Source organism: Filicampus tigris, chromosome 11 (assembly GCF_054856515.1).
Source record: "Filicampus tigris isolate MCC_2025a chromosome 11, RoL_Ftig_1.0, whole genome shotgun sequence".
Taxonomy (NCBI): domain Eukaryota; kingdom Metazoa; phylum Chordata; class Actinopteri; order Syngnathiformes; family Syngnathidae; genus Filicampus; species Filicampus tigris.
Window position 1 is genome coordinate 7,732,104 of NC_141227.1, and position 72,089 is coordinate 7,804,192.

The 72,089-nt window shown below is 39.1% G+C and overlaps 3 protein-coding genes across 6 annotated transcripts; 1 reads left to right on the top strand and 2 right to left on the bottom strand.

The window, feature by feature from the left end:
• Positions 1–6,458: 6,458 nt before the first annotated feature.
• Positions 6,459–34,359, bottom strand: ide (insulin-degrading enzyme). 2 transcript variants are annotated; one of them, XM_086045842.1, is made up of 25 exons: positions 34,192–34,359; positions 32,498–32,658; positions 31,969–32,176; positions 30,486–30,655; positions 28,073–28,195; positions 27,216–27,328; positions 26,958–27,120; positions 26,787–26,879; positions 26,594–26,685; positions 26,371–26,451; positions 26,109–26,212; positions 25,274–25,376; positions 25,039–25,161; positions 24,699–24,781; positions 23,987–24,131; positions 20,609–20,719; positions 20,387–20,507; positions 17,993–18,084; positions 16,028–16,139; positions 12,717–12,884; positions 11,695–11,967; positions 10,057–10,118; positions 9,382–9,454; positions 9,234–9,301; positions 6,459–7,331 (listed from the first exon to the last, which is right to left on the bottom strand). In XM_086045842.1, exons 1-25 carry the CDS (start codon positions 34,275–34,277, stop codon positions 7,236–7,238), a joined length of 3,024 nt encoding a protein of 1,007 aa, XP_085901968.1. In that variant the 5' UTR covers positions 34,278–34,359; the 3' UTR covers positions 6,459–7,235. The 2 variants fall into 2 exon arrangements, with proteins under 2 accessions (XP_085901968.1, XP_085901967.1); XM_086045841.1 differs by having other exon boundaries at positions 32,498–32,682; positions 34,192–34,353.
• Positions 34,360–36,081: 1,722 nt separating this feature from the next.
• kmo (kynurenine 3-monooxygenase) lies at positions 36,082–53,995 on the top strand. 2 transcript variants are annotated; one of them, XM_086045865.1, is made up of 15 exons: positions 36,082–36,246; positions 36,647–36,716; positions 36,812–36,909; positions 40,034–40,123; positions 40,773–40,821; positions 42,799–42,886; positions 45,942–46,107; positions 46,174–46,245; positions 50,905–51,026; positions 51,548–51,695; positions 51,774–51,831; positions 51,906–51,988; positions 53,002–53,103; positions 53,191–53,250; positions 53,717–53,995. In XM_086045865.1, the coding sequence occupies exons 1-15, from the start codon at positions 36,184–36,186 to the stop codon at positions 53,900–53,902; spliced, it is 1,455 nt and encodes a 484-aa protein (XP_085901991.1). In that variant the 5' UTR covers positions 36,082–36,183; the 3' UTR covers positions 53,903–53,995. The 2 variants fall into 2 exon arrangements, with proteins under 2 accessions (XP_085901991.1, XP_085901992.1); XM_086045866.1 differs by lacking the exons at positions 36,082–36,246; positions 36,647–36,716 and adding an exon at positions 38,428–38,502 and having other exon boundaries at positions 36,826–36,909.
• Positions 53,996–55,320: 1,325 nt separating this feature from the next.
• Positions 55,321–63,513, bottom strand: opn3 (opsin 3). 2 transcript variants are annotated; one of them, XM_086045868.1, is made up of 4 exons: positions 63,088–63,513; positions 60,352–60,545; positions 56,632–56,883; positions 55,321–56,201 (listed from the first exon to the last, which is right to left on the bottom strand). In XM_086045868.1, the coding sequence occupies exons 1-4, from the start codon at positions 63,404–63,406 to the stop codon at positions 55,935–55,937; spliced, it is 1,032 nt and encodes a 343-aa protein (XP_085901994.1). In that variant the 5' UTR covers positions 63,407–63,513; the 3' UTR covers positions 55,321–55,934. The 2 variants fall into 2 exon arrangements, with proteins under 2 accessions (XP_085901994.1, XP_085901993.1); XM_086045867.1 differs by having other exon boundaries at positions 60,352–60,671.
• Positions 63,514–72,089: the final 8,576 nt, after the last annotated feature.

A 72,089-nucleotide genomic window follows, 5' to 3' on the forward strand; every position in this document is an offset into this window, starting at 1 on the left:
TCATATCAGGATACAGAATCCGCTTATCTTATTGGTCAAGGTAATGTCGCTTGCCAAAGTAGATAGCGGAAGTCAACAAAGCAGCATTACAAATTTGTTGTCCATCAGGCAACGGCAGAAATAGATACGGTATGTAAAGATTTATTTGTTTTTGAACCCTCCGATCAAGGTTAATATGGGAATGTGCAATGAATGTCAGAATTGTATGGACAAACAACATGTAATAATTTTGGGGTGGATTAAACAAGTGGTGCCCAATACGTCTGTTTGTTTTACTAATTTTCTAGCCATATTAGCAATATTAGCAAGCTGCGACGGAGATGCTAGCTTGTGCGTGTCTTGTTTTATCTTAATAGTCAGCCTATCTAGCACACGACATGCTGCCACCTGTACTGCTTTATTAAACTTCTCTATATCAACTATTGCATCTCACATAGAACAACAGAACATCACTCACCTGTAATACGAGCCAATCATATTTGTGTGCACTTCAGTGACCACTAGGAAAACATGAACTCAAAGAATATTACACTACAAAGCAATATGCGGTCTTGGTTAGCTTCCATTCCGAACTGTCTAGTTCCAGTTTCTTCACTCAGTTTACCCACTTTCTCTGACGTTCAGGGTCCACACAGTAATATGGAATGATAATGTAGTTTTCATCATGTTATGGTTGGACTATCCAACCACACAACATCTAGGCATAATTTACTGCGAGTTTTATATGCTAGTCACAAGCAAAAGCAATTCAACACTGTACTGTGGATTGTTTTCGTTCATTAAGGCGCGTTGCATCGTGAAATAACCCAGATCTTCAGAATTGTCAATAAGGTATTCCATATGCGCAAAAGCGCCCTTTTTTTCCCCTCGTAACACTTGCCCCCAAAATGTTTGCACGCCAGTGTGTGTGGGCAGAGCCGACGTCACTTGAGTTATGAGCCCATGAACTGTTATGTGAGTGGACTGTAGCCAATCAAAGAAGCACCCTGACTGATGAACAAGGAAGCTGCGCTAAAATATACAAAATATATCTGTCTTGGAGGTCTAGTTTAGAGATCAGTGGTGGAAGAGGATCTTAATATTTATGGTTCTGTGTTTGGATTATCTGTGTTTACCACGCACAGTAGAAGCACAACTGTTAAATGTCAGATTTTTTTTTTTAATCTTCATATATGAGGTCTGTAACAGATAAACAATCTTTTAAGATTTCAAAAATCCTATGTATGTGCCAGGCCTTAGACTTTCAGTGGGTTACTTGCAAGAAGCAAACTTATAGTTTGGATTTCAAATATATCTTTTGTGACATCAGTCCTGGAACCTTTATGACCCACCTTGTACACCATGCACCATAAGTTACATTGTAAGTAAGAAAAATGTGTCCCTTCAGACATTCTAGTCACCTTCGACATGGACCGCTGCAGCATGGAGAGCATCCCGAGCAACTGTATCACAGTTGGCTTCGGGATTGTAAAGTGTCAGGGTGGGGTGGTGCTGCAGGAGCCACCCGTCTTGGGGACAGGATAGACCAGCAGTATGAACATAGACCAAGTAACTTGCTTGAAAGTTGCATGTGTGACTTCATCCCATCTCTGCTAATTTGTCAACATTAGGGCCGTAGAGCTTTAAAAAGAGTCATCTTGTTTTGGTTCTGAATGTGGAGATCTGCTCAGTGAAGCCTGTGAGATGCAGGGCCAACATCACCCCAACATGCATAAGTGTTTGTGGTCGCGTTTTGTTTTGCTTTGCTTTACCCAACTGCATGGACAGCTCTGTGAGTTTTGGAGTACGCCATCTGTTTGAGAGTCTGTATAAATTAAACACAATGACACAGGAATGGGGCCACAAAGCTGACTCACTGCAATTGAGCCCTTTGTGTGCGCGCGTGCACGCGTGTAAGGGCGTGTATGCGTGTGTGTGCATGTGGGTGTAGTTGCTGTTCAACTGCATTCTATAGATTCAAATTCCATTCTAGTCTTTTCATGTGATGGGCCCCAGGTACACACCCATGAGAGCCATTAAAAAGGGGACCTCAATGGTAAAGATTTCAAAATGAAGAAATGCTTTTGTCAAGCCGCAGAATGTACTGTATGAAACATGGAGGATTGTGACTTCATTCTCAAGGGCTAAAAAAAAAAATGACCTAAAACAATAATACAATCATAAATTGAATCTTCAGTCATACATAGTTTATTCTTAGTTTCAAGCGGTTAGAGATCAAAGGGGTGAGTTTTTAAGTCTATGAAATTGAAGTGTCAACGATCAACAAACTCCTCGACTGAAGTTTTATTGAAGGCTGTCGCCATTCCTAGTGATGTTTCCTCTGAAGTTCGCACAGCAAGATGATACCGTGCTACACTGAAGAAAATGATGGTTGAATTTACTTAATTATATTTCGTCAGGTGGTTGCCCAAAATAAAACCATCTGGAGCCAGATATATTTTTTAAGTAGATGTATAGTTTACTGTACAAAAAATATCCGGATTTTGATGATCATATTTCATGCAACCACTTGAAAAATTAAAATTGAGTAAATGATGCACAGCATTTTTTTTCAGTGTAGGAAACTGTGAATGGTGAACCCAAACCTAACCCAATTATTGTCAGACACATACTGTAAAACCTGATGAGGTAATTTCACTTAAATGGTTTCAGGAAACCCGATTGGAAAGATTGAAGTTTAATAACTCTAACAAAGTAAGAAGAAAGAACCAATTGGTATGCTGACAATTAACTCATTCACGTTGTTTAAATAACTCAAGTCAATTAAGTTAAATGAACTTAAACATAAAAATAAATTGCAGCAATTCAAAATGATCTGAAATGAGAAGACCTAACTTGTCAGTATAAAGTACTTGTCTCTTTCACTCAACAATGTTACCACACATATAACATTTGCTCAGTTGTATTTCATCCATCCATCCATTATCTGTACCGCTTATCCTCACAAGGGTCGCGGGGAGTGCTGGAGCCTATCCCAGCTGTCTTCGGGCAGTAGGCGGGGGACACCCTGAGCTGGTTGCCAGCCAATTGCAGGCCACACAGAGACAAACAAACATCCGCCCTCACAATCACACCTAGGGGCAATTTAGAGTGTCCAATTAACCTACCAAGCATGTTTTTGGAATGTGGGAGGAAACCGGAGCACCCGGAGAAAACCCACGCAGGCACGGGGAGAACATGCAAACTCCACACAGGGAGGCCGGGGCCGGGATCGAACCCACGACCTCTGAACTGTGAGACGGACGTGCTAACCAGTCGACCACCCAGTTGTATTTCATTAAATCAAATTAATTATTACATTTAACCCAAAAAAGACTAGTAATTTAATGTCTTTTTCTGTGATTTTGCCCTTTTGTAGCTCGGCTTGTTATTTTTTCGGTCTCAGCGGTCTACGTCACAGGAGGGAGGCAAGCGTGGTAATATTGCTCGCTTTGTCAGTTCTGTTATCTAAAACGGCGACCTATCGCCACCAAAATGCAAATAAGCATTACTACTCTTGTCCACTTCAATCTGTGAAAGTATAAAAGTGTTCTGCACAATAGTTTGGATTTATTGACATAAAACGTGAGCTCATCAAGATCACGTCCACAAAATCAAAAATACCGTGGCGATCGCTTCTCCCCTTGCACAGGCTGAAGCAGACAAGAGCATGAATACGCACATGAACCCCGACTGGTTATATTTCGAACATTTAGCTGCGCTAAACTTGTGTCAACTCTCAGGAGGCAGATGGCGACTGGCAGCGGGCAAGCAATCAGGCAAGCATGGATCTTTATTCCCGCCCCTTTCTGTCCCTGGCTAACAGTAGGATAAAGGCACGGCTAATAGCAAAAGCTAGCTTCAGGCCATTAAAAAAAGACGTTAGACATTAGCTCCTTACTGTCTGCCCAGTCTGAGTCTTTATGTCGCGGGGTTACCTCCCAAGCAGTCACGTGCTTTGTCCGACACCGCTTGCAGCCGCCAGCTTCGACGTGACAGTGAAGCGGCGTGAGAATGAGCTAAGGCCTCAACGAACAAGCGTCAATGTTCAGCGAACAAAAAGTTCCAGTGAGGAGGCTGACTGACTCCACAGCCGAGTGTGGCCGCATTGGAACGCACCATTTCGGCTGTTATTGTTATGGTCTGTGTTTGGAGTTTTGTCTTTGAGGTTAGTTTCATGCTTTTCCTTGTGTTCCTTTGTCTCTTGTTAAATTATTGAGTCCACCTGTCCTTGTCATCTCGATCCCTTGTGTTATCCTCCTACCCTGTGTCTTGTCCAGGTGTTCGTCGTTGTATCGTTAACTTGTTTGTCTTTAGTTGCCAGCTTTTTTCAGCCCTTGTTGGTTCGTCTGTTCTGTCTTGTCTAAGCCCTCTCATCACTGTTCAAAGTCAAGGTCAGTCTAGTCCTAGTGTTTGTTTAGTTCCTTGTTTATTTGGGTCTTCAACATTTGTTAGTTTAGTATTATCCCAGCACCGTGTGTGCCTTTTGTTTTAGATTAAATACTTTATGTTGCACAAGATTTTTGCCTCCTGCATTTGGGTCCTCCTCTACGCAAACCTTAACAGTTACGTTCCAAATTGGACGGCGTATTGTAGGTTGAAAAACTGGGGCCATTCCTCATCCAAAAAAGCTGTGCTGACTTTCACATTTCCTCATTCTCATATAAATCAGCCTCAGAGAGGTTAATCCTTTTGATATGTTGAATTGGACATTAGGGATGTCCACATAAATGTTGGTGCCAATTGATCACAGTTTTTGGACGTTATAAGCAACGACAGTACAATGATTTCCAATGGAGAGTTTGTAATCGGTCCCTCCAGTTACTCCGACCAAACATGGAGAGAGCGGTAGGGGGCGCGGCCATTTTCCTCATTAAAAGTAGGCGGTTTTAAAGTTGTCACTTGTTTCCTAATTTCTCCAAAATGAATGGATGAAATAGAAAATGACCATTAGATTTTATTTTCCTGATCAAAAAAATATATAAAATGAACTTGTTAGTGAAAACATGGCCATCCTGACCCAAGCATCCCTTTAATCTTGAACGGATGAAGATAAGTGATTGGGAATTGAATGGATGGATGAACACGTATGAGAACAACATCAATAGTGATTCCACCTGTTTTACGGGTTCAAGTTATGTTAACTAACTTCTTTCATTAAGATGTGCTATTTACTCAGAGAATCATGTGATCTCATGGACATCATACCTGTACTTTGTTTTTCTGTTCAATTAGCAGGGGTGGGGATTGTAAATATTTAGCTGACAGCACTTAAGTGGAGGAAAGCCACAGAACTGGTTGGCCATTTCTTTCATGTGTTGACAAGTTCCTCCCCAACTCAGCTGTAAATATCTACTCAGCCACTGTGCCCCAGGCTACTGATTTGACTTCCTTTTTTAAATCCAGGAGGTGTGATTTGTCCGTCTGTCTGTCTCTCCTTTAAGCTGCTCTGAAGGAAATCTTTCCCTCCTTGACCACAAGGGGTGTTTGGCCTCACATTGTCTTTCTGGTGGACGTCCTTGCCTTCATGAAGAGGGAAACTCATTTGTACGCAGAGAAGTTTGCCATAATTCATATCGTATATAATTGATAGTCTATATTCATTCACTTTAGCACAATTCAAACTTAGTACCTCTTCTTTTTCAGCATTTTAGCATGATTTATGCCAAGACCGATATTAAAAAAAAGTCTTTTTTGACCTCGCACCTGATCTTTTTGTGTGTGTGTGCATGTTAGTACGGTGAAGTAAAACATTGACCCTACGACCCTGGGATCTTCAATGGGAATGTGACTGCAACATTGAGGCGGATGGTGTTTCTTCAAACTATTATTTGAAGCTAAAATCAGGGGAGCCCACACATTTCCAGCATCCGAGCTTATAAAATGACGAAGTCTAAATCATATCGTACCTACTTTAATTAAAAATACTTAGAATTCTTTATAGGTACAATACACTGTATATTGGTGTACCTTGCATAACTGCATGAGCCCATATTGCACAATAAAGTGCAACAAGTATACATTTTCTGTCCTTACTTTACTCTTGATGACTTGCACTGAATGGAATCAGCCAGGGATGGAGTCCGGACAGGAGCTGCTGAGAACTCCTGCAAGCACACTTTTCAATGAACGTCAGTCGTACTTGGACTTATTCCAGTTTTTATCAGATCTGGTCATTTTGCTACAAATTGAGCATCCATCATTCGACAGCAGCGTGGGTACCCTTCCATCATCTATCTTACTTTTCGCAGGGTGGGGGCTTTGGGGGCCTCCTGGCTTTGTTCCTTTCTTACCTTGATGTCAGTGACGTTGTTATCATGGTACTGCTGCAGCTGTTTTCCACAGCTTAGAGAACAGGTCACACCTGTGCCATGCTGACAAGTATCAACAGTTCAAACCACTTGTCACTCATGTGGACCATTTGTGAAGTGAACCGTCACTACAGATTTTTTTTACTCAAAAAACCCATATGATGACAATTAGGATTTGATCACATTTATTTAAATGAACAAAATATTAATGCAGATGACAGACCAATAAAACTTGAGTCTAAAACTGAAGGTTTAAAAAAAAAAAAAAATCCGCATGTGAGTACCCCTGAGATGTCTTAACTCATTCAATCCCAAAGACATATACCGGTATATGTCTTTTCACAGTCCAGCCATTCAATCCCAGGAATCTATTTCTATTTTTTCAATTTTTTTTCCAAATGTTAGGGTAAAAGAGGATCTGAAAATGTCTGGTACTGAATGAGTTAAAAAGTATTTTAAGTTGAAATAAAAAAATAAAAATAAAATAAATAACTTGTTCTATGGGTGATGTTTTTCATTGTAAATTGATTAAAAATAGCTCAAAAGGGTCCCAAAATTTTAAATGGTTAAAAAGAAAGCCGTGCGAGGACTAAAACCATCGCACCGAGGCAGATGACAATGAGTAAAAAGTTCTTTGTCGGGTGATGCCTAGCTCCTCTAAAAAAAAAGCGTATACAGGTCTGTGACATCATTATTGAAGTGTTGCATCTCCTGTTCAACTTGAACATGAGGCTCTACCATTAATCACAGCTATGGTGACCTGTGTATCTCTATTACACGCATGTTTCCAAGCATCTCCTTCCAGTGGATCCAGCCTGCTTGCTCACACATTCATATGTACTCCACTAAACAACACACACACACACATGCAGGTTCAGTCAGATCCGAGTCTTCCCGACATTACGTGGCGGCATGGGCCCAGCGTGTGGATGCGGCCAGGCTCGCTCACAGTTTGGCTGCCATTAAGTTGATGTGAGGCCTGACTAGAGGGAAGAGAGGCAGGCTCCTCTTGAACTCTGTCATGTCCCGGACCAACGACGGCTGCAGAAACACATCAACACATCAACAAATGACGGCTACATAAACACATCAACTTCAACAAAAGATCCTTTTTTTAGCTTACAAGTGAAATACTGTTATCACTCTCAATCAAGTTGAACATCCAAGCAAAAACTCCCCTTACCGGCTCAAGTGACATTGTGAATGTGGTAATTTATCTGATCAATTTAGACAGCAGTCAACTTGATTCAATGGAATGCAAGAAGTACTGAAACACTGAGCAGTTGGACGTGTATTCAACAGATTGGGGAAGGGATAGTGCATTTTAGATTAATCCTAATAGTTTATTTGATAGCCCAATATCCATTTCCACAGTGGCCCCTAACCTAAAATTACAGGGTCGCAAGTAGATATTAAATAAATTAAATATTCATCCCAGTCATTTTCACTATATTACTGATAAATGGGCTGAAGTATGGAGCAGACGTTTGTCAGTAACATAAAATATTCAAGAATAGTATTTAAAGTGGAAGTCAACACCCAAATTTTCTTTGCAGTAACATGTTCTATGCGGCTACACGAGTCCAAATACGGCATTCTGGCATATGTTGTATTTGTGGAATGAGTTACGCAGCAAACTCCACCAGTTTTAATCCATCTCAGGGGGCGGCCATTTTGCCACTTTCTGTCTACTGAAAATGACATCATAGTTGCTCAGGGGGCAGGTAGGTAACGACCAATCAAGGCTCACCTGCTTTCTGAAGCTGAGTCATGCTTGGTCATTACCTGAGGCCTGAACAAATGTGATGTCATTTTCAGTCGACAGACAGCAAGTGGCAAAATGGCCATCCCCTAATGGACACAAACAGGTGGATTTTACCGCTTAAATCATATAAAACAAATGCAATATTAATCAGAACGATGTGTTTAGACTAGTGGGGTTGCATAGAATACATTCTTGTCAAGAAAAAAACTGGGTTGACTTCCTCTTATAGGGGAAAAAAAAAAATACTAACCAAGTATTTATATAGCGCATCTCATACACAAGGTAAACTCGATGTGCTTCACATACTTAAAGTACAACATTTAAAAGCAGCGCCAAGCAAAAAAGTTAAAGATATTTGAAAGTAGGGCTGGACCGATAATTCGATATTGATAAGTATCGCGATTGACACGTAATCGATACCAAAAGAAAATGCCTTTGATAAAACCTTTGATAGAAAAAAAAAAAGGAAAAACAAACCCGATCGCAACCTGGTGCATGATGTAGGCTGCGCGCTTCCGCCTCCAAAGATGAAGAAGCGTTCAAACCAAAGAAGAAGCAGCTTTTAAGTTTCTCAGTCCTTCTAAGCACATTATCTTTCAAATGGTGTTGATTTAATCTTTATATCGACCAGTTTATTTCACTCTCATAGTTACATTGACCTCTGATTAAAGATTAATTATGTTAAAATAAAAAGAACCTAAATGTATTTTTCTTCGGGTCATTATTTTCAATAGTTTAAAAAAAGAAAAAAAAAAATCAATATATTGATATCGACCAATATGAAACACTTATATCGTGATATACTTTTCAGTCATATCGCCCAGCCCTGTTTGAAAGCAAAGTAAAGAAAGAAAAGGTAGCTTACTAAGAGAGCGTACAGTGCAAGACCAAGATTTTAACGACCTTCACCATAGCTATGGGAAAACAGCGTCGTTTTAAAAATGGATTTAAAAGCATTTACACTTTACTGGTATATTTTGAATCTTTATTCATTGTCATTTTTCACTGTGATAATAAAGGATATGAGGAAATAGACAAGTACAGAGAAAGAACTGAAGACGTGAGTGGACCTCATTAGATTGTGTTCTTTATGTTGGGGGTGGTGGCAGCATATAACCATAATACTATGAAGAAGCTTTGCATGCATTCATTCACGTGCTGGTATAAATAGTGTTCACCTGGGGCAGAGAAGGTGCAGGGGCCAAGTTGACATCATTCTGAGCAGGAAATTCTCCGACGAGGGGACCTAAGAGACACACGGTGAGGTGATCCCAGACAATGCTGTGTTGTATCCTTCCAAATGGTCACAAGACTGCAGTTACTTACAGGTGTCCATCTCTCTGGACAGTACATGAACTGACATCTTGTGTCTTTTGGGAGCGTCCAGGGTCAGACGATCCTGTGGGGGTGGGGTGGGACACACAAAAGGGTCCAAATAAAAATAACCTGCCCGGTGTGTTCCTTGGTCTTCATGATGTTGTTTTCTCCCCAATAATCTTTTTCAAATCATCTCTAACAGACCTCTGAGACCATCACAGAGCAGGTGCATTTATTCTGAGACTAGATTAGACACAGGTGGACTATTTATCACCATTAGTCATTTAAGTCAACATTGAATAAATCGGAAATCATCAGCGAATTTCTGGAGTGAGTTGGCTGCACTGACAGTAACTGAAGGGTCGAAAACTTTTGCAAGCCACGGTAGATAAAATCCTCCTGTGTAATGTTAGTTGTCATACAGTATCTTATGTTATGCAAATATGTTATGCTATTGGATTTGTTGTTCTTGCTGCCGAGTACTCTTTTGTCTCTGGGTCATTTCAAACTGTGTTCTGCCCAAAGTGCATTTGCAATAAATATTCATCTCAACACAAATGACAACAGAGGGAGTATATCAAACTATCAGGTTGTACAACAAAACAGTTTCAGTATGAACAAGCATATAGCTCCACCATATTGCAGCAGCTGCAGGACAGGATAGATAAAAGTAGATCTACTTACACGGTAGAATTGCGTAATGTCTTCTTTAGATAATGTCTTCAGGTGGGCCACCTCAATATTATCTGCGACACAAAACAAATATGAGATTATTCATTCAAGACCAAAATAAATCATTTTGACATTTGTTCTACCATTAATTTGACCTACAGTATAACATGTACAACTCAACTGAAAAACAAGAAAATATTTTAATGGTGAAAAAAAAGTGAAATAACTTGCGTGCAAAAATATGCACACTCTTAAACTAACACTGTACTCTATTTGGCACATCTGGGTTCTATTACGGCACTCAGTCTTAGGGGTAGGATTCTTGTGGCACATCTTGATGTGGCAATTATTTGAACAATCTTCTTTGCACTCCAAATCTGTCAGATTGTGAGGGTGTCTTGTTCAAAGCCCTCTTTAGATCACACCACAGATATTCGACTGAATCTGTCTGGACCAAGTATGCACCACTCCAAAACTTCAATCGTCTTCTGGTGAGGCTCTTTTGTTGACTTGATGTGTGTTTTGGGTCATCATCAAAGATGAGGTTCTCTCCACTTCAACTTTAAAGCAGACTGGTACTGAACTGACTTGTATTTGGAACTGTTCATAATTTTCTCTCTCTTTACTAAGACCCAGTTCTAGCTGAAAAAGAAAAAACAGCCTGACGGCAATATGCTGCTATTACCATACTTCACCGTAGGTACGGTGTTCTTTTGGTGATGTGTTTATGACAAACATACCTTTTCTACGGTTTCAAGTGCGGTTTTACAAACGGTAGACATGCTTTAGTGTTTTTTTTTTTTTTTGCACAATAAAACTTCCATCTTGCCAACCATCTTGCCCAGACATATGAAGTAGGCAAAGAGTTGTCACATGTATTTAAACAGCTAGTCCTCGCCAGATACTCCCAAGGCACTTTCAATGTTGCTGTCGGGGTCCAAGCAAACACCCTGTCTGTTGTGTTTGTGATGTTCTTGTCTTTTCATCAACTTTGGAGGGACGTCCAGTTGTTCGTAATGTCACTGTTGTGCTATATATTTTCTCCTCTTGACGATGACTGTCTTCACTTTCTTCCATGGTAAGATAGCCTTGGAAAATTATGTTGTGCCCTTCTCCCGGCTGATACCCCTGAACATAGATCCCTCTAATGCTGTGGAAGCTCTCTGCGGACCATGGCTGCGCCTTCGATATTCAGATCTTGTCTTTAGCCATGGGCTAAATGACAGATTCCGACGGTATGATAACCGTGAGCAAACATATCACAGTTATGTGAGTCGGTTAAGGACTTATGGGTTAGAGTTCTGCCAGAGCGTCTACCCTGCACCGGAGGCTTCGGTGCCTGCCAACATCGAACAAGGAAGTGCTGCGTGCACTGTAGTCCAGAAGTCATCTCACAACAGAAGAGGCTGACTTTTTCATACTTCTGCACAGGGAGGTGAGATCTGTGGAGATTGTTTTTATTTTAACCGAACCCCCAAAATTATGGAAATCGTTGCAGATACCGACCCCGGCCGATCGATCGGTGTGCCCCAAACTCTAATACGTAACGCGAGCAACCATATAAGAGATCAAAAGGGATTTAAAATCTATTTGTCTCAAATAGGATTCAGATGTACCAGTAGGGTGAGGAGTTCCTTTGCAGCAGCTCACCTCGATCAAAATTATACTGTTGGGAGATGATCTCTCCCCAGTATTTGGCGCACTCAGCAGACAGCTTTTTCGGCTTATCCAGGCGGCGGATGGCCAAGGCCTGGATGTGCTTCTGGAAGGCTTCCTCGCTCATCTCCTCCACTGATCTCTCCATGGTGCAAAGGAACGCTTCGATGCGGCTCTCCAGGTAGTGTGGCGCCTTTTCTGACTGGATGATGAAGCGAAGGCCTTGGACCCCGTTGGCCCGCCTTGGCCCACTGAACACAATGTAGCCTTTAGGGTGCAAAGGAGAGATTGGGTAAGGGCGCACAGTGTAAAGCGGGGTTATCATATATATATATACACATATATACACACACCCCCACACACATACATACACATATATATATATATATATATACATACACATATATATATATATATATATATATACATACACATATATATATATATATACATACACATATATATATATATATACATATACATACACATATATATATATATATACATACACATATATATATATATATACATACACATATATATATATATATATATATATATACATACACATATATATATATATATATATATATATACATACACATATATATATATATATATATATACATACACATATATATATATATATATATATATACATACACATATATATATATATATATATATATACATACACATATATATATATATATATACATACACATATATATATATATATATATATACATACACATATATATATATATATATATATATATACATACACATATATATATATATATATATATATATATATACATACACATATATATATATATATATATATATACATACACATATATATATATATATATATATATACATACACATATATATATATATATATATATATATACACACACACAAAACATAATATACATATTAAATTAAACATAATATACACACAAACACACACAAATTCGTAGAGGCCATTCAATCAACTGATGGCTTCTCACCCAGTTGCTCTTTAGTTCTCAGCGTGTTGAAGCACGGCTCAGAGATGATCTGACAGAAAAGCTCCAGTAGCATGTTCTCATGGGTGGTCTGCATGTCAGTTTGGTAGTAGATCTCGATGCCACAGTTGTTATGAACCTCATTCCTCTGCTGATAAACATACCAGCCACCTGCCAGGAACATGAAAATGTTCACGTTTTTGCAGCAGTGTGACTGATAAAAAAAGAAGCAATGTGCTCTTCAACTTCATTGCATTAGCGTTGGATACCAGTGTATCCGGAAAGCATATACAGTGTTTCACATTTTGTTACAACCTCATCCCAAAATTAAATATATGCAGTTTTCCTTATCCTTAAAGTGGAAGTCAACCTAACCATATTTTATTTTCAAGAATATGTTCTATGCAGGCCCGCTGAAAAACATCCACACAGCATGATGCTGCATCACGCTCCCATGTAGGTATGGTATTAGTTAGGTGATGAGCAGCTTGTGGTTAACGTGATGCCTGGAATTTACGCCAGTGACTTCAATCTTTGTCCCATCAGACCAGAGAATTTTCTTTTTCATGACCTGAAAGTCCTTCAGGAGGATTGTGCCTTGAGACAATTCTGTCTCAGAGGTCTACAAACAATTCCATTGACTTCATGCTTGTTTTTTTGTGACATTCACTGGTGTGCAGAGATGCCGGTAATGCATTATAATGTATAGTATCAGTATAGTATATTCTAATGTTTACAGGCAGAATTATGTTGTGGTGAATGCTTACCAAACTGCATCCACATCAAAATGTTAAGTTTATACCTCTAATTGTAGTATATAAAGTATACAAGTATATATAGTATATAAAATATGTCGTCTTTCATAATAATTAATGCTTCATTTGCCTTCACATCAGTATTATATAATGCATACCATATCAGATATGGTATGTTGTGATTAATTTTTGAAAAATAAATTAGAAAGGGCCTTTAAAAATAAAAATCGTAACTCATATTGTAATTGCAATTTTTAGGGGAAAAAAACCCCAAAACAATTAGATTATTTTCCATAATCTTTCAACCGTACGCATGTCCCTGCAGCACAAACTTTCCATGCTGCCTCTTTTCTCTCTTTTGTTTTTTGTTCCACCTCACCGACGACCGTATGAGCATGTGTCACATGCGCTCCCATCTCCGCACTCAGTATTCACTTGACAACACAGAAAAGTAGCTATGGCGGCTACTTTCAGGGGTTTAGGAAGCTCGCCTGACTGAAGTGAGCAGTTGATTATTTGCTGTAACTCAGTTTGAACAGGTGTCACTGTAGTTTTGAAAAAGTTGGATGGTATTTAGTCAAGACAGCTAGTTGATGGTGTTGATCCACTGTATCAAATTATATCATGGTAAACAAATTATTCTTGGGTCATTTTAACTGCTGCATCATTTTGTAAAGATGAAGCTGTGAATACTTTCTGGATGCACTGTATAAGACAATATTCAGGATTAAGTATTATAAATACAGACTTAAAAACTATATTTTTCTGAGTTCTCTAATTAAAGCTCAACAGCTACAATTCATGTGTACACTGACTGATTGGCTGTTTTATTTGAAATCACTTGTGTTGTATTAAGACTAAATATAAAGTGTCAGTGTCCAAATACTTCTGGACCAAGCTGTATGGTTAAAAGTTTAATATTTATCATATTATGGAGCCATTCTAAATACTTGATGTTGTTCTGTTCATGTTTGCATGAAGAATTCCTCTATAAGACGCTTCAATGCCAGGGTTCACATATTCCTTGCTAGGTGCTATTGATGTCAACAGTACTTTTGCAAAGCTTTTTATTACAAAGCAACGAGAGCCTGTTTCGGGTTCTCATACACAGCTGGTTCAGATGGGGGACAGTTGTAATAAAGTACGCTTACTTCAAAAAATTGGCTTTTTTTCTGATGGTTCCATAGTGGACTCTAAAAGCTTTACATCTGACAAAATTTTCTTTAGAGTGAAGCAAGGCGACATGCTGGGTAACCTGGCTCCTTTTGAGCTCAAGTTCAGTTTGTGAGGGGAACTGTGATCAAACCCGCTGCCATGGAATAGAGTTTCGCTCATGCACTTAAGAGGCATCGCACTCCATAACATCTCACGGTACTTCAGTCCAAAATCTACGGAAGTGAAAGCAAAGTTTTACAGATGTTTTGAGGAATCCAAATAGTTAAATACCCTTTTGCAATTGGATTTTTGTCAGAATTTTAATATGTATCTGGACTGAGATAAAGGAACCCCTACCATGAGGTCAATAAACTAATCTGGCTTCAGACCCCATCAAATCACAAACAACCTCCTCATTGCTCCTTCTTCATGTCAATCAGTATCCTCATTCTCCTTGACACTCTCTGCAGTAAGTGCCAAACCAATGATACGTTGTTTGCTATACTTAGTGTATGTATTTAGAAAAAGAGATGATGTATCAATGAGTCAAAAACATAATAAAACTGCTACTAGAAAAGCAGTAATGGGCTAATGGGCAATTTTGCAGGTTGCGAAGGGGCAACATAACATGCCAGCATCTGCATCATCCGGGGCATTTTATTTCCACTAGGCAGTTTTACGAATGTTAAAAACATTCCTAACAATCATGTACATTTTGGTATTTTTTATTTTTCATATTTTGGGAAATCTTCATATATGTGCAAAGTTTTAGTTTTGTACTACAGAAAAAAAAAATCACAAGCAGGTGAGTACGCATTTGGTGCTTTGTGAAGTCGGCGAGGGAAGACTATGTTGTTTTTGATGCATTGTTTGTTTTGGATCTCAAAGTGTGCAGGTTTACAAAAACTTGAGGCCAGTGAGGGTATATCAACTTGTACTTTGGGTTTTTTACATTGCCAGGCAATGAGTTTGCAAAGCATCGTTGTGTTTACATCCTGTACTCCTGCCACCTGGAATAAAGCCTGGAAACCTTTTTCCATCCCTCTGTGGGATACAGGATGTCTCCTCGTTGCGCCACACAATCCTGGTTTTCCTCTACAAACCATTTTGATGTGCTTAGTATACAGCACAAGTGACTTGATTACTGTGTGCATGGATCTGCCAAGGGGGTTGTGTGTACTTGTTTTGGCTCAGTGACGTCAATTCGCACTTGGTGATCAGGAGTCTCCTCAGGTGGAATTTAGAAATGTTCAATTTAATCGAAGTCTTTTCCAGTGTAAGGCTGCGTCACCAATGACGAGAGCATGCGAGAAGGGTGAGGGCCCTTCTGTGTGGTTGCGGTGGAGACTGGCTGGGTGTTGATTATGAATAATTCACTGGAGTGTAAAGGAGCACATGACATACCGTCTGGAACCTGGACCTCTCTGTAGCGGATCAGTTGGCTCGGTAGAAGAGGCTTTGAGCGTGCATGCTCAATGAGAGTGTCCTCCACCATTTGTATCATGCCAAGGGCAGACTAATAACATGACAGATAGAGAGGAAAAGAAGAAATATACGTATAAACACCTAATGGGAAAGTTTTACATCTATAAAAACATCAAGCAACAAACACTGTGCCCTCATTTAATGCTGTTCCTTAACTGGGCACCAGTTCTTATGTTTTGTTTTTTAAATTAAACCCTTAACTCATTCACTGCCAGATATTTTCAGACATTCTTTTACACTAATGTTTGAAAAAAAAATGTGAAAAAAATAAATAAATAAATACGTGGGATTGAATGGCTGGACTGTGAAAAGACAAATTTGTCAATCGCAGTGAATGAGTTAAAAAAAAAAAAAAAGATCTTCAGAATAAGGAAGGTTGTTGCCTCCCACAATGTATGTATGTGTACTTACACCATTTGCAAAGACTAGATGTGTGGGGTATGATTTAAACGCTAAATATGAAGGGGGAAGACAATGGCTCATAATTCACAGCGTCTCAAATGGTTTCGGTGCAGAATCTGTCCAAGTTTTAATTTGGTTTAAATAATAGATGAATGCATCTACATTCATATTCAGGGTACCTAAGGCTGTTTGATCCTCCCATGTGCTATTCTACCTTTACATTACACTCCCTGGCCTTTACAATTCTCCCATTAGGATTATAAGCCACTATTTTTTTTCTCCAAGGTTTTGAAGCATGAGGCTTCGTACAGGTGCGGCTATCTGTGGATTTCTCTTCCACTTCTAGAGGCAGTCTAATAGGAATTACAATACAATACACTCTAAATTGGCCCTAGGTGTGATTGTGATTGCGGATGTTTGTCTCTGTGTGCCCTGCGATTGGCTGGCAACCAATTCGGGTTGTCCCCCGCCTACTGCCCGAAGACAGCTGGGACAGGCTCCAGCACGCTCCGCGTCCCTCGTGAGGATAAGCAGTTTGGATAATGGATGGATGGACAATACAATTGCCATTAACAGGATATGACTGCAGGTGGTGGGGTTCAACAGGCGAAGGTGCTATGCACTAGGTTATGAATTAGGTGGTACGCAGAAGTACAGCAATAAAATGTGGACATTAACTGGAGTGGCAGCGGGCAGTGAAATGAATATAAGTACTTTATTTTCTTTTGGTTCTGTTCCGTTTTAAATCAGCAAAGTTACTGCCATGTTAAAAGGCACTGTTAGGAAAGAATCTGTTCAGGTACACACATGACGTACATTTACAGTTAAATATTGTTCGGTAAATGAAGTAAATATCTAATCTTCCAACATTGATAGGTGCGGCTTATGTTTTTCTTCATTATTCTTTTTTTTTTTTTTTTTAAATAGAGTGGATGCGGCTTATATAAAGGTGCTGCTCATAATCCAGAAAATACGGTATACGGGCAGCCATGGCGCAGAGGTAGCGCGGCTAGCTTACCGCCACCAGAGTATGAATGTACGAGTGAATGAATAATGTATCCATTGTGGGCGCTTTAAGTGTGTTACAGAAAATCACCGTTTAAATCTGACGAAACATCATCATCATTATTATTATTATATCATTATTATTATTATTATCAAGTATGGTGTTGAATTGTATGAAAGCTGAATACTAACAACCAAACTGAGAAAGACAATCGGCAGTCAGTTTTGATGCAGTAATGCAGATGATATTGCACCATAATTCTGTTCATTTGACCGTTTCTACTTTTGATGAGTTTTATAGGAATAGCACCAGTTTGCCTTTTAAGACTGTCAAACAAGTGAATTTATTTGATTATTACCCATAAATAAAATTCCAGGACTTTCTTCAACAAAATATTATTTTCCACAACATTGCTACTTGAACGTAAACACCAGAAAGTGAATACAATTTTTGTCAGGAGTAAAACACAAACAAACCTCCTTGGTGATGTTGCCATGGAGAAGGGCTTCAATATGTAACCGTGACAACAGCTGAGGTATGAAAGCCTTGAGGCGCAGGAGGGTTACATCTGGAATACAGATCAGAGCTGTCATTCGAAGAACAACATCACCATGATATGACCCAATTGCTGCCAATGAACAATCAGGACAAGAAAAAATTAGCTCAACTAATGCATTTGTTAAATGAGCCTCTATACCAGGGGTCTCAAACTTAGGTGGGGGCACTGGAGATATATTAAGGTTATGTCTGGGCCACATCCAAGTATTCAACAAAAAGAGGTTCGTGTATTAAAAAAAAAAAAAAAAAAAAGTATATTAGTAAGCGTATAAGTTTAAGCCACATTTACAGCTGAGAACGCCATTTGGCCAGAGAAGTAAAAGGGCAGCTACTGTATTATCCCATTCCAGAAAACTGCAAACATCGCTCCAAGTTGATTGATAAAGATGATTCTGATTTCATACTTATAGCCTGACTTCACTAAGATGCTGTCTAAATCTAACCTTAAACAAAAACAAAGCATATCACAGCTGACAAACGTGTTGTTTGTTTGCTTATGTACAACAGTAACACTTTCAAGTCAGACCTCCCATACCGTCAGGTACAAAAATATTTGGACAGTGACAATTTCAGCATTCAAGCTCTGTACAACACCAAAATGGATTTTAAATGGAACTATCAAGACCAAAATGGATTTTAAATGGAACTATCAAGATGTGCATGAAGTGCAAAGTCAGAGCTTCAATTTGACGGTATTTACATCCAAATCAAGTGAACAGAGTAGGAATTACAACACATTTTTAAGAGACCAAAAGTATTTGAACAAGTTAACAATCACAGATCAAATTGTCATGTCATGTCATCTTCCAAACCGCTTATCCTATATAGGGTCGCGGGGAGTTGCTGGAGTCTATCCCAACCGTCAATGGGCGAAGGCAGACCACACCCGGAACTGGTCGCCAACCAGCCGCAGGGCACACATAGACACTGTCACTGAGCGGGAATCGATCCCACGCTGCCCGCACACAACTCAGGCGTGTGTACCACTACACTATCAGGGACCATATCAAATTGTTACTTTTCAAAACTTTGTTGCAAATCCTTTGTAATGGAGGACAGTCTGAAATCTCAAACCCATGTACATGACCAGATGATGGGTTTCGTCTCCGGCGATGCTCTGCCAGGCCACTCCTGCTATCTCTTTGGACATTTTACTTTCAGTTTTGTCTACAGCAAGTTAAACGCATGTTCAATCAATTCAGGTCAGGTGATTGACTTGGCCAGAATATTCCATTTCTTTGACTTTAAAAACTATATGGTTGCTTTCACAGTATGCTTCGCATCATTTTCCATCTCCATTGTGAAGCGCCGTCCAATTATTTTTGAGAGATTTGGCTGAATGTGAGCGCATGTTATTGTCCGAAACACTTGTCAGCAGTCACATCATCAATAAATACAAGAGATCAGGCTCCGCTGGCAGCCATACATGCCCACGCCACGACATCACCACCACCACCATGTTTCACTGATGAGGTGGTATGGTTGGCTCATGAGAAGTTCAGGTCCCTTCTCCATTCTTTTCTCTTTCCATCATTCTGGTACAAGTTGATCTTTGTCTCATCTGTCCATAAGGTGTTGCTCCAAAACTGTACAGGCTGTTTTAGGTGTTTCTTGGTAAACTCTAATCTCGCCTTCCTGTTTTTGAGGTTTATCAATTGTTTACCCCTTGTAGTGAAACCTCTATTTCCTCTGATGACGTTGTCGCTTAATTGTTAACTTATAGACACAGATACACCCACCTCCTGGAGATATTTCTTGGCCAACTGTTGTGAAGGGTTTTTTCTTGATGAAGTTAATGTTCTTGTAGGTCTTTAGGTGTAGCTGACTTCATCAGTGCCTTCTCTCTTTTTAAGAATGTACCAGTTGATTTGGCCACACCTAATGTTTTTGCTATCTTCTGATGGTTTTGTTTTGATTTTCAAGCCTGATTATGGTTTGCTTCAGTGATAGTGACAGCTCTTTAGACTTCATATTGAAAGATGACCTCACCAGATTCCAGACAAATAAACCACACTTGAAATGAACTCTAGGCCTTTTATCTGCTCTGTGTAACTGAAATAATGAGGCAATGACACACACTTGTCCAAGGAACAGCTGAGCAGGCAATTGTCCAAATACCTTTGGTCCCTTAAAAAGTGGAAGGCACATATAAAATGTGTGATAATCCCTACACCGTTCACCTAATTTGGATATACAATAAATACCCTCAAATTAAAGCTCATTGTTTTGAGGATTTTAATATTTTACTCATGTATGTATGTATGTATAATTTCATTGGTCAATAAAAATACATTGAAAAAGTATCATCTCACCCTCTAGAGCATCTCTGAGTTCATCTTTGGTCCAAGCCACCTCAGTCATGAGTAGACGAAGGTAGTACATGGCGTGCTGGTGTGGTTGTTCTGCTCTGAAGTTATTCAAAGACCTCATGTACTGCAGAAAGAAAATGTGTGCACAGCAAATACTGTGGTGTTAAATCTCCTCTAGCAGGCTGGCTAGAACACGACAATGGTGATCATGACAATAGTGATTACCGCTTCCTTGATGATGTCAAAACGCTTCTCATCGATCTCAAATGTGGCCATCTTCTCAATGATCTTCTTCAAAAGGATGTCCTGCTTGTCATTGTAACCTTTAACAGAGAGCTGGCACAGTGACAGAGAGTAGAAGGTTTAACATGATCAATAGAGGTGCCAAATGCTAGCTTTATTCATTCATGAATTTGATGGTCATCTCTTGACCTATGTGGGACTATTGGGTCTGGAGACTAGACAGCCAGAGCTGATACAGCCAGCCAGGAGATGAACAAAATGGTCTCTCAACGGCTGATGTAGACAATGTGTTGCTAAAAACACTAAGACTCTATAATTATTTATCAGATTGTTTTGGATAGCTATTCATACGTCATCTTGTGTTTTTGTATGCAAATACATAATTCAAAGATGGAAAAACCAAGGAGAGAAAAAAGGGAGAATGATACAAGTCATCTAGGACCCCTTCATGATTCAGCAATCACACAAATTCCTACCCACATCAAAAAGACCCTGGGTAAAACCTGTAAAAAGTAATTTCTCCTAACATCATTAACCATAACAAATGGCCAGCTAGCCACACTGATAGTGCTGACTACAACCAATTAGTGACAGCTCGCAGATGCACCAAAGTGATGTGCCCAAGGAGAGACCACCATCATTTTCAATGAGAGGTTGTTAATGATCAATACCAACAGAGATTAGCGGGTTACTCCAAACAATGCAGAATGTTAGTGATCGAGTGGAGAAGGTTGTCATACTAAGGTAAATACACTTTATTCACATTTGTTAAAAGCACACCCTCAAAATTCACATTTTGAGGAGCCGTGTTGTTCGGTGTGAGAATGTGCCTAAACAAGAGAAATTACAGTAACTTGCAATCAAAGTGAAGTAAGCAGATTTGGATTCAAAAAAGGAGAAAACTCTAAACTATTTCAATGGTATGCCAGCCAGAGATGATGTGATGATGCAAGGGGAGTTGACCGTCACGCGGATGACAAAGTGAAGACATTGTTGCTGAAGAAACGTGAATCTAGACAGTGCAGTGGACTGCTAGCAATTTGTGTTGAGACAAGCATTTTGTTGTTAAATGTTTTATGGTACGTTAGTGGTTAACTTTTTACAGTTGTGTGACAGTTGATGTTGAAAAACTGAGACAGGCTATGGAAGCATTTGTGACTGCAAATGTTATAACTATCGTGTTTAAAACCTATCAAAATATTAAACTTCCTTTATTGCAATTAACGTTACACTGGTTGACTCACTTTGACACTAGTATGATAGTAAAGAATGTTAATATGCAATGTCAAACATTGACCTGTACAGTTAAAGGTTTTATGACAGTGACTGTGAACACATTATTTCTATTTACTAGGGATGTAAGGGTCCAAATGCCATGATACGAAACCACGATATGAATCTCATGCTAAGAAAATTATCATGATATTGTTGACGATATAAACAAGCTCACGATACTATATAAAAACTCAAGATATTGTTAAAAAAAAAACTCATGACATTGGAAAAAGCACAATATTGTGTTTTTGGAAATAATAGCAGTGACAAAGAAATCGGCTTGGCCAGTCATGTCATTGTCATGCATTTCTAATGGCTCAGAGATGCAATATATCATGGCCTATGAAGCTTTTAATATCGTAACGTAATGATGACGATATCATGCCAATTTTAATATCACAACATAGCCGTTAAGAGGTAGTTACCTACTATTTACACTATAATGGAATATCCCACGAAGGGTTGCATTCGACCACAGAGGTTGCACTGTAATACAAACCTCGGAAAGACAAAATAGACAGGTGGGAAAGTTTCCTGCCTTAAGTGCAGAGCACTTAAAATGACACGATGACTTTAAATGTTGGTACTTATGTCTGAAACCCTGAGTCTGAATGTCCGGCTGGATTTTAGCTTGACTCTAATTCCTAGAACCTGCAATTGATTACAGTGTAAGTTCAAAAGCGTTTTCATTTATTTGAATATATTTATTAAGGCCTTTCAATGTATCAACTCTTAGAATCAAATAAATAAAGTTTGCTTATATTGTGAGTAGGGATGTCACAATAACCAAATATCAGGATACAATAATATCACGATATGATAATCAGCACGATATTGTGGAGAGGTTTGCGATACATAAAAAGCTCACGATACTGTATAAAAGCTCACGATATTGTAAAAAAATAAAAGAGCTCATATTAAAATAATATTAACACATCACAATATTCTGTTTTTGTACATAGCAGCATTCTCAAAGAAATAGGCTTGGCCAGTCATGGGCTCTTGGTGGCGATTAGCGCGGGTCCTAAACATAGGTGGCCTCAAATTAAACTGCACTAATAAACTAACCACCAGAGGGTGCTGGAACTGCACAAATGGAAAACAACTTGGGCTTTTAAACAAATTTGCTTCTATTAATATCGCGATGTCACAATATTGCCGATATTGTGACACCCCTAATAGTGAGGGACTGAAATCTGTTAGACCCATCTTAAAAAGATATGCTTTAATGCAACGGCAAGCAAAAACTGCTTACCAAACCCTCCGGCTTGGAAAAAACAACAGCAAAGCAATGTACGCAGGAAAAAGCAAGCAATTTTACTTCCACACTTGAAATGCGACACTTGCTCCACTTCCCTGCAGGACTCAAACGGCTTACTTACTAGGATGGCATTCATCCCTGAGGCTATGCCATACACCAGCCCTGCCAGGCGGGCTGCATATGTGTACTCTCTTAAATCATCCTTCAGTAACCTGAGCAACAGGTAGGTCATATTGCAGTGCAGTGGCCCTGCATATAAGTAGCGACTACAGAAGGGGGGTGGGGGGTGGTCACAAACAACAAAAGACAGTTGATGGGAATGAGACATTACAAGTCTGTGAAGAATTGACAGGAAAAGTATGTATATGCAGCCTCATGACTGGCTTTGTGACCCGCATAAACATCTGGACAAGCCTCACACTTTGGTAAGTTTCACAGCAACGGTACAACAACAACAACAAAAAAATGCTCTTCCTGACTGTGTGAGGCACAGAGAAAAAGATTCATAGGAATGTGTGTTTTGGGGGAGGTGAATGATTGAAGAGGTGGGGAAAAAGACTGATAAAGGATGAAAAGATGTGCATACAACGAAAGCTATACTGACATTAGCCAAGTTTAGTTTATGCAGATCAATTGTGTACGTTGATCATCATATGCCTTTTTTTTTTTTTTTTTTAGTTGAATAAAGTTTGTTATTTTTCACAATTAATGCCATTGAGGCCTGGCAGAGCCACTATAGCCCAGTTGAGGGAAGTTCTTTGGAGGGGGTTCTTTAGATTTGGGATGCAACATGAATCTTACACCAAGGGAATCAGAATACTTACATACATCCCATAGACGGTATTTTGGAGGTCATAGTTCAAACCAGCTAGCTCAGCTGCATATGCATACTCGTTGAGGGAGTCCTTTAGGAGCTCCAGGTATAAATAAGCCATGTTACAATGCAATGGGTCCACATATGCAAACGGGCTGTGGGGAAATAGCAGGAGTCAAAGAAAGAAAGTGCAATGAGTACAAATTGTAATTATTTGTTTCTTTGGCCTAAGAAACAAAATCCAGCAAAAAAAAAATAAAATAAAAAAAGATTATGCACACAATGCATACTTATTTTACTTCAGCACAGAGAATTTGGTTCCCATGCCATGAACCATCCAAGAATAAAGTAATAAAATAAAAATAAAAAAATCGATACATGATTTGAAACTCATCAGCTGTTAAATCTAGAAAGAATAGGCCTGCTCGTCCATATAACTGCACAGAAAATAAAAATTAAAAAAATGTGCTGCAAAATGAAAGCTTGTATATTCTTCTGACCTTCCCATGATGCAACATTCTAGGGGTATTTGCCATTGGTAAGGTTCTCTCTCTATCATGTCATATCAAACAGAAAAAAGGAATGAAAGCAGATTTCCTGATGGTGTTATGACCAACAAATCTGCAATTAAAATATTTCATGTTCTTAGTAACGGTGCCGGCAATTTTACTGTGTAGTTTGCTATTCGCAACAGTTCCATCAGCAACTAAATAATTGCATACCTGAAGAACTCAAAGTTCAGACATGCTTTGGGCAGAAAGAATTTGTCATCCTGCTTGAACCACACCTTGCTCATTGCTGTGTCCTAAAAGAAGATCACACATAAGCTCGTCTCATTTTGGTACACTGTGATCACAAATGCAAAAACACAGATAATGTAGTTTCAGTCGAAAAAAAAATGGTGAAAAATTACTTTGGTGAGTAATAAAACATGCCTTCATTTAGAAAACAGCAGATTTTTTTTTCTTTTAAATGCAATCTGCAGTTAAAATCAGGATGCTCAAGTATGTAATGGAAAGTGGCACTACTTTGATGTCAAAACGCAGCGGCAAACACACTTGCCTTGATTAAAGCAGGGACAGCTGGGGAGTCTTTCTCAAGAGGGTAAATTTCAAAGTTGGTCGGGATGAACTCATTTTTCATTGGTAACTTGAACTTGCCATTAAGGTTCGCACCGGCCCATTTCTGAAACAAATTCCTGACTTAACCTGATGCCGTTCAACAAAAGCACTTCTCTCATGAAGAATTCGACTGCCAGCACAGTGATTTGATCGGCAATGTATTTGCAGTCATTCACCTTGATGGTTTCTTCAGAGACAGCCTCCTGTGTGTACTGCGTACCATACCATTCTTCTGACTTGTCTGTTTGACCGTCAAATGACTTTGACACCAAAACAACCCTGAAGGAAAGGATACTTTCATAACTGATATGCAACATGACATGCACACATATAGCACTAAGATAGCAGGCCATTTTGACAGTAAACTTCAGCTGGAAGAGGCATTAAACACGCTTGACACTTCTTTTTTGCTTTTGTTCAATATTTTCCAAAATGCTGCTTATTGTGAAGTGAGTTGAATTGAGTACACTGCCAGCATACAGCGCAAAGACACATCAACATTTGTTGCTTTGTAGGTGCTCATACATGTACTGGTACAAAGATTTTTAATTCTATTCTCCTTATATGTGTGTCTTTTTGTTTGCCATAACTGGAAATGTCGAATTTCAGTTCCACTAAGCTTTTAATGAAAACACAAGATACAGTAAAAGTTACAATTGTATTGCCGTCCAAGAATTTTCTGCATTATTTGCACAATGGTTGATGTATCATAGTTACCGCACTACTGGTCACTTTATATTGCTTGATGACTGCATCCTTTGCAGAGCAGTCATTGTTCAGTAACACCAACTAATGGTATTTTTACATTGCTAAACAACTAGGGATTAGAACGCCATGAGATTTCTCGTCCCTGCACAGCACGAGATCTATTTTCTTTTGACGGTGATTTGGAGTCCGGGTGAATATAGCAGATGTCCTAAAAGGAGCTGTCACTGAATGGGAACTTCTGAGGCCAAATCACGGAGTCGCTGTTGTGACTTTTGACACTTTTGTAAATATTCTTGCACTAACCTGACATATTCTGGTCTCAGTTTATCCAGCACCATCTCAATCAAGTCTGGCCTAAAGTCTTCTAAAAGGTACTCTGCTGCTAGAACCTCTTCAAGTGGGTAATACTGAAAAACAAAATATTAAAAAAAACACACACACACTTGTGTCACAGAGCCTCTAAGTTAGGAGCAACATCAGGGGGCCTGGTGACAATTAGGACATGAGCCACAAGCTGTATTATTACTCGGTGAAATCAATTTTTGCATGTGGAGAGGACACCTACATGTAGTAAACCAGACACTTTGGAGGTATAGCCACGGGGTCGCTCCTTGTCTTTAAACCGGAAGGCTACTTTGTTCAAATCCTACAGAGAAAGACAGAATTGGAGTCACATTGTTAGCTCAGATTTACAGTGTCGGTGACATTAAAAAAAAACAACATAAAATTACAATGTTTTTTCCACAAAAATACATTCATAAAATAATGTGTGTAAATACTGTAGTTACCTTGCACTCCTGAAACACCCACTCCTGAGGTCCCTCTGTGCGTAATTTCTGGATATACTGGAACATGTGAAAGATAATGTCCTCCACGTGCACTGTTGGTGACATCCACATGAAGAGGTTATTTACAATTCGGATTCTTCCACAAACACCAGACTGGAAAACATTCCATGAGTAAATATCAAGCACTACTTACAAAGGCCTTCTTCTGTCAAGTCTACATTAATGATGAAGAACATGAATCCTCTAGCTCCTTCTTTTTGACCTCCAACAAGTGTATTCACCCATCCTTAAAAGAATGGCAATTTCACTACTTATGCATCACTTTTGATGGAAAATTTTGAACGCTCACCTCAATGTGTCCTACCTTTACTTTTTAGTTCAGATAACAAACTTCCAGGTCCTTCATGACCTATCAGATGTCCCAGATAATGGCCTGGGTTTGACTTATAGTATTTCTGCAGGTCTGGGATGGGGAACGTCACATACAAATTCCGAATGTCTTTTATGGGCACCACTTTGTAGAATTGCTGGCACAACAAACAGGAAAATAAATATATATTTTGAACGGTATCTGAATAATTAATAAATAAATGAATAGCAAGGACAAAGAACAGATGCTCACTTTTAGATACTCATCTTGAAAGGGGTGATCAGGAAATTCCGGGATTGGCACATTCTTGTTCTCAACTTCTGCAAATAACTTGACGACCATAGAGGTCAGCTCATCTAGGGATTCTGTGGATAATTCATGGTTTAAACACTTTAGGTATGAGTAACCAAAGTTTGTTTAAATGGAAAGAAAAAACACACAAAAATGTTTGACTACATTATTTCCTTACACATATCCTCACTTAACAGCAGCGACTGATGAACTGTTTTGATTACAAGTCCATTTTCTTTCAATACATCATCATAAAATTAAAATATTTAACTTATAGATCAAGCCTTGATTTTAGGATGTCCAGAGGTTTGCATTAATTACATCAACAGGCTATTTGAGGTGAAGTTATTTTGATACTGAAGACAGACATGCCTTGCATATAAACACTGACCCTACTATTTACAGTCCAAGGGTCTTCAATCCTGCTCCTCGGGGGCCACTGTCCTGACTGTTTTCCATTTCCATTTGAATCAGGTGTGTTGCAGCAGGGAGCATTAGAAAACAGGCAGAGCAGCGGCCCTCCGAGGAACAGGATTGAAGACCCCTGCTATACACTGTATATTAGTGTATCACTCCTTTTTAATTCACTTAATAAGTTTAAACATTCAATGCATACTCACTATCCTATGTAAATACTTTCACATTTTAGGAATTGAAAATCAATAAAGATACTGTGGGAAGCGAAAGAATGCAGGTCAATTAATAGCTCATTTGCATAAACAACAAATTGTTGTAAGGCCAGTTGCTGTTTAACATAAATAGTGTGCTGTAAATCACAAAACACATCTGTCTCAAAGTAATCCTCTGTGTTGCCTTACCTCTTCCTAAAACACAGAGGCCCATTAGATTTGAGGAGTAGAATGTAGAGTGAAACTCAAGGAGCTCCTGTCGGACATCGATACCGTCATTAGATGGTCTCGTCTCAAGGGTCAGCTTGTTACCTAGAACAGAGGAGTACATCTTATTTGTTTCTTGAACATGCTGATATATTTGTAAACGATAGGGATGGGACGAGACGAGATGTCTCACGAGATTGAGTCCGCGAGAACGAGACGAGATGAGATTTTTGCTGTATTTCGAATATAAAAAAATACCTAATGTAATTTTTTCAGTTTTCAAAATGTTTTTTATCAAACAGACTGCGGGAAAATTAATCATCTAGCTCTAAAGTGCAAATGCAAACAGGAGTCACTTTCGTTACATGCTCTCAAATATTGCTGCAATAACAGCTAAAGCTGAGATCTTTCCTCTTACCGAATACTTTGACAATATCCAACTGTGCTCGTGGGGCAGTAACTCAATTGTATAGTGTTTTATGGTAATTTATTGGCTTTATTTATTTATATTTTTATTTATATTTTATATATTTGTTAACATATTTGTTGATATATTTATTCATAGATGTATCACTGCCTCTTATTGTTTATTTTTTAATTTATTGTATTGTTTTTAAAGTGCTTTGTTACAGCTCTAGTTGTTATGAAATACGTTATATAAATAAAATTGTATTGTATTGTAGAGTTCAACTTGTTTCTCGGTCGATCTTCAACAAGAGGAATGTCACTGCGTCTGTGTCAAGATTTCTGCAACTCGTCGTAGTTCTGGGCTCCTCAGAGCTGCAGATACGGCACCCCGCTGCTCTAGATCGCGAGCCATCATGTCCAAAGAGTTGTTCTAGCGCGTGATTACGTCCATAATTAGTTTGTGCGCGGGCAGCTCGAGCTGTCTTTATTTAAACGTCAAAAGTGCTGCTGCTGGTGACATCGATGAAAAAAAGAAACTATACGCTTGACACAAACAAACGCGGCCAACTTTGGACCAGCTGCACCAGCTGTACGATAAGCACTTAATGTGTGGCTCAAAGCCAGCCTCGCGTATCACCACATCCATGTTGCGAGTGTTGTCAGTCACAACAGCGACTCCGTGATTTGGCCTCGGAAGTTCCCATTCGGTGACAGCTCCTTTTAGGACATCTGCTAGATTCACCTGGACTCCAAAACACCGTCAAAAGAAAATAGATCTCGTGCTGTGCAGGGACGAGAAATCTCGTGGCGTTCTAATCCTGCGAGATCTCGTAGCACGAGAGCTCGTCCCATCCCTAGTAAACGAGCATAAATGCTATCTAATGTCCTTACATGTCACATGAGCAATGTCCAATTTGTAAACACATTTTAAGATCTTAAGCTTGTTAAACATCTTCCACAAAGCTTTTTTTGCCACACCTAAAAACTATGGATCTGATCTTCATAATCAAATTGTAAATATAAAAATGGCTTAAGAAATTATAATACCCAGTGCATATGGTGCAAATCTTTGCTGTAGAATATAAGACAAGGACCAAACCCATCTACAATACAAAAGCGGGTGTTAACTTTCTTCGCTGTAGTCTTTATGTACCGTACAACTTAATGGACTCTCTTAGGATACAAGACTGTCATCAGGCATTCATTTACAAATGTAACGGTCATTTATTATTCAAACATTCCTCTAGACAAACATTTTCCACCTTTAAAATACAGTTGTCAGGTGCAGCAAACACTGTTCTATAATACAACCGGCTATGTCACTGTATAGCTGGTGATTGTTTACCTACCATGATTTTAATTACATTATAATATGATTAACAAAAATACACTGCCTATTAAAATTTTAATATTTCATTAAAATTCATATATATTTGCACATTTTACATGTGCCCTTTTAGCGCCATTACAAAAGGGAAATGAATCTCAGGTACACATTATACACTGTAGGCTAAAGAGGTTTTACATCATGTGAGCATTTCTGTTTTCATCATGAAGGATCACCGACAACCACAATGTAATCCACCAGATATTTTCTCTAACATCAACAGTACAATTTAAGTTCACTAGCCCTACCTGGTGGGCAAGAGATTAAGTAAACTTTTTTTTTTAAAAATCCACCTTTTAACAAAAATGTAACTAAAGAATTAAATGGTTCTGCTCACAAAAAAATTTAACCCTCAACTGTAAAAGCAATGTATGGTAGTGAGATACCTAAAAATTACTTCTTGACTAGTGATGCCTCTGTAAAACATGATAAATCTTTGTGCTTCTTAAAATCTTTATTGATGTTCACGCGCTTCCCTTGCCACTTTGCAAGTGGTGTTTTTATTAGAACTAGCTGCACTAGGCAAAGTGCTTTCAAGCAACAATAGAGTACCGTACTATGTGCCTTTGTGTGAAGTGAAGTCTAATCAAGAAGGGCTACCTGTTCCAAATTTACTGAAGGGGTGATTTGGGTTGCCTGTGGCCTTCTCTAGTTGAAAGAGCCTCCAAGCATCATTCATCAGGTTTTTGTCATGCTCAGAGTCCACAGCGTTCACCTCGCGGTCCTTACAGCTCTCGTCAAACAGCGGGCACAAGAAGAACTGGGCAAACCTAAAGATGACATGACAATTGATATGATCACTATACAGAAGACACTTGATGACAATAATGCTAAGTTGGGAATGCCATTTAAACCACTGAAGTGAAGGATTTTCCAACAGAAGCCAAACGCTTCTTTTTGTTAAAAGAGGGTTATAGTGGAACTCAGTTTACAGATACAAAGTGGCAAAAAGAATTAAAGTGGAAGTCCACACAAACATTTTATTTTTCAAGAGTATGTTCTATGCAAGCCCACTAATTGAAACAGGGCATTCTGATAAATATTGCGTCTGTGGAACAAGTGCTAATCCACTCGTTTTTAGCTATCTCTGGGGGCGGCCATTTTGTCTTCTGTTGACTGAAAATGATATCACAACTGCTCACAACGACCAATCACGGCTTAGATTCAGAAAACAAGTCAACAAGAGCATTTTGCTGCTTAACTTATAATTCCACAAACCCAAAATTCAGCAGAAGGCCGTGATTCAACTAGTGGGCCTGCTGGGAACATATCCTTTAAAAAATATATATTTGGCTTGACTTCCGCTTTAAGGAAACAATTGGCAAAGATTGTTTAAGAGTCACTTAACTTGATACATATCAATATGTGGTAGTACATAATTAATATTTCATTATCAACTGTAGCCAACACTATTGTATTCATGAGACCAGATGGGCCACACATTATACCAGCAGTTGACAACAATTAGCCTATTCCACAAACAGGTGCCAGCGAGAATACCCCTCATTTATAAAGATGGTAATCCCATATCCCTCAATTAACAGAGTGCCTTTTCCAAACCACCACAGCTGACATGTGAGTAGAGCCCCCAGCAAAGCAGAGAACATCAGCTTCACTCGAAGCCTAAAATGGTTGGTGTCTAGTGCAGGGCGTGTGTGGGTGGGGGGTAGCAGGGGGAAGCTCCATCTGTGGTTAGAAAAGTGTGACTCTTAAAAAAGATGGCCTGCCATTTTGGATTCAAAGTGTCAAGACAAACAACAACTGAATTAGGACGGGACATCTTTGCACTTCGTTCGAGTATTTTTCAAAATACTGCATTGAGCTTGCATGTGATCAATGTTCATATGAATTATGCTACCAAAGCAAACAGTATTAAAAACGATACTATGACAAACATGAACTAAATACAACAATATGACAAATAATGGCGCACCATATTTGTTTTTCTTTGTTAGTTATTTGGCTATTTCCTGGTTCATGGAGGATGACAGACAAAAGTTACAAGTGACTTCTGCAAAAGTCTCTTTATGGAGACTAAATTGTTTTTGAAAGATTAAATGATATCAAATAAATAGTCCATTACCTATCCAGAGCTCCTTGTAAGTGCTCATGAGACACGTCAAAGTAATAGTTTGTGTGCTCTCCACTGGTGAAGGCATTGGAGCTGCCAGCATGCTCACTCAAGAACTGGCTGTACTCATTCTCCTTTGGGTACTTCTTCGTCCCCAGGAAGAGCATGTGTTCACAAAAGTGCGCCAGGCCTGAGATATTCGCCGGGTCAGATAACGAACCTGAAATTTGAAGGTAGAATGATCACCTAGACACAGTTAAACAAGCCATGCATACATTTTCAATTTTAATATACTGAACATGGATTTTAGTCGTTTTTGTAACCACTTAAGATCCACACAAGTAATATGCTACACCACAGCACACTGTAATGCAAATACACTTTTTGTGCCTAAGCTTTTTCCATTCAAAAACATTCTAATAATAGACGTATGCATATCTACAAATACTGGATAAAAAGATTGATGCCTTAAGAGACTTTATTAGTAAATAAGCAATAAAACTGGTGGTTACTCTGCGTAGCAATAATTTTCTTTTCTCACCGATGTGGACATCCAAAGCAGCGGAGGATTTGTCTGTCGTTGGGTCACTGATGAGCATGGCCCTCAATCCGTTGTTAAACTCCAGGCCTCTGTAAACTCGCTTGTCCTCAGGAGAGCGAATTATGTCTGTGACCACACTCTTCAGAGCTGGGTCAACCATTCTGAGTGGAGAAGATGACACCAGCCTATAATACAGACAACGAAATCTACAGAATGAGAACATATATTCATACATATGCAAACCCCAATTCCAATTAAGTTGGGATGTTGTGCAAAATGTTAAAATAAGAAAATAAGAACAACGATTTGCAAATCCTTTTCAACCTATATTCAGCTGAATGCAAGACAAAGACACCATATTTAATGTTTAAACTGAAGAACTTTGCTTTTTTTGTTGCAAATATTCACCCATCTATGGTTCGAATTACAATCAAAAGACTCAGAGAACCTGGAGAAATCACTGCGGCGAGGCTGAAATGGACTGAGGGAAAGTGGAAAAGTGCTGTGGTCTGACGAGTCCATATTTCGAATTATATATAAATTATATATACAGGTGTTGGAGCAACATATGCTGCCATCGAAGCAACGTGTTTTTCAGGAATGTCCCTGGTAATTTCAGTAAGACAATGCCAAGTCACATACTGCATGTTAAAACAATGTAGCTTCGTAGGAAAAATTTGAGTACTATACTGGCCTGGCAGCAGTCCAGACCTGTTTGCCATTGAGCATGTCTGGTAAATTATGACACGCAAAAATTGAATATCACTTACGGTATGGTAAAGTTATTTGTGTTTATTTTGCACCATTGGTGCTTGAGTTTAATTTTGCGCCGAGAGCCGCTCAATAAATGTTTTGTTTTTTATGGTTATAAACAAATCTATTTCTTTGCTTAGGGACTATACGACCCATTCGCAAATACATACTGCCATTATAATTTTTATACTTAAATTTACTGTGAAATAAATGTTAGGCCATATCGCCCAGCCTTAAATCCAAACCTACAACCCAAAAATTACCAACCTGGCCAGGTAAGAAATTTCCTGAGGTCAGAGTTTCTAAAGCCAGGGGTGGACCAACATTAGGTTAGGGTGGCCACTTCCTCATTAACGTAATTTGCAGGCGGGGAAAACTTTAAAGTTTTGCGCCATTGACATTTCATATTACAAGGAATATATAATTTGTTGAACTGAACCGTGACGAAAACATCTTGGCAAATACTCACTGGTCAAACTCAGAAGACTAAACACCAGCCAAGTTAGCAAGTATATTGACACTACAACAGCATCCGTCTGCAATGAAAGCTTATATGTAATAATTAAAGCACTTCGCAGGACAGACAACTATACTGTATCCACGGATGTGGGGAACCACCCGCTGTAGAGTGTCCTGACTCATCAACAATGACTATTGGGCCATCAAGCGTGAAACAAACTAGACTAAATGGCAGTCCAACTGTATTATACAGTTCGGTGCTAACTATATAAAACGCAATGATAGTCTTTACGCCCAACTCCATATTAGGCAGACAATTGAAGAAGCAACACAGCAGTGGTTAAGCTACAAAGCTGAGGTCAACCACCCGGCTTAACGGCCCCGGCCGGTGCCTTAGTTCAGTAGCTAGGACAAGCTAGCTTGACTTAATGCGATAACACTTTTACTGCTTCTAACTGCATAAGTCGCCAGTCAACACTTACGTAATTCCTTTGTTAAGATAGGGGCCGTTTCCAGCTGCTTGGAAATATCTCGTGCACTGCGCCGTTCGGTTGATGCACTTAAACATACTTCGCAGCAGTGGACAACAAACCTTGCTTTTCACACCGCCATCTTAATTCAGACAAAACCAATCGAGCTCAGATGTCAAGGAAAATTTGTGAAACGTATTAAATCGCCCAACGTTAACTTTTGTAAAAAAAAAAAAAAAAAAAAAAACAGGTATAACTTTGAAGGTCATTCAAAATTGCTCCTAACATGTGCAAAATAATACACAAATAAAATGTTTCTACTTATATCGATTACAAGGCCTGTACATCGATTGTAATGGACATGTCTGTTTTCAAAGCTTTGTCTTGTCCTGCGCGTTCAGCTGCCAGCAGACACATGTCACGTACTTCTTGAATATACAACGCGGTCTTTTAACATAACGTCGTCATGAATTCGTAATATGTTGCGACACGGACCGAATAAAAATGGTCTTAGATTAAATAGGCAGAGTTGACAACAGTTGCGTCCAATTTAAATTACAAGTTTTGTTTCTTTGATCTTTTACATTGTGCTTGCAACAAGAGGTCTGCAAAATTACCGAATCCTACTACAAACCTTTCCAATCTCCCCAAACTACAGTGAAAAAAAGAGTAATAAAAGAAACACTCCATAACTTTCTACATCTAAAATATACGGTACACAACTGGTTCTTTATTCATAATGATCCTGTTACAGTCAGATATGGTGTTTAATTCCCCTTCACGGAAACAAGAATATTAATACAGTGTATAATCATTACAATAAGATAAAAGTAGGTTACACGCTTATTTCAAGCTCTCTAAAATGGGTTAGAGTTATCTTTAATTGATGTCAACACACGCGACCATCTGACGTCAACACTTTTAACCACTAGATGGAGATAATTGTTAACTATCACAAAACCAAGGTCATTATTTTTTCCCGAATCAAACTGTACAAAGTTAAATATCTAGAGAGAAGTCTTATGATAGTTAAACGGGTACAGTACACGTGTGGTCCTGCATTTTTAAACCCGCAAACAACACCTGTGTTTTTGGCTTCATATGAAATAAGCACAGTCACACTGAACCCCAAAATACCAATTAGGTTAAAGTACAAAGAGCAAGCCAATGTAGGGCAAACCAAGTTAACATGTGTGTTTACTTTGAAAAGACTAACATTAATGTCATTTACTTTGCTCCTCCTCTTTTAAAAAAATACCTTGTGCTCAGCTCTGTCAGGACAGTCAGTGGATGAGCACTACTGTATAAATATTTCCAATCTACCCAAACCACAGTGAAAAAAAGAGTAATAAAAGAAACACTCCATAATTTTCTACATCTAAAATATACAGTACACAACTGGTTCTTTATTCATAATGAGCTTGTAACAGTTAGGTATGATGTTTAATTCCCCTTCACGGAAGCAATAATATTAATACAGTGTATAATCATCACAATAAAGTAAAAATAGGTTACACGCTTATTTGAAGCTCCCTAAATGGGTTAGAGTTAGCTTTAATTGATGTCAACACACGCGACCATCTGACGTCAACACTAGATGGAGACAATTGTTAACTATCACAAAACCAAGGTCATTATTTTTTCCTGAATCAAACTGTACAAAGTTAAATATCTAGAGAGAAATCTTATGATAATTAAACGGGTACAGTACACGTTTAGTCCTGCATTATTAAACCCGCAAACAACACCTGTGTTTTTGGCTTCATATCAAATAAGCACAGTCACACTGAACCCCAAAATACCAATTAGGTTAAAGTACAAAGGGCAAGCCAATGTAGGGCAAACCAAGTTAACTTGTGTGTTTACTTTGAAAAGACTAACATTAATGCCATTTACTTTGCTCCTCCTCTTTTAAAAAATTACCTTGTGCTCAGCTCTGTCACTCTGAACAGGACAGCCAGTGGATGAACCCTCCTGACTGAGTGAGAGACCACCTGAACAGGAATGGAGAAATCAAGTGACACGCCGAAGAAGAAAAAAGTGGTGGCAGTGGTGGGAGGTGGACTGGTAAGACAAAGTCAAAGTATTTACCCGTTGTTTTTCTTGAGCTTCATACTGACTTTACCAGAGCAACATTTGAAAGTCACACAATGCTTATTCAACCCTCTTGATACATTGTGGATCAAATTCACCTACTTCCAAGTAAAAGTAGTAGCAGCTTAATACGTGTAATTAACATATGCAATGACATTTTTTCACCTTATATGTTTGCAATGAAATGAAAGAAATTAAACGGTGCCTAGTTAAATTGACCCAGGCGCATTAATGCTGTTCCTGACAAATGTAACCTGAGAGCCCTAATAAGAATGTAAGAGTTATATAAATGTATAAAAGCCAATAACTCGTGTCCATTTCATTTTATTTTTGCCACTCTGCCAGTGATGACAACACCCATCTTTTGTTTTAGGTTGGTGCACTGAATGCCTGCTTCTTTGCCAAAAGAGGTTTTGATGTACATGTGTTTGAAACTAGGGATGGTATGATAATTGAATCTCCCTTGACACATAGATCAAGACTTCATCTGATAAAATAACAAACTGGTGTTAAAGTCATTCTCTGACCTTTTGACCAGATATCCGGCAAGCGAAAATCGTGAAGGGGAGAAGTATCAACCTGGCTTTATCTCAGAGAGGCCGTCAGTCACTCAAGCATGTCGGAATGGAGGAGAAGGTTTGTTGACACAACTGACAGACATATAGCAGGGACATTAGCATGGCAGCTATACCTTACTGGAATTAGATTACAATTTGTAAAAGTAATTAAATGTTACTCTATATAGACAAACAACTAATCAAACTCATATTCACACATATGGACAGTTTATTAACCGAAGAAGCATGTTTCCCAAATGTGGGACAACCAGCCCATGGAAGTATGATAGAACTTGCAAACTCCACATAAGAGGGCTCAAGATGAGATTTGATCACCTCTTGCTTGTGAGAAAGAGCGTAACTAAAAATGTTTCAGTGGGGTGGCCATGGTGATACAACACCTCAGTAAGGGCTGGCTGTGTGCATGCATCCACCATTCTTTATCATACCATCCGCAGTCAGGGTTTCGTGAAATAAAATTCACACATATCCAGAACAATGCCCATCACACAAGTATAATAAAGCAGTAACAAATGTAAGTAAAAAGCAACATTTTGCTGATCTTAAATTTACTACATAAGTCATTTTTCTTTGTAATGCGCAAGATTGGTTTATGTGTTATAAATAAAATTGTATTTTATTTTATTGTATTTCATTTCATGAAACCATGACTGTGGATGCTATGATAAACAATGACTTCTCTGCCATATTGTTTGCTTGCTATGGTAATGAAAGAAATGATTTTGATTGAAATTGATTGTTAGAATTGAATGCTCTGAACTTAAAACTGATTATTTTAGATTTTGAGTTCAGGTCAATTGTTCATTTATTCTCCAAATAGGCAGTTAACAAAAAAAAGAAAGAAATTTATGATGGAGTATCAAGGGGTCTAGGAATGTTGTATCTAATGTGAAAATGAAACAAAAATAAGATATGTCAAAATTTTCCCCTAGGTATGAGGGTGGCCAGGGGTGTGGCCTTGGCCACTCTGTTGTTGTACCCCTAATTGTGAGGTACAGTACTGTAAATATGATGACCAATTTTCCACTGTGCTGCTTAGCTTATGCAATTTAAATAACTTAGACTATGCATGTTTTCATCTGCTTTTTCACACACACTCCCATATCTGTTGGTCATTGGAATTGGAATTGATTACTCGATTAATGGACTCGATGCTACATCACCTTTGTGTTCGGTGTAAAGTGACATGTCTACTTCTGATTGGCATGGAAACACATAGGGCTCTATTTTTGTAGACAGCGCATCTGGCGCAAATGTAGCGGATCCTGATTTTCATACGAGTGTACGGCGCACTCCTCATTTTGCCAATTTGATACACAGGTCTCCGCCAAGCTGAGCATTCTTGCGCAGCAAGGTCGTGCCCTTAGAGATGCACCCACCCCAGTGACAATTTGGTGGTAGAAAGTCGGTCTAAATTTACGTGTGGTCAGAATCAAACCATGTATAAATCCTGGCGCAGTTGGTTGTTTAGGGCATAGGAAGACAGATGTGCTCCACGGACATATTTAAGTTGACAATAGTTTCACCAGCTCATTCTGTATACCCATTATTAACATTGTCTGTTGCTATACCATAGCTTCAACAGTGACAATACTCCGCTCATGTCATGGATCGCTGTGATTATGAATCATCCTCTTCTGCACAGAGATGTGTAAGTTTTTCTCTACTGGGTTACAGATGCCTGTGTCAAGACTGTCAGTTGCACCACATGTAAAGAGAATGAGAGGAGCCGCTGCGATTGACATCAAGTTAAATTAACGCTAAACACTCCCACTGTGGTGCTGCACGCCCACCCGCAGATCCGCCGGACTGCGCTCGTCCTCAAAATCACCAACACCAGTCTGACCCACCTATGATGCACAGTTATGCCGCCTACAGCGCTGCATTTCACGCCAGCCAAAAATAGAGCCCATTGTGACAATATAGGAAACGTGTTAAAACACAAATCTTAGTTGACACTGACCATAGCACCGCACTGCAGTGTTGGCTGGAGGAGCTATTTCCTCGTCTCTGAAATGTAAAAACATGGTCATTTCGACCTCAAAAAGCACTGGCACCAAACCTTTGAACACACTTATTAACAACCCCAGGTAATCACAAATTTCATGACAGAGGTTATTTTTCAGTCCGATGGCTTCCCATTAACTAACAGAAATGCTTAAAAATGTTTTCATGCATGAAGTCCATTGATGATCAATAATTCTTGGAAGAATAAATTGATAAATGTCTTGAAGCAACTGAGGCATCAATATCAGGTACATGACGATATTAAATATCTCCCAAAATCCTCTGCTACGTTACAACCACTCCCAGCTGCATAATATAGCTAACACAACGTTGGTGTTGAAACAGGAAGTCAGAAAATCAGATTTTATATATAAAGGGAAAAAAAAAAAACAATCTTACTCAACTTCCGAAAACAAATGAGCTGTGATTGGTCATTACCTGAGCCCTGAGCAACTGTGATTTCATTTTCAGTCGACTGAAGTAACAAAATGGGCGACCCCTAAGATGGCTAAAAACGGGTTGATTTTGCTGCTTAACTCACATTTCATATTAATCAGAATGCTTTGTTTCACCTAGTGGGCCTGCATAGAACATATTCTTGAAAAAAATACTGTATGTGTGGGTTGACCTCCCCTTGAAGAAGAAAGCACCCACCCACCCACAAGAAAGCACCCACTGACCATCACACTGCCACCATCATGTGACTGTTGATAATGTTCTTTTCTTGACTTGCTGTGTTAAATCTATGCCAGAACGATACACACACCATCCAGAAAGTTTAACTTTCGTCAGTCTATAGAAGAACGGTCTTGGGAATCGTTCATCTGTTTTTGTTTGTTTGTTTTTTTGCAAAAGTATAAGACAAGTCTTTGTTTTTTTTCTTTTGGTCAGCAGTGGTTTTTATATTGGAACTCTGTCATTTTATCCCAGTCTCCTAATTATTTAGTCATGGACACTGAAGTGAGGGAGGCCTGCAGTTTTTTAGATGTTTCCTGGGATTCCTTTGTCACATAGATGAGCCCTCACTGTGCTCTTTGGGTAGTTTGTAGAATGGCTGTTCACCGCTGTTTCATGTTTGGGGCTCTACAAAATCCATTTATGGATAATGGCTTTCATGATATGGAGGGTACAGTTTGATGATACTTTCTACCATAATGTGTTGCTTCGTCTTTCAGATTGTCTCCCAGGGAATCCCCATGCATGCAAGAATGATCCATTCATTAAATGGTGTGCAGTCTCCAATTCCATATGGAAAAAAGGGCCAGGTGAGCCTTTACTATAGTGTCACTGTGTGCACTTTTCCCAACAATAACTGGGCACTGCTATGACAGATTTTCTACAAATATAGAGCATCTTGAGGCATATAATTATTCTGTCAAATTATCCTGTGGTCTGCTGCTAATACAGTGATGATTCATTGTATTCACAACATGATAATCAAATAGATTATGCTGATGTTTCCATATTCATTTTTGTAGTATTAAACTAATCAAATACTGCCGGGTTAAACACTCAAGGACCATTCGCTATGTGGTATCCATTGTTCATTGTTACAACTTAACTCATGCACTGTGGCAGTTTGAAGATTAAATATTTATTTTTGCTTTTCACTCATTTGAACATGTACCAAGATACGCGTGTTTAATGCATACATGCACACACAGAGCTGGTTTGTCAAACTTACTTTACCACTCTACAATCATTATACTTCTTCATAATTGAAAATATTTATATGACATTTATCTGTCTAAAAATGAATGTTTCTATGTTGCTGATGACATAGAAATTGAAATTATCATAAACATATGAAGCTCAGAGGCATGTGGTTTTCCATTTTCAGTTAACAGTATGCTATCTATTTGTGGAGATGTAGCTGCAGAATTGCACAATAATGAGACATTGTTTTCACTTCAGTACATCCTGTCAGTAGACCGAGCCAACCTGAACAAAGAGCTGCTAACAGGTAAGACCATCATCTGGCCTTTCCATAGTTCAGCCAGAATAACTCAGTGAACTAATTCTGAGCAGAGAAATGTGACAAGACTGCAGCCAAATGACCAAATTAAGGTAGCACTTTAAATTCAAAGTGGAATTAAAAAAAATCTATGAACCCCTTGTGAAACATCTTGTATGGTGGCTGGTTAAACTTTTGAAAATATATGGTATGCTACATCCATCCATCCATTCACTATACCCGTTCTCCTCGCGAGGATCGTGGGTCTGTTGCAGCCTATTCCAACAGACTTTGGGTGAGAGGTGTGGTACACACTGAATTGGTTACCAGCTAATCACAGGGAGCATACTTTATAGATAAACAGAGCTTGGCATTCCGCCTATGTGACGGACCAGTCCATCTATCCGCCTACGACGGACGCTCATTTTGTAGTCGATAAATGATAGACGGGAAACTTAAAAAAAAACAGTCGGCTAAGCGTAGTCGGAATCCCATTTTTTCCATCTATGTAATCGTCTATCGTCTATTTTCGCGGTGAGGCTTCAATGTCCAGCGGCGAGGCTTCCGTTTCCCGTTGGCTGCGGCCGAAGTCCTCAAAGGTCCTCAAAGGGCCATAAAGCTCCAAAAATTCCTTTAAGGACCTAAAAGGAGACTTATTTAGTCCGACTGGGGTGAGGCTTCCGTTTCCCGTTGGCCGCGGCCAAGGTCCAAAAAGATCCTAACAGGTCCTAAAAGAAGACACATTTAGTCCGTCCGCGGTGAGGCTTCCATGCCATGGTGAGTCTTTTGTTTCTAATACCTGCCTGTGGGGGATCAGGTGGGCGGTGGCTAGTTGGAAACGGTAACGGAAGCCCATTGAAAATGCGAGGCGGACTGGCCTATAGGCGATTACTATTTGGTCCGGACGGACAAAGTGGCAGAAAAATGGACGGCGGAAGGGTACCCTTGCTATAAGCGGAAGGCGAAAAACGGACCCTGAATTTTTAGTAAAATGCCCGGCTCTGTAAACAACCGTTCACACTCAAATTCATACCTATGGAAAAATTAGTAGCCGGAGAAAGTAGACACGACACAGTCAATATGCAAACTCCACATAGGAAGGCTGGAGACTGGATTTGAACCCACAACCTCTACACAATGAGGTGGACATGCTAACTAGTCAGCCACTGTGCCGCCCATTATGCTATATTTTACAGAAAAATAATTCATACCAACAACAAAATCTACAATTGTACGTTTAAGGTTTGTCATTTATAAATTTTGGAGATTTGGGTTGGTATGACTCTTTTACAGCTAGCAACATACAGTACATACAGTATATGCATTGTAAAATTGGGCCATGTAAAACCTGGAAAATGGATGAAGAGTACATTACTGAACTCAGCATGAAGGATAAATAAGATTCCTACTGAACCACATTTTTGACATATACCTAGTTTGATAATACTTACTGTATTAATGAATTATTTGCCAATATTGTATAAGTATATGCTACCAATAAATACAGGCTGTAACAGCAAAATCCCTCAGTACACTGAACTATTAATTTTATGGCTCCTTGAATTCAAGTTTAAAGCCTATGTGCTTTTTTTTTTTTAATCCATGAAAAACAGATGCATTTTATTAATGCAGTGCTTTGGTTTCCGCTGTGAGATAATGTGTCACAGCATGAGTTTGTCTTTTAATTAAACTTGCATTTGTCAGGGCAAATCAGACTCCTGCAATGAAAACAGACATACAGATCTAAACCACTAGTTTGCATACAAACAGATCCACTGGAAATACTCTGCGGTGTGCTGGTTATTTTTTGGTGCTATGTTGTTGTTATTGTTGTTTTTTTTTTTTTTTACAAGCTTAAAACGAATCGGCGTGGATGAAATTTCATATAAAATGTTCCCAGAGTTAATAAAGTCACATTCAACTGTCATGCCATGCAAACTCTTAAAAGCCACACCAAAAAAAAAAAAAAAAAATTTACTCCAACAGAGGCTGAGACATATGCAAACACCAAGTTGAACTTTGACCACAAACTACAAGACTGGAGTGCCGAATCAGGGCTAATGACCTTTATCAGGTAAATCTTTTTATCACTGAACACAGGTGGGTACAAGCACATGACCAGAGGCACGCACACACTTACATGCATAATATATCAAGGCTAATGTGGGAGACTGTGCTTCTCATTTGGCTTCTTTGTTTTAACTCCGGTTTTATTGATCATGTTTTGTTTACCTGCATACAAAGTGCATGTGGCCTTGAACATGTTTACGGTCGAGAGTGTGGTAATCAATTCAGCGGTCTTTGAAGCTTGTGACTTTTAGTAGCCTTCTAATTGCTTGTGTCGGAGGTAAATGCAATGCACAATTTACAACCTAATTAACAGTGAAACACCTCAAGGTCATTTTACTCAAGGGAATTGCAGTGAACACAACACCGGAGGGCAACACATCTAATTGATTCAAACAGTTTTTCATTTTTAAGTCATCTTTTTACATCCTGTAGTGTGCTCATAAATATGTATTGGTTTAACTCATTCAGTATCAGACTTTTTCAGACCCAATGTGAAATGACATAAATATGTCATTGTGACAGAATGAGTTAATGTCTGGGGGCCAATAATGTAGTCAGTTGAATGAGTCATGAGTGAATGCATTTTCATCAGGTTGTACACTGAGGCAAATGTGTAAAGTGCACTATAAACTTGTACACCTCACACATGTAGGACACAATCCACGCTTCTTGCTCACTTTTCCATCCTCAACAGTGATGGCTAATTTGTTGTCTCCAGCTTGTATAATTACATATACAAGAGCCCCTTTCCCTCCATAATGGGATAATAGGATATGATAATGTTTCATGGAAGTAGAGGAAACACAATATGAATGACTGTTTTTTAATATGTACAAGTGATGCTTTTATTACTGAACACATGCATATCCGTATAATCTGTTTATTACTGTATATAATAGGCTTTATCATTGAAGAGCAAAGGCAAACATAACATCCGAAACCTTCATCATCTGAATCATTCAGAAATAAAGTAAAATGTTTAAGCCATTTTCTACACATTGATTTTTGAATTATTGAGAAACCATATTGCCTACACAACTAATTGCTATTTATGAGTCTATTATACAATTCATGGTGTGGCAGGGGCAGTTTTGCAGGAGAAACTGGTACTGTTACCATAAAATGTCAATGCCAATCTGTTAGCTTTAGGCCAGTGGTTCTCAAGCTTTTCACACCAAGAGCCACCTCAAAAAAATACTTGCCTCTGCAAGTACCATCATTATAACCATGATTAATATACAGTATCGTAGTAGACGTCAGTGTTTGTCAAAAGCAATACAGAGAAAAAGTATATATTCTATTACTTCTAACCATCTGTATCAATATACGCAGTTTGAACATTAACATCACACTTAAATATAGGGGGGGGGAACTACATAAATGATTCAATTAAACAGTCTGTACTTCACTTACAATGTACATACATATTTTTCTATAGTATAGAAAATTAGTATTAGTATTAGTATCTAAAACAAGCTTAAAAACAAACAGTTCTTCAAGATTAAATGTAAATGTGTCATACTGAAAAGTTAAATACAAATGACTTGCACTTAGCCAGTGATTATGTTGTGTACCACTACTAGATGTTATACTTCCCCAGCATACACGTTACTCGCATATACGTTACTCAACAGCACAGACTCAACCGAGTCCATGATAACAGGTGTACTGAAGACGTTCATCGAAAAAGAGGTTACCATCTGACACGATAAAGTAATAAACCAAGGAGGCGCCACCATGTGGCATGACACCATACTACAATAACTTACTGTTACATAGAGCATGGGTGTCGAAACCTTTTTTGTCAAGGGATGCATACAGAAAAATCGATGCAAGGGCCACTCTGGCATTCATCACCTTTAATTTATTTAACATCTTGAAAACAATCCTTCAGTGTGGGTAAAGATATGAGAAGAAATTAATATTGTTTAGTGCATACAGCACACAGTATAGGTGTCTTCATCTTTATTGCTTTGACTTGCAAGCAAAAATTTGAGATTCGAGTGAAGTGAACTTATCTCATTTCACAATAAGTGGCAATTAGGCAGATGAACACTTCTTCAAAAAAGAGGCTTCAAGCTGTTTAATGACACTACCATTTGAACTTTACTGTCAAACTAAGCATTAAATACATTCAATTACACCTTGGTATAGGTATTTAAAAGAACCAAACAACTTTGCCCAAGAATACCGTTGTAATGTTAACACATGTGGAAAACAACATAAACGGGCTAAAGAAAAAAAACAATACATTTTTCAAGTTTGTAAGTATAGTGTCATTGCGCAGCTGCTCCCCAATTACCATAGTTTTGCATTCAAAGCGGAAGTCAACCCAAACATATTTTTTTCAAGAATATGGTCCCAGCAGGCCCACTAGTTGAAACACAGCATTCTGATTAATTTTGCGTTTGTGTAATTTAAGTTAAGCAGCAAAATGCACTCGTTTTTAGCCATCTCTGGGGGCGGCCATTTTGTCTTCTGTGAACTGAAAATGTCATCACAACTGCTCACAATGACCAATCACGACTGACCTGTTTTCTGAATCTGAGCCGTGATTGGTCGTTATTCCACAAACGCAATATTTATAAGAATGCCCTGTTTCAACTAGTGGGCTTGCATAGAACATATTCTTGAAAAAAAAAATGTTGCGTTGATTTCCTCTTTAAAAGAAAAATTGGAATTGGCACATTACACATTCCAATGAGATCCAAAACAAGACCTGATTGAAAACATCAGCTTTATGCATTTTCTATTAATGTTTACTATTGTGGTTTTAGTTTTCGGTGTTGTCGTGCTGCATAGTAGCATACTGGCAGGTGTGTCAATTTAAACTAAGCAGTGTTATCTGGTTTATCCATCCATCCATTATCTGTACCGCTTCTCCTCACAACGGTCGCGGGGCGTGCTGGAGCCTATCCCAGCTGTGTTATCTGGTTTAGATTTTTATAAAATTCTTGGTAGAGTGTTGCATTAGATCTCATTAGATTATGCAGGCGTACAGAGTGAAGTGACTGATGTGCGCGTGTGTGAGGGTTTCCGTGGTTCCCTGTGCTTTTTAGGCCGGACGGATCCAGAAAGCAGATAGAAGCAGATCTCATTGTGGGTTGTGATGGAGCCTTCTCAGCTGTTCGCAAACAATTCCTTCGTCAAAGCCGCTTTAACTACAGTCAGACTTACATCCCCCATGGCTACATGGAGCTCACCATGCTGCCTGTTAATGGAGAGGTCAGTACTGCTTCTAGTGAAATAATCAAACTTTTCAGACTCAACTGTATTTATGTCCATTCTCAGTTTGCCATGAAGGCCAATTATCTCCATATTTGGCCCCGGAACACGTTCATGATGATTGCGCTCCCCAACTTGGTAAGTGGGATTTCTGTTTTTCTCCCCAGTGTGGATGTATGATTTAAAATGTCATCACGTTACAGTATTTGCATACAGTTGGCATAATCAGCATAATTAAATTCCAAAGCTTTCAAGTGATGCTTGACCCTCAGTGATGCCCTTGGTCGGGTAATTAACTTCATTTGCCATTGCTGACTTACTAATAGGCAATGTTACACTGCAAAATGTCTTGGCATCTTGTGGTTTAACCTACTTTTTACACAACTGTGTTATCCGCTATGTTATAACTCTGTTTTGTTCCCCCATTAAAACCTTTCTCTGTCTCTCCTGTCCTTCTTATTCCCCAAATGATTTTTCTGCATGGCTGAGTCAGCGACTGTTCCTTTACTGTCTCATGGGAGACAAGGTTAAAGCAGCAGACTTAAAAGTGCATCAGCGCTGTCACTCACTGTCCGTCCTTAGCACCTCGAATGTCTTTGGAGTCAGAAAAAAAACAAGACGTGTGGTTGTTTGCTGTGGATAGAGACAGTGGAAATCAGTCCTAAAAGGGAGAACTTCGTTGATGGCAACAACTGCTGTGATAATGGCAACCATTATTTACACCGGGTGGAAGTCTGTAATTATCGTATTCAAACTGAATAATTAATTGTGCAGATACAGTACATGGATTAGAGCCATGTATTGAACCTTACAAGCGCATATACAAGATTTGGTGTGGATTTACGCAAATGCTTTATGCAAAGGACAGAAGATGAGTTAATTTCTGGCCTTAGAAATACAGTATCATAAAAGAGACATCTGACTCTCACCTGTAGTCAGATGTATAAAACTCCTCTTGTTTTTCATAATAATTAACAGCCGCAGGTTAAGTAAGACAACTTTCTTTTGTCAAACATGTTTTGGAGTCACAGTGGAGGAGAGGGAGAACTGACTGTCCTTTTTGTAATTCCAAATCCATCAATGAGGAGTGAACAAACACCTTTGAGCACCTTGAGTATTTCATAAAAGTAACTCTCTCGTTTCTGAACAAAGTGAAGTAAAATTATTTTCAGAATGTACAGTAACCCCCTCATGTCCTGATATTTCTCAAGGCATCATTGCTCTTTAAGATTGCAGTTGTGTATTCTGCAGTTTTGTCAGCATTTATTTTGACCTATAAGGCGGAATGACTACTGAAACAGATTGGAAACACTGCACATTTGCAGATGTTTCATAGTAGGCACTTCAGCAATTCCATTCCATTTGGTGTCATCATCTGATTTCAGAAAGGGCAGATTTGAATTTCAAATGTCATGTGGTGCTAATTGCTACTGCCACTATTGCAATTTTTCAGAGATGACATTGTGGTCAAATCAGTGCTGTGACTACAAAACAGTGTTGAAAATACTGTGAGGCTAAAATGTCACTCAGTAGAGTGAGTGATCAAAAACATTTTGTGATCAACATCACTTCTTGGTTATGATGGGACTTTATCTTTCGTGATTCAGTGTCGAGAGGAAAAAAATCCAGAGAAACAGTAAAGTGCAAATACATTTTCATGGGTCAGTGTTGGCTATGGATTAGGGGTTCAGTGTATGGGCATTAGGGGTTGATCGACTAAATACATTTTGTACTCGAATTTAATGTGATAAAAGTCGAGTCCAAGTCGATTACTCAATAACGTCATTGATATTTTTTCCAGCACTGTATAACTGTCCCCAACATTTTTGCAACACAGACCAGTTTCACGTAAAATTGTTTGACAGACCACCATAGAAACAAATAAAGTCGAAACCAAGGGAAAAGTACGACTCACCATCACGCTTAATCAACAAACCCCAATTCCAGTATAAAAAGGGGATAAAAACAGGATACATGATTTGTAAATCTTTCAAGCTATATTCAATTGAATAAACTACAAAGGCAAGCTAGTTAGTTCTCAAAGCGATGAACATTTTTTTTCTTCAAATATTCTCTCATTCTTTTATTTGATGTCTGCAACACCTTCCAAAAAGCTCAGACAGGGGTAACAAAAGGCCGGGAAGGTTGAGGAATAATCAAAAAACAGGTGAGGGTTGAGTGTCAAGATGGGGCATAAAAGGAGAATCCATGAAAGGCTCAAGGCGAGGATGGTGTGAGCAAATTGTCCAACAGTTTAAGGACACTGTTTCTCTCTCAAAGTACAACTGGAAGAAATTTTGGTATAATAGATTCGCTATTTTACCCTTAAACCACAAGAGAGCTTTTCATGCACATTGCCAAAAGAAAATGGGAGTTTGGCCAGTATGACTGGATTAACAATTCAAATGCTTTTGCTCTCAACTGGCGCAGTTCTGATACACATCATAACATAAAGCGAAAGAAAAAATGCACAACATGGAATAATCCCAAACTGGAAGTAGGCCTTGTCCAAATTGTTCAAATTCTGAATATGAATTCTGATACGTATCAGCCAGTATGAGTGCAGTATAAACTTAGGAATCGGATGTAACCTGTCAATGCAAGCCTGCCATAATCGAAATGCACCGATATGTGACATATGTATATCTGAATCTGACCAAACAACATGAATAAACACATTAGAAACTCCTGGGTGCATCCCAGCAAGAGGTTGCTCACACTCTTAACCTGAACCCAAATTTTGAGTTGACTTCTAAATTCGAAAACTGTGATCATGTGGGTCCAGAACAGCTGATCTGAATGAGTTCAATCAAGTGTGTGGGTGACCTTCACCTTGAGCTAAGCATGACCACAATAAGAAAGACGTCATTGGATCCATGATTTGTCGATTCACCATAGAAACAGATGGAAACATGTCAAGTTACTTCCCCCTTGGAATTGGATGTGCTAATGCATCCGTATAGTGACGATGACAATATATTATGTTAAAAAATAACAACAACACTGGCACTGCAGTGAAGGACACAGCAGCGGCATTGTAACAAAAAGATGCACAAATGAATATGGAAGTTTGAATGCATTTCTATGTGATGCACTGACTTGACATTTAACAACACTTGAAAAAGCGTCATATACGTAGGTGAAAAGGCGCTCTTCTGAATAACATCTGATTTTCTTTTACCCTATAGGTGAAATCTGACATCAGAGAAGCAGTTAAAAATGACATGTAAAAGCATCATTCAGATTGATTCCGAAGATTGAACTCGCTTGGACTTGATGAAGTACATATTCATTCAGCTATTACTTACGATAAGAATGAAATCCAAAAAAAAAAAAAAAAAAAAAAGATTAACATTTTATTTCTATACAGCCAACACAAAGACATTTTCTGCAGGAGCAATGATAGGGGTTACAGTATGTACAAAGTATATACTGTATGTGTCCCATCCACACACCTTAGTGATCCTATTTGGAAGCCAAAATGACATCGAACTAAACAAGGTGTGGGAAAACTTTTTTTGCTCAAGGGCTACATTCGATTTTTTTTTTAAACTGGGCAGATGGGCCATGTCATTCAATTGGGTGAGGTAAAAAAAAAAAAAAGAAAAGAAAGTAAATGTTTTGTCACAGTACACGGAGTCCGCTGATAGTGTAGTGGTACACACGCTTGAGTTGTGTGCGGGCAGCGTGGGATCGATTCCCGCTCAGTGACAGTGTCTATGTGTGCCCTGCGACTGGCTGGCGACCAGTTCGGGGTGTAGTCTGCCTTCGCCCATTGACGGCTGGGATAGGCTCCAGCAACTCCCCGCGACCCTATATAGGATAAGCGGTTTGGAAGATGACATGACATGACAGTACACGGAAGTGGCAAAGTCTATATGTGCAAAAATGTAACAAACAGAGGGCAGGGTGGATGCCGAACTGAGCAACTCAAGTTTAAATACTGAGCCATGCCCACACCTAAATGACCAAATAAAAGTGGCAAAATAAAGGACCAAAGCCACAGACAACAAGGACCCAACCCAAAACACAGTCACAACCAGTCACAAGATGTTTATTGTAATAAAACAATTAGCTGTTCAGTAATAAAAATAGTTATTTTATTTACAACATTCAAACGAACCAATGATTTAAATAAAATCACCTTCGTTCCTTGAATACTGTACACGGCAGTTGTTAATCTAAAACGGTTGTGTCCAACCCTGGTCCTTGAGGGCCCCTTTCCAGCTTGTTTTAGATGTCTTCTTTCCTCCAACACACCTGATTCAAATGATCAGCTCATCAGCGAGCTCTGGGAAGCCTGTGAACGATCCTGATCATTTGAATCAGGTGTGTTGTAGGAGGGAGAAATCTAAAACAAGCTGGATAGGAGTCGGGGTTGGATACGCCTGATCAAAAGATGGTGAAAGCATAAAATATGAGGAAAATACCGTACTACCGTACCGCCAGTAGTTGCCAGTGGAATAGAAAATGTTGAGGCTACCTTCATTTAAATCAGTCGGGCAAATTGTCATCCCAAATCAACTAAGCTATAAGTAACACTTAATGTTTGCGATATTTATGTATTATTGTTTATGTTTGGTTTGTCACTGTATTGCCTCTTGTGGAGTTATTTATGTGCAATTTTTGAAATCTGCGCACTTGAGTTGTTTCATGTATTTCGTCAGTATTAATGCAGCCATACTGGATAAAAGCGAGTTTAGCATTCTCTCAGTACCTGACAGAGAATCATCCCACAATGCCTCTCCCTGAATGAAACGATCTGAAATCTTTGTGAATCTCTTTTATTCTTTAAAGGACAAGACTTTTACCTGCACTCTCTTCATGCCCTTTGAAGAGTTCGAGAAGATCACCACAGGAAACGAAGTCATTGAGTTTTTCCAAAAATACTTTCCTGACGCCATACCCTTAATAGGAGTGTAAGTGACTTAATCCTCACCTCCACCTCTCTCACACTCTTCACTCCCTCAGTTTACCATTTCATCCCCCTTTACTTTTGTTGTCCCATCCAACCAAGCCATGCCATCCTCAGAATATTTCCATCTCATCAACGCCATCCAGACAAGCACAGTCTGAGAAGTGTGAAATTGAAGTCTGACTCTTACATGTCTTTGAGCCACTCGGTTTTAATGAAAGGTGAAGCGTTTGTTGTGGCTGACAGACGGAGCGCACGCAAGCATGAGCTCCACCAACTCTCCAGGTTTTCTCTCAGTCACTGACTTCATTTGGAGCATGGCGAGGAAACAACTGAATGTGCGCTTTAGTTAATCCCTCTGACTTTTTAACTCCACAAACAGTTGCTTTAGCTTACTCAGATGGGATGACGATGCAGTACGAAGCAAGTACAGCCCATGCGTGCAATGTTTGCGAGAATGGAGCTGTCCAATTAAACAGACAAAACGAGTCCAATAATATTTTTTTCCCATTTATATCTCCCCAGTGATGCCCTCAAAAGAGATTATTTTCGATTGCCTGCCCAGGCCATGGTGTCCATCAAGTGTTCCCCATATCACATTGGAGACAAATGTGTCCTTATGGGCGATGCGGCGCATGCAGTGGTGCCTTTCTACGGACAGGGAATGAATGCTGTAAGTAACACCAAGGGAATGAACTGATATAATAAGGGAATACAAACATGGATTTGTTCATCCATTTATGTTTTGCAGGGGTTTGAGGATTGCATTGTCTTTGATGAAATAATGGAGCAGTTCAATGAAGATTTCAGTAAGGAATGTGATATATGGTCAATGGTGTGTGAGCCGTTCTGCTAAAGAGTTGTACTGCTGCTATGTACACAGGTGCTGTACTGCCCGAGTATACCAGAGTACGAGTTCCGGATGACCATGCAATCGCAGACCTGGCCATGTACAATTACATCGAAGTAATACATGTTTATTTAATTTAGTTCAGTATGACATCATACTTTAAAATGCAACAGAGTCGCTACTAAAGATCTGTTAAAACATCGCCTGGTCAAATGGTGAACAGGGGGCGGAATGGGTGGACAGAGGTGGGAGAATAGTGAGACATTTATTCACACCACTTATATTGCGAAGGATCCCAGACAGCCTGTGGAGTGTATCCCGGCTGGCACAATTTAATAATATAGCAATCAACACCACAGTGTGTTGCTTTATAATTGCCAATAGCCCCACGAAAAATGAAAAATGAACTCATTAAGCCTTGAAAAACGGTTGCAATTTGTTCTGTTTCTCTTTAATGAACTTTTCATAATCAAGTCAAATTGTGTTATATTCTGTAAATTGCACTTTCAAGCAGGGACAACAAACAAATGTTGTATCATCTCTGAGTGCAACTACAGTATGTATCAAAATATATAGTCACTATAAAGATTTAAACCAAAGTAATTTCATTTATTACATCGTTTTTATATACCAGTAAGAATATTCTGTTTTCATCTGAGTAAACAGCAGATGTTGCTAAAGTGAATCTGATGTACAGTAATGAATCTAATGACTCTGTATGTTAATTTATGCAATGCATATTTTATAGACAGACTGCAAATTATGTAAAATTCAAAGGAAGAACGTGAATACTATAGCAACTGACTCGAACGTTGTGAAAATTCTGGCCACAAAATATGTGACAAATAAGACCAAACATCAAAGAGACTTTGATGAAAATTGAAATAAGAATCATTTCATTTCATAAAACATTGATCTGCACATTCAAATCCATGCAGTCATAATGTAAATAGTGGGCCACAGCTTCTATTATTTTTGCAGGTCTTAAGAATGGCAATAAGTGGTACCTTTATAAACAAAGTTGGACCCAGAAATTTATTTCGCATTCATTCAAATACTGTAACTTGAAATGTCAACATACTTTAGCTGTGGTATTTATTTCCAAACCTGCTTGCTGTTTGTTTTGCAGATGCGAGCGCATGTCAACTCCAAATGGTTCCTTTTCCGAAAGCATGTTGATAACATTCTCCACTTTCTCATGCCGAAGACCATAATCCCACTTTACACAATGGTAAATACAAAATATACAGTATCAATTGGAATTTTATGTACACTTTTAATCCAAAACCAAATAATAACTCTTCTTTACCCCAATCAGGTGACATTCACAAGAACACGATACCATGAAGCTGTGAATCACTGGCACTGGCAAGACAAAGTAAGTCCCTGAATTCCATACATCCTCAAGTTATAGCATCCACCTATAGACTGCATCTCAATTAAACAACTGGTGTGTGGTGACACTTAAAGTGACAAAATAATTGCTTTACGCCTCTTTGGCACGAATAATTACATAAGTGACTTGAGCTCGGCCGTTGTATCGCTGTGACCTTTCCTCCTGGCTTAGCATCTCAAGACCGTAGAGTTGCACATTGTCACATGGGCTCGGCAGAGTTGCCCTCCCGCGTAGGTGTGGCTCAGGGAGTATAAAGAATAGGAACCTTTTTGGACAGATTAGACCTATTTTATTCAAGAATATGTTCCCAGCAGGTCCACTAGTTCTAAACACAGCATTCTGATTATTGTACACTATTATTGTATTGTATTTCATGAAACGGATATAGTGGGATTCAAAATGGAAATATTTTACTGCTAATATTTTAAATACTTTATTTCTTCCACAGGTGATAAACCGTGGCCTGTTATTTGCTGCTGGAGGAGTGATTTTGGGAGGCTCATTCCTGCTCATTAAATATCCCACAGACATCAGCAAGCTCAGCATCCCCACTGAGAAAATGTGGAACAAGCTTGCAGCATTGGGACCTCCTAAATACTTGGCAACATCTCTCACATCTGTCTGCAGCAATTAGAACGTCACTCACAGTGATGAAATCTATTCAATTAAATCTCATTCGGGGAGACAAAATGTCATAAATAATGCTCAATTAAATTCATGAATGTGATTCATTATAAGTGAATGGCACTGATTAGAGCTCAGCAGGGCAAGTTGTATGATTGGATGAATTGATGGAATTATTTGAAAACAGTAATTATTATTAAACAAAGGCAGAATACAAATATTTAGACATGAAATTTTAATTTACATAGTCACCAAATGTGCAATCCTATCAAGATGAAATATATATTTGGGGGATTTTATGTGGCTACTCAGGTTTATTCCCACATTCCAAAAACATGCATTTTAGCTTCATTGAAGACTGTAAAATGTCCTTAGGGTGTGAAGGATTCACCAATTTGTGTAAATTGTCACCCTACTTACTTGTAATAAGAACAGCCTCAGAGGTGTACCTATACTGTTCATATAAAATTCTTGATTTGCTGTATATAAAAAATTGTAGCCAAGAAGTTGCACGCAAACAAGTACTCTCTGCCAAGACTTCATGCACTCTTGAAAGGATTCCTTCAATATCCTCTGCAGCTCTGTTGTCATGGTGATGTCATCCACAGCTTCAAATTAGGTACCCTTGATAACCCCTCTGAGCAGGGAAAGTGGGAAAAATCATATAGGAGCCAGTTCAGGTGCAGGAGGGAGGTTGTTGGTTGTTCTTCTCAGTCAGGATGCTCAAGGCATTGTGAGCCTGCACATTGTCATGGTGAAGCAGCCACGACGTACCCTGCCTATACTCACTCCTCTTCTTACACACTGAGTGAAGCATCTCTTTGTAGATGTGCTGGTTGGTCAGCTACTTTATGTATATAAAAGCATATGGGGAAACAAATTTCAATGGCTGCAGAGAGTTGAAGTTACAGTTATACAGTATACTCCAGGGTGATAACCTTAAGTCATAGTTTGTAAATACACAGTATTTTTTTGTGACACTAGTCTAGGAACTTTTCAGACAAACTGCATAGACACAAAAACAACCAATTTGCCCAGAACTAAGAATGTTTCAAACAGCCTTGGAAATCAATTCAACACTATTCACAGCATTCAGCCGTTATGAAAGGAATCACTTACACCCTCTTCACACTGGGGAGATTTTGATTGAAAATGCTGAAAGCATGGAAGTCAGGTCGTCAAAAATAGGATTTCTTTATTGAATCAATTTACACAGTTTAATGGTGTCAGACCAGCATGTATGACTCCAAGCAAAGGCTCATTTTATTTATACCCTGTTGCTTTTGGATACCAATCATCAGAGCTGGGCACACTTTTTGTCGGTCCAGCCTTGACCCCCTGCCCTTGACCTGGGTACCCTTCCGGCTTCGACCCTTCGCCCTTATTCATAAAAAATATCCCCCTCCTCCCCCCCCAAAAAATCATCTGTGCATGACGCCGCCGCGGGAGAGATGCTAACGGCAGAAGTTTATTTAAAGATTATTAGCTAATTTACTATTCAAACCCGCTGTGGACACGCCTCAAACATGCTTCAAACGCGCCACTAGTACTTACCCACCTGCCTGTACTTACTTCCATTGCGAGCACTGGGGTTGGTTTTGTTGTATTGTATAATTATGTGAGTCCAACAGACAGCAAGAAGTCACATTCCAGCAAGTTACTTATTTATTTTCCACACTTCCCCTCTTCTCCTATTCCCGGCCTTCAAAATTAAAGCATACCTGCAAACCAACGTGTCACTCCTGGGCGTCAGAGGGCCAGAGGGCCGGACCGTTTTGCTCCCGGGACGGACTGCCCAGCTCTGCCAATCATATAGCTGAAAATCAATTACTACTTGACAAACGCCTACAATTGTTACGAATATGACGAAAAAAAATAGGTGTATGTTTTTACAGCATATATGTCAAATTGCCATAAGGGAGGGGAGTAACAATATTATACTTCAATTTTTAAAGCCTGTCAAGTGATATGGAGATATGCTGAACTTCCACTTGTTGAAAAAGCTCGACTTGATTTTGATGAGAAGTCTAGTCTTGGGGGGATCACAGTGGCCTCACTTGAATTACATTAGCAGAGGTCTCTGCAGGGGACGTCACATCGAAGCGGTGAAAATCATCACTGGTAATGATGAAGACAATGGAGGAGGAGCTGAAGGTCACCCTCTTTTTGGGTCTCTTTCTGCTGCCGCATGAACTCGAAATAACAATGGGTCTGATGGGGCGATCGACCGGAGCCAGGGGTCGCTCTTTGAAGCTGTGCTGCAGCCAAGACAACCTTGAGCACAGCAGCTGCAGCAAACAGCGCCGGAACTGTGAAGCAAATAGGAGGAAAGAGAGGAGCGTCTGGTGCTTAATGTGACAATGACATTCACCCCCTCATTTGTATGCCAAGCACCAGACATCTCTCTTAGGATAACAAATGAAAGTGACAATTTCCCACCCACATTTCATTGTGCCTGTTTACTTAAAACATCTGGTGTGCTCTGTTTTCTGCTACATTCGCAAGTGGAGAACAAATACCCCTTTTGATGAAATGACATTGATTTGCTCTACATCTTTAAATTCAGAGGAAGAAAGGGAAAATAATCAGGAAGCGCAATAGTACAACTCTCACAAAACACACTTAATAAAGTATTAAATTAGGATGACACTGCACCATTTGGGGGCTCATTGCAGAATACAAATTTGCTCCCACGCACAGAGAAAATTTGTAAAAGTTGATGAATATATAATTACCGACCTTTATGCTCATGAATACATAGATGAGGGGATTGTAGGCTGTGCTGGACTTGGCAAAGAAGGAGGGGATGATGGCCACTGTGGGTGAGACCATGCTCTTCCTGCCAAAAGCCACCATCATAGACACAACAGCGTAGGGCGTCCAGCACACCAGGAAGCAGGAGATCATGAGGAGAAACATTGCGGCTACCTTCTTCTCGTATCTTAGGATCTTGATGATTTGGACCGTCTGAAGATCCTGGATGGACCGCAGCTAATGAAAACAGAACAAAAAAGCAGAAGTCAGTTCATTTCTGGGTACAATTTGCACAGTCTCCTTATACTTGTGTTGGTTGGCTGGCTGGTCCCCAAACATGTCACAGTGTTGTATGGAGGTTAATTAAATAAATGTTAGCCATGTCATTGTTAAGTGATCATTCAAGGATGTAAACTGGCTCTATAAATCCAGCATCTTGTGACCCCGAAAATGAAATGGTATTCAAAATGGAGGGTTGGGCTCTATTTTCATGACCAGCACAAATTTGGCGCGGCACAATGTCTAAATCCGTACAGAGGTGTGTTAGACTGGGCGTTGATAATTTTTTGCAGATGCATGCAAGTTGGCGTATTTTAAAAAGAAGACAGACTACTCCAATCACCCTCAACCCAAACAGCTCCTCTCATCCCCTTTAAATATGGTGCAATTACGTCTCTGTGCATAAAAGGATGCAGCGTGATCGGTGCATTGTGACTGCACTTGGCCTAATTTGAACCTGTTAAAATGACAACTTCATTTTTATTATATAATTATTTTCTCTTTTAATCTTCTCTTGTAACACTGCAACTTTAATCACATAACATTATGGCTTTATTATCAGTAGATTTGCAGTTATTTTATTATTATTATTTTTTTTAATAATACTCCTTTACATTCGAGCAATGTGTGTCACAATCCTGGTTTTTGTCGCCCTCTGCTGTTTTTTTTCTCTTGCCGTTTCCTTGTACAGTAGTGTTTCAGTGGGCGGAGTCTTCGCTTCACACTTGCTGACTATCATTATCAGCAGGACATTTAAATGCAGGATACACAGGAAGAACATCATTGTTTGTTTGTCGCCATTGTCATATAATTTTGTTTACTCTCATACTTGATCCCTTATTCTGCTATTACCTGCCAGTGGTATTTCTCGTCTTTTGTTTGTTTCCAGGAAGCACTACTATGAATTTCTGTTGTTGATTTTTATCTTGCATTGTGTAGGTATTTTGCTTTAGTGTTTTGTTTATTCTAGTATCTTCTTCCCGTGGCTCCACTCCAGACTGGGGTTGAATGTCCTTCTCCTACAAGGAAGCCCTCCAAACATTCCTGGATTTTGTCAATTTCTATTTGCAATTCATCCCGAATTGGGGGGTTCTGTCACAACGATCCCCAATTGACCAGAGTGTGCTTTGGTGGGAGGTAGAGAAGAGGGTATCTTGAAAGCCATTAGTCTCCGGGGGACGGAGGTCACAGGAATTGAGGACTGAGGTGTTGCAATAGGTACATGATTCCAAAGTTGCTTGTCATCCTGTTTTTAACAGCGCACTTTTTCTGATTGCTCAGAGGTTTTGGTGCCCTGGTATTAACAAGGACATTTGGGAGTTTGTCCTAGCCTGCTCAGTGTTTGGTTGCAACAAGTGATCTCACAGCGGGTCTGCTGCACCTATAAACCCTTCTGGTGGCCCCATTTTGTGTTGCACTTCATCATGCCTTCTAATTCAGCCTTTCAATTTCCCAGGCCAAACCAGTGATGCTCTGAGTTATTGACCTTTTTTCCAAGATGGCTCATTTCATCGCTCTTTTGAACAAACCTCCTGCATCATTTCATTCTTTTTCCATCTAGTATTTACTAGTTATGTACATTTTGTAAAAATGCTACAACTTTGATCTATTTTGAATGTGCATTTAAAAAGAAAAATTCTAAATCAATCTAGAAAGACATGCATAAAGAAAAGGAAATGACTAAAACAAATGATACTGATAAACAAAAAATATACCATGTGTGAAAGCGGTTTTTCCTTTATGGCTTTTGTATTACTAATTTCTATGAACAATGTGTGGCTGTGAGTTGAAACTGAAATCTCCATCTGTTGTGAGATATTCCTGGCACCAAAAATACTGTGAGTTCACAAGGTTTTTGAAGATTTTCCTATAACCTCTCCCAATTGCTGAAATGTGTAAAGGCCTAGATAGACCAAAAAGACGCTGGCCAACAGTGACAGACGCTTACCCCCTGTGGCGTCCGGCCGGCTGTCGGCACGTCACGCTGGAGGAATACACCGCAACGACCGACAGTGACGCTGACCATTAAATTACCTTCTGCGCATGCATAAGGTGTAATACCCTTCCATACTCTCGGCAGCGATAGTCACTATTTATCATGGTTAGAAAAATCCAACCGGAAAGCTGTTGGCCGGGGGCGTATTATAAAAATGTAAACAATGCATTCAGCTATATTCTTCGCTCACGATGAACTCACACTCGAAGTAAACCATCATGTTGTTGACACGGTATTGTGAAATACTTACATTGTCAACCCTCGCTCTTGTGCTTGTGTAAGAAGATTAAGGTTGCGGAGGCATGCTTACTGTTTTTCCGCATTTGTCACTTCCCGTTGGTGCTCCGAGCGCTGATTTGCTAGCTAACAGCCAATCAGAGTGACCAAATGTCACGACTGGTGACGTCGATTCACCATACGTAAATGCCCCCAAGACGCTTACAGACGGGTTACGACACTACGACGGTGGCCACTACACCAAACAGGCGGCGCTTAAAGACGCCACGACGCTTCACGACCTCTGACGTCGGTTTGGTCTATCAGGGCCTTAAGAGCTCCATTCATGCATCTGAGAGCTTCAGGAATTTAAGAGACAATCTGGGAGCTTGCAGCTGGGAAGTTTCGTATCTCTCACTTGTACAAATTCGTGTGGTTGTTAGGAGGGATCAAACAGCCTGCACCTCCATTTTTGCTGCAGGTAACTGAGCTTTCACCACTTTCATGCTTACGCTGCCCAACCCGCAGAATTCACAGATTTGTTAAATACCCACACAATACAGAATTCTCTCAGAAATCTGCTACGTGCTTTAGGAGGAATTATCAAGCTTAACACAAATAGCCAATTGTAAACATCACAGCCCACACACTTGTCCTTTTCAATACTAGGCGACAGATGAAATAAACCTAGAAGGCACAAAAGCTTATTATTGTAATAGAGCTGGGAAAGAAAGGCAGCACTCAATCAGTCAGTGAAGGTCACAGCTCATTTTCATTATATTTAAAGTCCGTAACATGTCTTGTGTTTTTGTTCGCAGGGCTGAATACAAGCAGAGTTGCTCAACGAATCTACATGGAAACACTTTGCCCGTCGGTACTTGACCTGGTTAGAGACGATTACAGGCACGGATGAAAACCCACTTCTGTCCTTTCCGTCCTTTTCAAAAACTTTTTATCCTCCGTCCTCTGTCCCCAAAATGGGCATCTATCCGGGACGGACAAATGGACCCACCCCACCTGGCACGGACGGATTGCCCACCTTTGATAAAAGAGACCGCTCAAAAGTAATGTAATTGTGCCAATTCATCTAATTACTTAGTTTCGCCATGGAAGGACAATTCATTTTTCCCTTTACAAGTAATTATTCTGACTCATTCATAATTAATGTTGTAGTATCACAACAGATACAAAAAAATCCCATTTGAATGTCTCACCATTTGTACTGTGTAGAGGATGTTTCCGTAGCAGTAGATCATGATGCCAACAGGTACGAAGAAACAAGCCAGGAGGAAGAGAAGGATGAATGAAGCATCATTTGGGTCCTTTGATGCCCAGTCCAAGGAGCATCCCAGCTGGTGGATCTCGAGTGTGTAACGGTTCCAGCCCAGGAGAGGAGCCCCAGTCCAAGCTAGGGAGTAAAGCCAGATGTGGGCAATGGCCCGCCACGCCCAGGGAAAGTCCACCACCTGGGCATGGACTACCCGAATATAGCGTTCATAAGCCAACGCGGCCAGCGTCATGATCGATACGATGCCTAGCGAGACACACCAGAAGTTAGGATGTGGGTTAGCATCTTGTTGTATAAATCCTTGAAACCTTGCACATTTGCAACATGCATCTCCACTGTATAACGTCTACTTTCTGTGAGTCCCATCATCATCATCGATTTGTCTGGCATGGTTTCATAAAACATCTACAATTGATTCTTTTGGTTTTCGGTCAACACGCACGTGCGCACACACGTATATAGATATATCTATACATCTCTCCAATTACATATGCCCTAATACCCTTGTCAAAGCTGTCATAATTCATTAATCTCCTCATGAATGGGTGAACCAACGTCAATAAACGGACAGACAAGCTTCGCAGGGAGCCACCCGAGTTCATATTCCCACAGAACAATTCAGCAGGATGGATATGTTTTCCTGGACGTTCACATTATTGCTACAGCTCCCCTGGCTTGCCTTTGTGTCGGTCAGCAATCTCCACTGCGTAATAATTTGGATGCGGTACAAGGATGATTTGGCATATTTTTCAACAGAGGACACAGAAGAAGGATGCCAGCTGTGTTTTGTTTTTCAGTGGCAACCTCTGTCAGCAAGGATCTATACACAGCATGAAGACTCCATTATGTACTTGCAGAATTGATGAAAATCAATAGAGCGTGATCAAAATTTGACAATTTACCAAAATAGTTCTGTTCTGATTTGATTGTTGGTTGGATGCATTATGTAGTTTTAGCAACAATGTAAATATATATATATATATATATATATACATACATATATATATATATATATATATATATATATATATACATACATAAACATTTGATGATTTGATAATGATTTGGTGATGCAATTATAATCATGTATTTATATTTATATTTATCTATAATTTATAATAATATTCCTACCACTCGAATTGTATCATGTATTCTGGTAAAGGCAGCATTTTGGCCAGGGCACAATTATTGTATTGTGAAGTTTAACAATAATAATAATAATAATAACAATAATAACAATAATAATAATAGTAATGATTATCATCATCATCATCATCATCATCATCATCATCATCATCATCATCATTTTGATGCTGTAAAAGTATTGGTTATCATTAGCTTTAGGAGTTAGACCTAATTAAGAGTCTAGGTGAGTGCACTTCTATTGTAAAGTCTTGCACTAACCTAAATATTGGGGTTTAAAGTGTCACGTAGTTAACATCTGAAATGTGGATGGGGTTTACCTTCTCCAGTCATGGTATGTCTCTTATTGAAACCTGCATTTAAAAACTTACAGTACTTGTCCTCTCATCTGAATGTGGGCCAAATCTTCAGGACATTTCAATGTCACTCCATTGAAGACATGCGCAATTCATTAGATGAAAAATGTAAATTAGAGATTCACTTTCAACCGGCCTTGCGAGCATAACTTCTGTGTCCGTGTTTATAATACAAATCACACAAGTCTGTGTTTCCAATTATGAAGCCAAGTGGACCGCAGCTTCCTTCTGATCAGTATAATGTAAATCAAAGCGCAGAAGAAGCAACCAGTGCAAAGCATGATGACCGTGCTAATAAACAACAGTTGTGGTAAAGTATCATACCATCACACATCAGTCCTCCTCCTGGACTATAATAACTCCTACACTATAGTCTGGTTGCATTTGTCAGGATGACCCCTGTGTATTCATTCACACTTCACCACCAGACTGGAGGCAAGATTAAAAGGTGAACATGCCATTGCAAGTATTCTATTGTATGAAGCAATAGATTTACGACATAATAATCTATTGCAACAGACTAGTATTTTACTTTTGCGCTGAACATTCGCTATCGTCAATACATCTGAAAATGTAACTTTATCCAGTCTTCACTCAATCTTCTGAATAAATTATTAGGAAGATCTTGAAGGTTGTTTTCAGTGTGACTCTACAGTGGAGGCTATAAACGCCGTTCACATCACACATTTTGTGAAGGAGGAGATGACGGAGAATGAGCTTCGGCTTTGACCTTCACTTCTTTTTGTTGGGCAAACGAAAAACAATTGTGTGGAACTGCTTGACACGGACATTAAGTAAAGCTGGGGTTTGATTTAAGGCATTTGGATGGATTTTTCATTTGCATCATTCAACAGTTATGTTTGTATGAGCTTTTTATATGACATGGACAAAGACTTGAATATTTCTGAAAATAATAATCCTAAGAAGAAATGTAGTCCTACAAATCCCTTTGTAGATAATAATTATATCTACAATAATGATAATAATAATAATAATAATAATATTATTATTATTATTACTGATAATTATTATTATTATTGTTATTATATACAAAAAGAGGCTATACTGGATAAAAGAAAAGGAGCAAATGCATTAACCTCAACCATCAGGAAAAGGGGTTTAGGAAAATAATAAGACAGTTGACTTTAAGAATATGATCTTACCGAATAAACTGTTACTGAATCCGTCCCACACGCATGTTGCTTGGCTCCAAATCCACCCACCTTTGACGCACGAAACAAATGTAAAGTTTATTCCGATGACAGAAACCAGCAAGTCACTCAAACTTATGTTGACGAGTAACAAATTGGTCGGCGTCCGAAGTCTCTTGAATTTGCAGTAAAGTAGAATGACAAGAACGTTGTTGCAGAAGCCAAACACTCCAATGGTTCCGATGGCGAAGGCGAGAAGTTTGTACGTGCCAAAAGCAAACAGGTCATGTTCGACGCTTTTCTCGGCTCTTGTTTCATTGTAAGGATTCATTGCGGGGATAAAAACGTGGCTCCGTGCATTGTGGTGGCTTCGGTGTGCGGCTGGAGCGCGCGTTCTTCGCAGAGCACGCTCACTGACAGCGAGCGCGCGCTGCTCATTCAAACAAACCCACAAGACAGCACGACTCCTCAGAAACTGGGTCAATGTACCACTGTCACATGACACGCACTTTAGTGATATTGCACCTATACGACCACAGTGATAACGCAAAAATTGGAATACACTCAAATTAAAAGAAGAAACTAGTAATATTTTAGTATTTTCAAAAGATTGTCTCCTGTAGTTATTAACTGTGGAGAGACATTTACTTTCTTTTGTTACACTTGGCTGAGATCCAATAAAATAGCTGTATTAAACGATTGTTCTTTTCAAAGGCTGGCACTCACTTTGTGTTGATATTTGTTGTAAGTAAGTATTTTTTTGATGTCTGTATTTTCTACTCCTTACTGGCTTACTCTGTCAAAATACGCTAGTTCATTTTGTCAAGCTCTGGGGATGACGTAATTGGAATCAATCACGGTTGAGACCTTCTATACAGGCGCAGCTTCAGGATTTTTTTTCTCCTGGTGCTAAAGGGGGGCTTGATCGATCCTTAAAGGGGAAGTCAACCCAAACATCCATCCATCCATTATCCATACCGCTTATCCTCACAAGGGTCGCGGGGCGTGCTGGAGCCGATCCCAGCTGTCTTCGGGCAGTAGGCGGGGGAACACCCTGAATTGGTGGCCAGTCAATCGCAGGGCACACAGAGACAAACAACAGCACTCACAATCACACCTAGGGGCAATTTAGAGAGTCAAATCAACTTACCATGCATGTTTTTCGGAATGTGGGAGAAAACCGGAGTCCCCGTAGAAGACCCACGTAGGCACGGGGAGAACATGCAAACTCCACACAGGGAGGCCGGGGCCGGGATCAAACCCACGACCTCTGAACTGTGAGGCGGACGTGCTAACCAGTCGACCACCGTACCGCCTTCAATCCAAACATATTTTTTTCAATAATATGTTCTATGCAAGTCCACGACTTGAAACAAGCCATTCTGATAAATATTGCGTTTGTGAAATAAGAGTTAATCCACCCGTTTTTAGCCATCTCTGGTTCTGATTCAAACCAATCACGGCTGATCCGTTTTCTGAAGCTGAGCCATGATTGGTCGTTACCTGAGCCCTGAGCAGTTGTGATGTCATTTTCAGTCGACAGAAGTGACAAACTGCCCCTCCCTGAAATGGCTAAAGGGGGGGGGGGGGGGTTGCTGCTTAACTCATATTCCACAAACACAATATCAGTCAGAATGCTGTGTTTCAACTAGCGGGCCTGCTGGGAACATATTCTTGAAAAAAAACATGTTTGGGTTGATTTCCACTTTAAGGGGCTGAGAAATTAATTTACATTTTTTTTAGAATATGAAATAAAATGCTGGAGGGTCTATGAGGCTACAAAGATTTCTGACAGGGCTATAACACCCCCTAGCCCGATGTAGCGCTTTTACTGTTTTTGTTAAGATCCTGGGGTCTCAGCATACAGACTAAACTGGAACAGCAGCGACATGGAGGAATGTGAGCATAAACGACAATGACACAATAGAGTCAGAGAAGCAAGATATTCCACATCCATGGCCCAATGTAAAAGAATGATTTGATGTTGTTGGCTCCAAGAATGATTTGGGCGAAGCCGTTTTCTTTAAACGGTGTAAAGATGCAATTTTTTTCATTTGTCATCATTAGGTCATTTTGCATTTTCTAAGTCAGTTCACAGTGTTGGCAAAAGAAACAAGAACATTTTTTGATGGTGTAAAAGCCATAAGAAAACGCAAGCTGCCGCCCACACCCTATCTCAGTCTAGTCATTATGAAACTTAATAAAAATTATTTTAACTATTATAAACTATTCTATCTTGTAGTTTACTGTAAAAATATTTGGTTTGCTTTCTATTTGTGCTTAAGTACAACGTTTATGACTCTGTACCTTTGTATCCTATCCTACTTTTATTAAAGTTGAATCAGTAGTCTTCCTACTTTTATACCATTTTTTACACAGATATACAGTATGTACTTCTACTTCAGGGGAAAGTCAACCCAGAAGTCAAATATATTTCTTTTAGAATATGTTCTATGCAGGTCCACGAATTAATCCTCATACAATGTGTTACTAAAGAAATGCCAATTTGCTAACTGTTTGCATGAAATTTTGCAATATTTGTGACGTCACTGGGAAAAGTGGGCGTTTGTGTGTAATGTGTGTAACGTGTTACTTGAACATAGTATAATATCTGGGTGTGAGTGAACAAGTTTCCTTTAACATAAGGCCGACATATATAATGTGCAGAGAAGATGACACAACACTCTAAAAACAGTTGGGTGAAAAATAACTATTTTGGGGTTAAATTTGACCCAATTGTTGTGTTAAAAAAGTACCAACCCAGACTTGGGTCAATTTGAACCAAAACATTGGGTTATTCAGTTTTGACCCAACTTTAAGGGTTAAATGAACACAACAAATTGGGTTAAAGCAATGCAAATAATTGGATTATTACACGATTTGTATATTTTCTTATCTATCTATTTCATTTATAATTCTAAAGATACGGCTGCTTCCCCAAAAATGTATTAATAAGTGAAAGTTAAGAAAAAATGGCTATTTATCTTCAGGTAAATATCATAAAAGGTTACTCCAGCATGTGTCCTGACATTGACATAATGTCAGCAACAATATGTTTGGACGTACATTGTTTGGTCAGAGCTGGGCACTTCCTCAAGGGGCCAAACTCGTCAGACACCCATTTTTAGGGGTGACAAGTTTGAAAAAAAAGGGCTCGATTAAGTAAGGGTGGAAGCACATTTTAGTCCAACCCACTAATCAGTCATCATGTATGTGACATGGTTACAAGGGGGCCAAATTTCAACTCAGCCTAATCAGTCATATGCTTATGTTAGTTAACATGGCAGGCAGGTCATTGTTTGTTGTGCGTGACTCAATCATGGTTTCATAAAGTAGAACGCATACGTGTCCAGAATTTTGTTCAGCACATTCATGGTGCAAGTGAGAACAAATCTAAATGAAAAAGTAGTGTTTAGAATTATGACAGAGTCATATATTTTGTGTCATGGTGCTATATGAATTGAATGAATAAGACACTAACGGCAGTCTGCAAAGTGGTGTCAGTGACAATCACTCCGATTGGCTGCCAGCCAGGAAATGCAAATCAGTGCATGAGATAGATACATTTGTAAAATGGTATACAATTTATTTCAGTTCTTTAAACCAAGCTTTGCTTCCTTGCGGTCATCACCAGACAACCGTCTCACACTTTCACACGGCCTGTGATGAGTTGTGGGTCCATCTTGAAAAGTGTTTTGAGATATATTGACCTCTTGAGGAGAGTTGCGCTCTAACGTTTTCAATCTCCAAGCAAGGTAACCAGAACCACTCTGGTAATCAAAGAAATGTTTCTGTGGATTACAGTAAACACATCAAGTTATTAATATGTGTATGGAACATTATTTGGAGAACGCACAGTTCTTGTGAAGTATCACATCCTACAATGGCAGCAGATCAGCAGACTAATGCCTCTTTTTTTTTTTTTTTTACAATTCCAGCACTCGTCCTGTCCAACACACACGCTCAGATACTAGCAACTCGTTTTCAAAAGATTACAATGTGTGAAGTACTTACCAAAGCAGTGTGATAAATCAAGAAATCCAAATGTAAAAAGTGTCGTTGACTTGACCACGATGCTGCATGTGTCAACATGAACAGTATGTCGGTGGCTGTCATTTCATACTTAATTCAAGTGTACATCTGGCACCGGTGTATGGGCCTATAAGGTTGATTTTTGACCCAGCATAAAACACTACTGGCATATAACACAATATATAGTTAATTTGAACCAACACAACAGAATTAACACAGAATTTTGACCCAACGCAAACAATCCAAAAATTGGGTTAATGAAATAACCCAACTGTTTTTAGAGTGCACAAAGCCTCATTTTTACTCCCCCATACGACTGAAACATTTGTGTGACATATTTACTCTATGCAAGAGGAGACTTATAATGTATGTACAATTTCATTAGAGTGACAAATCTTTAAGCAGGCTGCAAGATGGCAAACTGAGTAACGAGAGGCTGACTAGTACTAGGAGACACCCAAAGGATCATGTGCATTTTATCAACTGTTTAAGTGTGGGGTAGTACTATATAAAAAGTCACCTTCCACATTCCGGAGACACAGTTTCACATTCACAGGTTTATAAATGATCACCAAAAGGCCCTCTGGTGACTTTGTCGCATGTCTGTAATTTTGATGACCTTTTGAGGAGCTCCCTCAATCCTCCATTTTGTCCACAAAGGAAGACCACTGCGGCTCAACGTTGGAAGCCTGCTGTCATGTTATTTACGCCTGACCTCATTTTCATGAGCCTTTAGGTTGAGTCAAAATAGCAGGTCTCCCTTGAGTAACACCCGTAATAAAGCGGCCTCGAAGTGCGTGACACAGAATGTTAGAATGAAATGCACAAATGCAAGCATACACAAAGGTCAGTCATTGTTTTTCCAAGATATACTCTGTATGAGTACTGCATTATATAATGATACCTGTACCTGTGTGTACTGAATTTAGTGTATTGGCAAAGCATTTCATATCTAAACTACCAACTACAAGTTTTCCCCTTTGAAGTAAACCCCTTGGAGTTTACTTTAAAATCCAATGCACTGTTGAAAGACAGCCAACCTTTAATCTCTAATGAAAAATGAGAAACTGCCTATTCTTCATTGAAAGCATGTCTTCATAAAATGAAGATGCACTATACTAACTATAATATTAACATCTGTTAATCTCATTTTCTCTACATTTGTAGCGAAACCTGTGCCCTTATTCTTTGGTTAATAACAGGAAATGAAAGTGATAATTCCAGACTGACTGCACTGTCATTCAAGGGACACAAGAATTAACTTCACCGACTCAAAAATAAAAATGCACCGTTGGATGCTTTGGACAGTTTTCATAGTTATTTACAATGTCAGCTTTTAAAATATGTCTACAAAGCCAATGCTTTGAAGTAATTTAGACAGCATTCACTCACCTATCACTTTCATTATTCTGCCTTATGTGGTGTGTTTGAGTCACCTTAAAGAGCATATTGCAGGAGCTGTGTGCGTGCCTGCGGGCTTGTTCACTCATTACACATTTTTTTATGCATAACTACACATCACCACAGGGAAGAATAAAGGTGTAAATTTGTTGACTTGTCATTTTGGACTCAATGGTGCAAATTAATGCACTGAGAATGCAAAATGCTGTACATCTCAATTGTTGCGATGCAAAGTACAGTATAGTCATAAAAACAGAGGATGGATTTTGTAACTATCAAAATATTTCTTTACGGGGCAATACTCCATATTTTAAACTAAAGCTAATAATAATTATTTATCCTATGCAATGTCGCTCTTTTCAAATAACGAGAAATAAGAAAAGATGCTAAATTCACACAGGAGGGCGATACTTTCATCATTACACTTGGAGTCACTGATGCTGGCATCATTCCCAGATTCACATTGTTTGAAAAGCTTGTAATAAAATCTGCCGTCAGATGAGCAGCATGTAAACGTTTGAGTCGCAAGCTGTCGAAGAGAGACATAAAAGGTTACTCCAGCCTGAAATCAAATAGGGATGTCATCTTCAGCCATGTTGGCACAAAGAATACGTTTGGTGAACCAATGGACAAACAATCTGCACTTTGCAAATGTCTTTCCTTGAGCGATTATTGGAGATGGATAGTGTAAATTATTAGAGCATATTCAACAAATGTCACACTGTTCCTTTTTACCCCATTCAAGTCAAATGCCATGTAAACATCTAATCACACTCAGTCCCAGATTGGCGTTGCAGTTCTACAACAGCAAAACAAACAACGTAGGTAAATTACACAATTACACCTTAAAAGGAAATTAAACAGTGATCATTATTTATTATATAATTATTTATTAGTTAGTACTTTAGTAATAACAATCTTTCTGCTGCAGTGATAATTACATCACATATAAAAGAGTATGGCATCAAACCAACAAGATCACAAATGTAAACTCAAACTTGTGTTGTGCCCTTAAGCGCATCACAATATGACACCTAAAAGGTTAACGCTGTCACCAGTGATTTGTTCTTCTCCCATGGTTAGAGAGAACAGCGGTATTATGGCTTGCTTTGCATTTCTTTTCCTCCCCTGTAGCGACTTTCATGTGCTTCAATGATGGCACACAGCCGATCGGGTGCCTTTTAGATACAAATACTCACAACACCCCTGTTGAAAAAAAAAAAAAAAAAAAGAACCAACATAAATCATCCCAAAAACAAAAAAAAAAAGATGTTACCTCTGACTAGTATTTGGAACTGTCCATAGTAACCTCCACCTTGACTAGGGCTCCAGTTTGAGATGAAGACAAAAGATCCCCAAACATAATGCTGCCACCGCCATGCATCAATTTAGGGATGGTGTTCTTTTGGTGATAAGCGCTGTTGTCTTTGTGCCAAACATACCAGAATTATGGCCAGAAAGTTCAACATTTTTCAAAGCAACATAGCACGTTTTCCTGCATGCATTTGGGAGATTTCAAGTGTGTTCCTGCAAAATGTAGCCAGCCTTCGGGAGGGATGTAGAGGTTTTGGTATTGTAAGTGTTGTGCCATATTTCCTAAACTTGACTGATGTGCTGAATAATAATATGTAATAATATATAAAACAAAAATATGTTCTATAGAAATGTAAAACTTAACTGACAAGAACTTCTTTGTAAAACTCTCTCTGTATTCAAAGTTACTTGTACTTTATTACCTCTCAGATAAGCGGTTTGGATAATTTGGTCAACAGATTAACACGTTTCTCTCTTTCGTGCATACCGCCACCAGCTGTACAGTACATATACAGTCAATGCAGTCTGGGTCGCATTTCCGTTTCTCTTCAGCAAAACGGCCATCTGTCAATAATGGACTGTGAGGTCCGTTCGGACTTGACTAGTTAGTTGATGATTATGCAGACGGACGAAAATCCACTTCCGTCTATAATCTGTTTGTTAAAGCTTCCCGTCTATCGACTAACGTCAGCAAAACGGACATCCCTCATAGACGGGCAGAAAGGAATGCCAAACTCTGATCATGGCTCAGCTTCAGAAAACAGGTAAATCGTGATTGGTCATTAGCTGAGTCCTAAGCAACTGTAATGTAATTTCTAGTCAACAGACGTGACAAAATGGCCGCCCCAGTAGCCCCAAATATGGGGCTATTTTAGGCTACCAGGGGCAACTAGGGCTAAAAATGGGTGGATTTTGCTGCTTAACTCATATCCTGCAAACGCAATATTAATCAGAATGCCGTGTTTAGACTTGTTAAGGCTCATACAACATTTTCTTGTCAAGACAATTTTTGGGTTGACTTCCACTTTAATAATACCTCGTGACTGATACCTTTGACATCCCTCTGATATTGTGGAAGCTCTCTGCGGACCAAGGCTAGTGCTGTAAGATTTGGCTTTAGAAAAAATAAGTCACCAAACTTGCTGCAGAACTTTAATTTTGGTTAATAAGACTCATTTTATAGATCCACAATTTGTAATAAGAACGCTCTAAATACACATATTGTAAATCCCATTACTGAAAGTAATCCCTTATTCTCAAATGGACACCAGCCTGCAATTTGATATGACAGTGGTGGGGCCGACAATTGATGGCGATTCATTGGCTTCAGTTCCCAAAGCGGAGACCCCACATGGTTGGAAAATGGAGCCATTTGGTGGGTTGAAACCAGAGAAGACAGTGAAAGGACTGTGACAGAGATGCCATCCAATCCTGTCTAAGTCAACATGTCCTCACTGTGGGGCCTGATTTCCTGCTTAGGTTTAATTTGAGTAAAGGTCAGGTGAAGGACTATGTAGAGTCAGATATCCAGTAATTATAGTGAGAATAACTGGATTTCACTTACAAATTGTGTGATTCATTGTTAATTTGATCTGAATTGAAAACATGAATTGTTCATTTAAATTGTACAGAATTTGAATGTATCAGTCTAATAATGCATCTGATTGAAAGTTCTAATAGTATGTTGTTAATTTTACCCTCAAATATAGGCTTTAAAGTCTTCATTCATTTGACCTACTTTGAGCCCTTTTTTCACAACACTGCATTTACCTGCCTCATTATGGCTGTGCTTGATATTGATGTGTTTCCACTGCGAAAATCAGATTCTGGGCATTAGTACATAGTCAGCCATGGTTCTACTTACAGCATGGGTGATGTAAATAACTGCTCTCAGATTGGTCAGTGCATGGGGCTACCATGGTACTTAAGTTATTGCTTTATATAATTATTACTATAAATAATTGGATAGCAAATAATAAATCTACACCAATATAAACATTGGCACAAGACTTTTGTGGCTATGACAGTCAACTGACAAAAAGCATTGGCAGTGAAATACATGACGTCCATCATTTGGTTCAGAGATCAGGCTCAGTTTTCTATCCCACCAGGCTCTTAGTGTGACACAGGTGGGTGTTGAGAAATTGCAAGACTAAAACAGCCATGCAGGTAGAAAAATAAAGTAGGCCTAAAGGCATTCTCTTTCAGACCAGACCAAGATGTCTGCATTAAAAAAAGTTACGTTATTATCTGCTCTGCTTGTTACT

Bases quoted from the DNA above. Each gene is read 5' to 3' on its own strand.
- ide (XM_086045841.1), bottom strand. From the start codon at position 34,277: ATGTTTAAGTGCATCAACCGAACGGCGCAGTGCACGAGATATTTCCAA. The intron at 16,140-17,992 runs GTTTGTTTGTGT...TCATGTTATTAG, and splicing joins ATGGCAACATCACCAAGGAG to TCTGCCCTTGGCATGATACA. The intron at 7,332-9,233 runs GTGAACACTATT...GTGTTTCTGCAG, and splicing joins CTGCACCTTCTCTGCCCCAG to CCGTCGTTGGTCCGGGACAT.
- kmo (XM_086045865.1), top strand. From the start codon at position 36,184: ATGGAGAAATCAAGTGACACGCCGAAGAAGAAAAAAGTGGTGGCAGTG. The intron at 42,887-45,941 runs GTAAATCTTTTT...TGTGCTTTTTAG, and splicing joins GGGCTAATGACCTTTATCAG to GCCGGACGGATCCAGAAAGC. The intron at 53,251-53,716 runs GTAAGTCCCTGA...TTTCTTCCACAG, and splicing joins ACTGGCACTGGCAAGACAAA to GTGATAAACCGTGGCCTGTT.
- opn3 (XM_086045867.1), bottom strand. From the start codon at position 63,406: ATGAATCCTTACAATGAAACAAGAGCCGAGAAAAGCGTCGAACATGAC. The intron at 60,672-63,087 runs GTAAGATCATAT...GTGTCTCGCTAG, and splicing joins ATTCAGTAACAGTTTATTCG to GCATCGTATCGATCATGACG. The intron at 56,884-60,351 runs GTGAGACATTCA...TGTTTTCATTAG, and splicing joins TCCTCTACACAGTACAAATG to CTGCGGTCCATCCAGGATCT.